Raw genomic sequence first — 72,089 nt, 5'->3', positions numbered from 1 at the left:
ATTTTATTTTGGAACAGCCATTTGGGGCCGATCGCTGGCTCGTTGTTGTTTCTCATTTTGTAGCAGCGGCAAATAATTGATGGCAGGAAGAAGAGAAAGCGTGTCATCTCCCTGCTCCGGGTCCAAACAGGATTCGGGTCAAAGTCGATATTAGCACCATCAAAGGCAAATTGTTCAAAGTGATTCAGACACAGGAGGTTGGACGCAAACGTGCTGTTTGAGATTCATGAGTGTGATTCGCATGCGGCAGCAGGAAGAAAGACCAAACAAAGGAGGAGGACTGAAGGAAATGATATACTTTAATTTCCTGCCTCATAGATTGTTGAATGTATGCGCAACTACGTGACGCCCTTATCAACAGGAAGCAAGATTTAACACCTCGCCTTTAACACCTCAATGTGACCACTTCCGCTCTGTACATTTCCGCGTGATTTTAAGACTCTTTGTCATCATGCTTTTGGTTGTACAGTTGCACAGTTTCGCTACTTCGCGGTTCCTTCATCGCGGGTTCAGTGCATTGCAGATTTTTTTTCAGGGGAAACTTTTTTTTTAATGGCATGCAAATGTGCAAACAAACAAAGTAAAAAAAACAACACTGCAAACAACACTGCAAACAAAGCAGAATAAAATCAAACACACTGGCTTTGAACAGCGAATGGAGCATTCTGCTTCTAGAAATCGGGCCATGTCGGTTTATAAAAATCTTCTTGCTAAAAAAAAAGAGTGGCAACAACTACCGATAACAATGTTCTTCTCTCGGAGAAAGGCTCCTTCAGTAGAAAAAGACGCTTCGGCGCAGTGGAGTCAGGACGAATAGGCGCAGCAGCAAAATATTGTTTTACGACACCGTTCTTTAAACTATTAAAAAAGAGGTTTTATTTTTTGTTTCATTCTGCACAGTTTTGCATTGTGCAAAAAAAAAAGCTGGACTTCGCGGATTTCACCTATCGCGGGCTATTTTTGGAACGTATCTCCCGCGATAAACGAGGGTTCACTGTATTGGATAAAAGAAGTAAGGTTTCAAAGCAAAGGTTGCATTTAAACAAGGATTGAGGGTGGAAAGAGGGTTTTTGGGAAAGGGGTAGAGATTCCAATGGGAGTGTCTAGTCTAGGTTAAATTTTGGATTTTGTATGCACTTAATGTTGGGTTTTCAAATTATTGAGTTGTCAGAATAGAGTTTCAAAGTAAGGTTTTGAGGCCCATCATATTTCAAGTGATGCTAAAGATTTTAAACAAGTTAGAGGGAAACAAAATAGGGCTTCAAGCCAGGGTGGAGGCTGCAAACGTGGGTCAGTGCTTTAAAAATATGATTTTAATCCGTTTTGGGGTTTCAATAAAGGTTTCAACCCATTTTAAGGGGGTCAAAGTGGAGTTTTAAGACAGGGTTTAAATTTAGGGGATAAGCCCTAAAAAGATGTCTTATACAGTTTCATACCAGGATTTAAGGGAACGGTTTGAAATTCAAGGAGTTTCAAGCTACGGTGAATGATTCAAACAATGGTTACAGTCTCAAAATGGGATTTTAACTCATTGTCTGCCAGAAGATGAAGTAAGAATGTGTCCACTCCAGTGCCAGGGTTTTTGTCATTTTTACTCAAATTGCAGGACCCACAGAATATTGAGTTTTAGGACGACGTAAACATTCAATACAGCGTAAGAAACCTGAAGCTCTCTTATTTCATCGGAAAAAAAAGACGTAATTCCTAAGTTATATGGGTCCGGACTATTATGAGGTGCAAGTGGGGGCGGCTGTATAAAAGGCATATGCTGTCCCCTCGTAAAAGCGAAAAAACATTGCCAGTGGTCTGGCCAGCGCTTTATCGGCACCCCCCCCCCCCCCCCCTCCCATGCAAGAAAAATCAAAACCTGAACACATTCGGGAATGACACTCCAAGTCATTTTAGGGTCATTATTAATGAAGCAGGAATCAAAAGTATAAACAAAAAGTTTCTTTAATCTTTGGGACGGCACAAAATTTGACTGCCCACCCCGAGGGGCAGGCAGGGGAGAAGAGCCAAGAGGGAAAAGAGCGGTGGGGATTGTTAGGAGAGCTTTTATAAAGTCAGACAGGATGTGACATCATCTGAAGGCAGACAGAATATGGTAAAGGCGGACAGAATGTGACATGATGACAGGAAGTCTGAGAAAATAAAACAATGTGAAAGGAAAAAGAAAAGATGTTCGTATAGCGAATTGCCCTAACAGTGATATTTTCAATTCCCGAAAACAATTGAGAATGGTAGTGAATGAGTTAAAATTGGATGAATGTTTCAAATAACGGTTGGGGGTTTAAAGTAGGGGTTCAAGCTCGTTTTGAAATAAACCTTTAAGTCTGCGTGAAATTTTCAAACAAGAGCTTCCAGCATGGGTTGTCAGTGAATCGACATTTAAATGTGAGGTCATCATTTTACAATTCAATCTCTGTTCCGTTTCAACGGCAAGCGCTCCATCTAATAAACGTGTCGAGCCTTTTAGTGGGTGTCAGATGACAGTCAGACACCGTGGACAGAGACTCGGAACCAGAAATACCGTCCCTACTGCCGGCAGGAGACGGAGTCATCAATGACATACGTCTGAATTCTGCGCACCCCGGCCAAGCTATTTATTAAGAGGACATGCAAATTAAAGTGATACATTAGTAAAACATAGTTTTCTTGATTATAATGCCACACCTCTGGGCGTTCTGAGCACCAACAGATGTAAGCAATAAAACATTGTTTCCTATGAACTGATAAGTTTGTAACCTGGCTCTTGTGCAGGATGTTCAAGCCGTAAATAACTTCGGTGATAAAGGAGTATCCCAAGCCCTAAATTCTGTGTAAGGCCGGACCGAGAGTTGGAGCCGACAGTTCACCTTGCCGTGTCTGTTTCACTCAGATTTACTGAGGCCATCTGCGCTTTGGCTGTGAGCCTATTGTTTAGTTGGTCAGCAAAGCACGGCACTTTTAAAAATGATTACTTCTTATTCTCTATCAGTCGGAACAGGAATAAAATAAGTGCGTGTCGGGAAGAACGTACGACACGAGGTGGGAAGCAAATGAAGCCACGTCGAGAAAGGTTGAGAGATTGCACACAAAAAAAAAGAAGTGGCGAAGCGGAGGTGAAGGATTAACGTCATGCTTATCAGACGGCAGGTGCAAAGTGCAATGCTCATTTGCATGGCCTGCCGCTCTCCACCTTTAACCCCCCCTCGCACACCCTAACGGCCGCCATTCTTATCACAACAGCCACCAGGCTTTCATGCGGTCGGAGGGCTCGGCCCCGCCGACAAACACATAGCGCGCTTTAAAATGTTTAACCGGCGTACAAAGGATAAGGTTCATTCTGCTCTGCCTCTCAGGTTATTCAAAGGTTCATTTGAATAATTGGCATAAAACCTCTCGACATTTACACACGGGATTATCATATATTAGCACGGGTCAAAAGGAACACAGAAAAACAATCAAACATGTTGAACTAAATTTAAGTGTACGCTTTGCATATAAGTTTGTTGCAAAAAAGACCTCTCATTTCTCAAACTAATTTGAGGCAATTGGTTTGGGGGCTTTAGAGTGCCTCATTGTCAGCCAAGAGTCAGTGCACATGAAGTTGACAGTTGTAAAAGTTTAAGACAGCTTTTTTGTTTTTTGTTAGTTTTTTTATTCAATTTGATATCAAGCATGTGCTTGGCCACTTTAGAGTGCCTCACTGTCAGACGCAAGTGCATGTACATCTCACATAGAAGAAAAATGCTGCAGAGTGGAAAATTACATTTTAAATCCGACTTGATTGACAGTGTATGGAATATCTGATGTCTGCTTCTTGGGTTTTTGATTCCAGGTTCAGGTTCCTCACCAACTCTGAATCTGAGTACTGGTCCATAGCATTTTTCCTCATTAACTCATTCACTGCCAGATGATGTGGAAAAATGTGGCCATCCAGTGCCAGGGTTTTTGTCATTTTCACTCAAATTGCAGGACCCACAAAATATTGAGTTTTAGGACCACATAAACATCCAACACAGCGTAATAAACCTTAGACACTCTTGCTTCATTCGAAAAAAAAAATCCTAAATTATATGGGTCTGGAGTTATCTACATTTAAAGTGGGGGCAGTTGTACAAAAGGCAAATGCTGCCTCCTTGCGGGAACAAATTCGGGAATGGCGCTCCATGTCATTCTTTTTAATTCTCAAATAAATTTGGGAATGACAGCGAGTGAATTAAGGTTGAAAAATCCCAGATTTTGGTGTCACGACCGAGTGTCTGAATTTCGTCAGTGTTCTAAACTGCACCATTCTTTGTCAAGAGTTGAATCTTAATTTATGGTTGGAAACTCTGAATTCAAGTAGCGTTCCAGTGCGTTTTTTATATGTCAGTTTGAAAATTCCCAGTTTAAGATTTGGATGAATTGCTCAGGTTTTGCGAACTTGACACCAAAATTTCAGATTAAAGTGAACATGTTGCAGATTTTTGTTCTGGACTATGGGGACGTGTTAAGGGTTAGTATTTGTGTTTTCGTCAACTTTATTCGGAAGCTCGAAATTATCCATTACACGAGTTTCGATTTCCAGGGAAAGACATTCACGGCCTCTCACTGTTGCCATCTTTCTGTCTCTGTCTCTCTCTCTCTCTCTCTCTCTCTCTCTCTCTCTCTCTCTCTCTCTCTCTCTCTCTCTCTCTCTCTCTCTCTCTCTCTCTCTCTCTCTCTCTCTCTCTCTCTCTCTCTCTCTCTCTCTCTCTCTCTCTGCCTCTCTCTCTTTCCCAGTAAAGCAGCAAGCAGCATGTAGGTCCACCTCTGGCCCACCAGTATAAACTGTGCGCCATGCAATTTAACCCCCATGAAAAGTCAACCACAACAAGTTGACTCGATTTTGGAGACTCATATTCTTGGTTTTGCTTTTATTTGTACTTTTCACTGCTGCACGCAGAGATTTGAATTTACCAGCCGCTGGATTTCTTCTGGGTGCAGTTATGGATCTTATTTTCTCCTGCAGCAGGACGGCAGATTATTAATCAGATTCATAAATAATAAAAGATGGCGGCAGCAGTAGCAATGCCTGCCGGGCCGCGGCAGCCGCCTCATCCAAGCAGCGGGCCAGAGTGATGGAGGACAAGTCACAGAGAACAATATTAACACTAAGCCAGCTGGATTTATCCAGAGTGTTCCAACGCTCAACCTTCTCCGTCTGCACGGAGGCTAAATCAGATCAGGATTCAAGTGGAAGTTAGCATGAGGCTAATCTGGCTGCCACCAGACGAGACGGGAAGGTTTTCCGCGACATTGTCTCTCCCAGCGTTAAAAACGTTCATTTTGCTCTTATTAAACTCTGATGGTGGAATGCTGAAAACACCAGCCCTGACCTGCTCTTTTTTCTTTATTGCCGCACAGAATGAATGAAAGCATCATATGAAATCTTTAGAGATTTTTTACGATGGATTTAAAATGTAGAAGGCGGGGATAATTGTTTGAACGTCAAATACAAACAACCAGCACTCAACTCATGACTGACGGTCACATACTTTTTTACTGAAAAAAAAGAACTTAGCGTTTGTTCCCTGAGTCTTACTGCTTCCTCATTTCCAGATGCTTCCTGTCATGATCTGGTTGGCGACCAACGGGGGGCGCTGTCGGCCTCGCCTGCACCTGCACAGGTGCTGGTCGTCCCGATCAGATTGGCGACCAGCGGGTAGCGACGTCAGCCCTGCCGGCAGCCTCGCAGGTGCTGGTCGTTATAATCAATGACACTTAAAAAGACACCTGGCACGATCATCCGGTGCCGATTCATTGTTTGTTTGCTGCTTGGTTGCAGCATGCATTGTGTACGTGTTTGTTTAACCTTGGCGGGCTTTTACTTTTGGTCTTCTTTTGCTACTTTGTATTTTTTCCATTCAGATCATTTTGATGTTTTACATTTTGTTCCTGCTGACTTTATTTTAATACAATTTGTCAAACAACCTCCTGCTCCCCCCTGCCTGCTTTTTGGGATCCGAACCCGCCATCACCACCTCGCAAAACCGTGACAGAATGAATCGGCCTACCATCGGATCCCGCAGGTACATCGGACCCGTCTCATTTCCACCCTGTGCCTGGCAATGCTACGTCCACGTTAGCGCAAGCCTCGTCGAGTTTGAATTGCGTCACTCGACGAGCCGCAACGTCCACGTAAACGTCCGGCCGAGACCTCCTTCCAGGTGGCCGTCCAGGGTGACCCTGGGTGACTGGCATTGCACGCCCACGTCCAGCCACGCTGTCGTCGTGCATGACGGATTGAGTCTCATCCACGACGAGCCGTGCAACGTCCGCGTCAATGTCAGTCCGAGACCCCACTCACCGCTGGATCCCGGAGCGGCTCTGGACCCGTCTCGTTCCCCGGAGCCGGGCAGTTCACGCCCACGTCGGCGTCCGGCCGAGACCTGGTCCCATACGGCCGTACGGGGTGCCATTCTGCGCCTGGCAGTCGACGTCCACGCAGAGCCATGCGCCGTCGCGTGAACGTGCGAGAGGGATCGCACTCACGCCCACGACGATCCGTGCCGCGTCTTCGTCCACCCCAGGCCGAGTCCCGTTCCCATCAGGCCGCCGCCCGTCGTGTGCTGGAGAGGCCGCGGTTGCCCTCTCCACCGACCGTTCCCTGGCGAGTGGACCTTTTGGGAGACTGTTGGGACTTCTGGAAGCAGCCCCTTGAAGGGGGGGTACTGTCATGATCTGGTTGGCGACCAACGGGGGGCGCTGTCGGCCTCGCCTGCACCTGCACAGGTGCTGGTCGTCCCGATCAGATTGGCGACCAGCGGGTAGCGACGTCAGCCCTGCCGGCAGCCTCGCAGGTGCTGGTCGTTATAATCAATGACACTTAAAAAGACACCTGGCACGATCATCCGGTGCCGATTCATTGTTTGTTTGCTGCTTGGTTGCAGCATGCATTGTGTACGTGTTTGTTTAACCTTGGCGGGCTTTTACTTTTGGTCTTCTTTTGCTACTTTGTATTTTTTCCATTCAGATCATTTTGATGTTTTACATTTTGTTCCTGCTGACTTTATTTTAATACAATTTGTCAAACAACCTCCTGCTCCCCCCTGCCTGCTTTTTGGGATCCGAACCCGCCATCACCACCTCGCAAAACCGTGACACTTCCTAGTGTCAGAAAGTCTCCAATGGTTGAGAGCACAGGTGAGAAAGTCAAGGACCGGGGCCACATCATTTTATTTGGCCCGTGAAGGCAAATCAAGCATGTCAGGTGCCATGATGCTTGCTAAGTATGAATCAAAGTTTCAAATTGTCGCATGTAAACCACAATAACAGTCATTATTCTTAACTTCAGCTTTGGAAAAAAATTACTGTAGTTATTCATTAATGCACTCTAGATGTAATAGGTGGAGGGCATGAAACATTCTTAACATTCATAACAGCCCTTGAGAGGAAACCGTAACAACAATGTGGCCCGCAGCAACAAAAAAAATGAATTTGAAACTATTAGTTTAGAGTGTCTGTGTCTCTTGACTTGTCCTGAAACACAAACAGCATGCATGCTCGCACGCAAACAGATGCCACTCGAGAGAATGGGATGTCCAATTTTAACGCTCTTCATTCATTGAATAGGAAGAATTTCACAATAAGTGTTTCAATCCATTATATGCGGTTTTACAACCTTTGAATCTGGCTTAATCTCGGCAAAGGAGGTTACAAGTACGTTTCTATAGATTTCGATCTCAGTAATTGCACTTCAATCTGTACTCACACAATGCAAGTTCATTTTACAAGACTTGCTCTCAGCAGTTATTTACAGGTCTTTTTCATCACCGGTTGCTGTTGTATCACTTTTTGTATTGGCATCAAGATCGAGAGCACATGTGTCAAAGTCAAGGCCCGCGGGTTAAATCTGGTCTGCCACATCATTTTATTCAACCCATGAAAGAAAATCAAACTTGTGAAATAGTTGCTTAAAGACGTAACCAAAATTTCAAATTGTACCATGTCAACCACAATTACAGTCATTATTTTTGACCTCAGATTTGAAAACTAGTTTTTCATTCATTTGTTGTGCGCTCTATATGTAATATGTGGAGGACATCCAACATACGAATGGGTCCTCCAAATTCATAACGGCCCCCGAGAGGAAACCGTAGCTATAAAGTGGCCCACAGCTAAAAATGAGTTTGACACCCTTGATCTAGACTAAATTGTAGCCTCGCCGAATCCACCAAATTCATCCTCTCAAGCAGCGGAGAGGTTTCTTATGATCTCTCGGAGAAACGGGCCGCAGCGGCAGGGTCGATGTTGCATAACCAATGGGACAAGCTGGGGACGAATGAGATGTTAAAGTTTGGCTTTGATTAAAACCAATAAATAAAGACCGAAAAAAACATAACTTTGTAATTTTAAAATGAACTTCATCTTTCTACATTTTGTATTTTTTGGCATGTTCCACATCATGTCACTAAACTCATCGTGACCGACAGGTGATTGGGCAAATTATAATTTACTCATCCAACACACATCATAACTCATCCACTATTCTATTTTCAAAAAAAATCTGAAATCTCTGGGAATTTTGGACATCTGAAATTATAAATATGGTGATGTTTTGTTGTTAAGCACACTATGTGCATTGCATATACAGTACTGCATTGTAATTTTATAAATTGGAGGGATTGATTTTTCACCTGTGTGAACTTCCCTGCATTTTTATGGCTATAATTTGCAACATTGCCATGCCCTCATGCAAATGTTATTCAAATTTAGAAACGTCGCTAAGTCTGGCCCACTCGTGAAATTTTGTGGCAGAACTACGAGTTGAGTGGCCCTCGCTGTGGGGCGGCTATCAGCCTCCACCAGAGTGACAGGGAACAATAAAGGAGCGAGCAGTCGGAAGAAGGGACAAAAAGGGAGAAAGCGAAAGATTCTAAACAGAATTTTTATTACACTCCATCAAAGCTCCATAAAATGTGCTCGAATGATGACAGTCGATAACGTAAAATGCAGTGCTGATGAAGGAACTTTACTCCATTTATTGTGGGACTGTAATTAAATCCAAGATAATTATCTGCTCATAACATAGCTAGTAACGATTCTTCCCCACATGCATCCTAAGAGAGCTGCATGACTTCACTATCCGGTCACATAAAAAGGCAAATTGTGAATAACCGAATTGCTGAAAAGCGAAGGAACCCATAACTGAATAAATGGATGAAAAGCGTGTTGGATGGAATTTTGAATATTGAAAAAGACTCTTGCTTGCCAAAGTTGATCATGTCTTCATTGTGGTTCCCAAAGAGCCTTAAAAGTTGCTTCAGCCGAAAAATATCTCGCGTCGAAGAGCTTCTCAATACCAGTTGACTCTATTTCTTCCGCGGATTTGTTTTTGCACAATTTGTAGTGACAAATTGGGTTTTTGTCGCTGCTGGGTCGTCTTTATTGACATTTGTGTTTTTATTTATGTATTTGTTTGTTTGTTTATTTATGTATTTATTTATTGGTGTGTTCATGTATTTTTTTATTTGTTGATGTTGGTGCGTTTATGAGTTAGTGAGTTAATTAGTGGGTGTGTTCGTGAGTGAGTTGGTATGTGAGTTGGTCAGTTGGTTAGTTAGTAGTTGGTTGCTTAGTTGGGTAGTTGGGCAGTTAGTTAGTTAGTTAGTTAGTTAGTTAGTTAGTTAGTTAGTTAGTTAGTTAGTTAGTTAGTTAGTTAGTGTATTCACGTGGCTCTTTTGCACTATTCTGAAGCGCCAATCTCCTGTCACCAAATCAGCTAAAATGTCCTTTTCACCTGTGTAAGGTCGTTTTCTCTGGTTCATGGCTCTTCGCGGTGTTAGAAGATGGTAGTAAAATCAGCAGGAATCAAAGTGAGGAACAGAAAGATTATTTTAATCTTGGACAGGAGAGACATTGTGAGGTTGAAGCTGCTCTGCCCCCACCCGAGATGTTATTTATACAGAAGGCGGGAATGACGTCATTTTCAAAAGGGGCTCATCAGCTACGTGATAGATGGGTGAAATATGATATTGGACTGAAATAAGAATGGTTGAATACGGTACACGCGACAAATACGTAAGGTTATACGATAAACTACAAACGACCCTTCATTCCGTCTCTCAGGAATGCCTCTCATCATCTTTTCATTAGCGCTACCTCTGCCCTTATACATTATTCAGCCTGGCTCTGGCGTGCATGGCCTGTCGCCAGAGTGCATTCTGCAAACTCATTAAAAAACTATTAAAGCCTGATGATTTCCTGTGATAGAGCCAAGCGGGCGGCGGCCGTGGCGGCTTTTGCGTTTCTGACTGATCTGAGGAAATGGCGACGGCGGCGCGTGTCAAGAGGAACATTGGTGCGGCGCTTTTGTGTAACCTTTAGAAGTGATGCTTTCATCTCGGATGGTATGCACAATGCAACCCGCTGCTTTTGTTGACTCAAAAGCCTTTTCGCTCTTCGCTGCGCTGTCAGAATGCTGCGGACTTGCTCGGAGCATTGCCTCAGTTCAGGGAGCCACAGTGCGGTGAGACCTTGACTTCCGAGCTTACGACTATTCCTATTCATGCGAGTCGTTTTATTCTGGAAGCACTGAATACATCGTACAAGGACTGTCGGACTGTGTTGAAGACTCCCTGAGATTGAGTTGGTCTGGAAAAAAATTCAAGGATTCATGCATCTGATGACTCTTCTTGCCCTCTTGGGTGGGCCAGAAGAGCCACATTCCGACTTTTAGCTGCACGGAGACCAATAGACCAACACAACTCCAGCTCTTGAGGCCTCATGAGGCCACGCCTTTTTAATAAGTCACGGGAATCCGAAAGTAATTCTTTCTCTCATTTTTAAAGTCTTAAGATTACCGTATTTTCCGGTGTACAGGATAAGGCGCACCCAAATGCCTTGATTGTCTTCAACAGATGACCCTGCGCCTTATACGCAGATGCAACTTATATGTGAAGTAATATTGAACCACAACAGGTCTCACAACTACTGTCAGCAGCCACCGACTCCATTTCCCGTCATAGAATAAATAGTGCGTTACCCCAGTCTCTACTGTAGTGCCTTATAATGTGGCCTGCCTTATATTTGGAAAACTTTGTTTTATTTATATATGATATCCGGAAAAGTTTTTTTCATTCATTGAAGGTGCTCCTTATGGAAAAGTTTTGAAAATACACCATTCATTGGTGGGGCGCCTTATACTCCGGCGCGCCTTACGCACCGGAAAATACGGTACACTTTTTATACATTGTTATTTTTCTTTTATTCAAAACACGCAATGCAAAAACGTCTGATTTTTTTTCCATTTGAGCTCACTTAAAAGTTTACCTAATTTAGTGTCCCGGGAGGACAGATTGAATTCAAGGTGAAGTTTGTTCTCAAAACATCAAATATTGAGTAGAAGCTTACCGGCAGGCTTTTAGTGGATTTATTTATTCCTTTTTTCAGTGTGTGTGTGTGTGTGCGTGTGTGTGTGTCTGTGTGTGTGTGTGTGTGTGTGTGTGTGTGTGTGTGTGTGTGTGTGTGTGTGTGTGTGTGCGTGTGTGTGTGTGTGTGTGTGTGTGCGTGTGCGTGTGTGTGTGTGTGTGTGTGTGTGTGTCTTCGTGTGTGTGTGTGTGTGTGCGTGTGCGTGTGCGTGTGCGTGTGCGTGTGCGTGTGCGCGTGTGCGTGCGTGCGTGTGTGTGTGTGTGTGTGTGTGTGTGTGTGTGCGTGTGCGTGTGCGTGTGCGTGTGTGTGTGTGTGCGTGTGCGTGTGCGTGTGTGTGTGTGTGTGTGTGTGTGTGTGTGTGTGTGTGCTTGTGCGTATGTGCGTGTGTGTGTGTGCGTGTGCGTGCGTGCGTGTGTGTGTGTGTGTGTGTGTGTGTGCGTGTGTGTGTGTGTGTGTGTGTGTGTGTGTGTGTGCGTGCGTGTACATTTATGTATAGTATCTATACACACACACACACACATCACCTGTACACCCTAATGCTGACAGGACTGACACCCGTTCGGAGCCAAGCCTCCTGACGTATCGCAGATGTTTTTTTTTTCCTTCTTCCTGACATCCTCCACAGGGGGTGTTTGGGGAGAAGAGATGACATGTTAATTGATGCTTTGCAGACTTCTTTTTTTTCCTCCATCGCTGCTCTCCGGGGAGCTTCCTTCTCTCCCTCCCCTTCTCCTTGCTATGATTTGTGGGGCGTCTTGTGTGATCAGAGCTGCTTTAAGATGACAAGCAGAAGATCATCAGGAGGAGACGTTCAGGTTCAAAGGAAACAAGTCCTCCTATTTCTCCTCCTGGAACATCAAAAAGTTTTTTTCTTTTGGTGATCATGTAGAAGTAAACATTATTCAGCATTAGTTGTTGTAACTTAATGGTTATTGACCAAAAATATGTTGAATCATTTTTTAAATGTAATACATGAAGAATTACAACTCAGTAATTCAATGTTATTTTTTTTAATTGATTTTTTTCAAATTAATATAAAAAATGTAGTAGAAATTAGTCTACCCATTTTTTAAATTAAAAGTCTAACTTGAGTACACAGAATTATGGGGCAAGCTTGTAAACTGGACAGGGTGAGCAACTTGTGAGCACATCTGCCTCACAGTGCAGAGGTGCTGGGTTCGATTCTGGCTCAGGCCTTCCTGTGTTGCATATCTCACGGTGCCTGCATGGGTTTTCTCTGGGTACTCCGGTTTCCTCCCACATTCGAAAAACACTCGTGTAAGGTTAAGGGAATGCTCAAAAATTGTCCCGAGGTGTGAGTGGTTGTTCGGTTTTTTTTTTGCCCTGTGATTGCCTGGCAACCACTTCACGGGGTCGTCAGCGTGCAGCCCGAAGTTAGCTGGGAATGACTCCAGCACATTTGCAACCCTTTTTAGTATTGGAAACTTGGAGTTGGAAACTGGATGGATGGATGAATCGACTTGTAAAGTGAATTAATCTAAATCACTAAGAGGGGAAAATAATATTAATAATTACAATAATAATACACTTAATTTACAAGTGCCTTTCTGAACACCCAAGGACACTTTACAATTAAAAGAACAACACACAGATAAATAATAAAATAGCTGATTAAACTAGACCATGAATGCAATTTTAAACAGTTTTAAAAATATATTTTTTAAATGTTATTTCCATGATATGTTTGGGACCCAGTTATTTTATAATGATAATTTACCTCGCATAAAATGCATAATTTGCATTGTGCTTCGTGTAAACGGAATTAATCTCTTTCAAATTTCAACTCTGTGTCATGTGAACCTATCCTAGATTTTAGCATTTTATTTTAAAAATGTATTTTGGTCTTTTATTTTTAGATTCATATTTTGTATTTTTAGTAAAACTGCCAATTATTTTAATTTGAATAAGGGGTGACAAAGTGGATATACTGTTGTGTTTCTTATCTATCTATGCAGTATGCAGGCTAGTTAGCAGGCTAGCATGCAGGCTAACTACCAGGCTAGCAAGCAGTCAGGCTAGCATACTAGCAAGTAGGCTAGCTAGCAGGCCAGCTCACTGCTCAGACTCTTCGTATCATTGTTATTGTCTGGCAGGTATGTGTAAACGCAACAAATTCAGCAAAGGCCTTTTGTTTTAGAGCGCTGGACAAAAAAAACAACCTCTGGCGAACGAATGAAAGCATGGAAAATTTGTGTGAGCAAAGCAGCTCCATGCAATAATTGGAATGTGATTCATATCACAGCCCGTGAAGGCAAAGAGGTATTATTGTGCGGGTGTTAGCCCTCCTATCAACAGCCGTCTGATTTGACTGTGCAAAAGGAATCTTAATTTTTCATCTTACGCTTACGCTTCTTTTCCATGACACCAAATTTGCCTCAAAACATGATATATTGTCATTTAACGGCTCCATTTAGACAGGGAAATTATAGAAAACAGCACTCTATTTCTCTACCAAAATACTTTTGCTTGCAGATAGTTTGCATTTCGCATTTGATTAGCTCGCTAGGATTTTACTTTATTTGTAATATTTTGTGATTTGAAATGGACTAAAAAAAGGACGACATTGGGCATGGAAATGTGTTTTGACGCTCAACACTCTATTCGTTTTTGTTGGGGTAATTCGCCATACAAACATCTCTAAACACGCTTTGTAACCTTTGTTTACCTTTTGGACTTCCTGATACGTCATATCCTGCCTTCCTTTACATGATGTCGCATTTACATTACGTCACACCCTATCGCGTCACACACTGTGCGCCGCATAAATACTCCCGCACTCTCTCTATCGCCATGCTTCCTCCTTAAGCCGACACCGCGATGCCTCCACTCTCTCCAAGATTAAACCAACTTTCTGTTCTACACCTGGCTCCCTGATGATTTAACCATCCTCTTCCATCACACCCGTTGAAGCAATGAACCAAGGGCGAACGATCAAAATAATCCAACAGTCTATAAACACACTAGACGAAGCATTATGTTTGGCATGATTAAAAATGCCAGCTATTCCCTTAAAGGACAACCAACATTACTTTTTTGTTTACTACCTGACATCAGAAAAACGTTTTATAACATCTAAAATACCCAAAACACACAGAAAGATGGTTTTAGTCAAATGCAAAACACCAAAAAAAAGTGTCCCAAAGTGTCCAAAATCTGCAAAAAATTGAGCTGCGAATTGGGCATTTTCAGAAAGTCCCGCGCCCAGTTCATGACGTCACGCCAAGACGTCTTGCATTGCTCAAGAATCAAAACAATGGCTTCAGATTCGGACAATATGCTTTATTGTTACACATCCAGTTATGAATATGATTCAAATAGTTCTGAAGAGGAAAGCATACATGTTTTCAATTGATTAAATAATTTATTCCGTGCCATTTTGAGGTATCTGGGGGCGGGAAATGAGGCACCAAAAAGAGGCAGAAGATGGCGACAAAGGAATTAATCAGCCCGTGGAAACTGAAGCGCTGAGTATTCAGGAAGTCTTGTTTTTGAGTTGGTGACGAGTCCGTACGTGACGTATTGTAGGTCCTTCCATCACGTCGCATTGTAGGTCCTTCCATCACGTCAATGTATTTTGCTCTACTTGTTTGGTCTGGGGACCTCGTGTTGCACCCAAAAGCCGCCAGAAGAGGGTGTGCAAGCTCCAGATAAGGAATTTATCAGCCTGTGGAAACGGAGGTGGCCACAGGAGGTCGCAATTTTGTGCCTTTTTTTCGTTGAGACATCTCCCCTCAATGTTGCCTCATAATGGCACGGAATAAATTCTTTAATCGATTGCAAACATGTATGCTTTCCTCTTCCAAACTATTTGAATCATATTCATAACTGGATGTGTAACAAGAAAGCATATTCTCCGAATGTGAAGCCATTGTTTTGATTCTGCAGCAATGCAAGACGTCTTGACGTGACGTCCCGAACTGGGGGCGGGACTTTCTGAAAATGCCCAATTCGCAGCTCAATTTTTTGCAGATTTTGGACACTAAGTAATTTTTATTGGTGTTTTGCATTTGAATAAAAATATCATACCGGGTTTTGGGTATTTTAGATGATATAAAACGTTTTTCTGATGTCAGCTAAGAAGCAAAAAAGTGACGTCGGTTGTCCTTTAAATGTAACTTCGTTTCATTAAAGCACCACATCTGCTTACAAAAAGGCCATGTTAGAAACAAAGATTTCATGTTTTGCCTCAAAAATGCAGGTATATTCAAGATTAGTCAGTCTATGTTGATAGTACTCCATTTCAATACAATATTTTCATTTATGATGTTTGCTTTGTTGACTGCATCTGTGCAGGAGACATGTAGGTATTTTTAAAAATGACACAAAGTATATTGACTCCCAGTTTGGAAACTCTTGAATTCCAGTATGATTTCCAGTATGATTGAAACACATGAATAATCTATGTGTAATAATCCCTGCAGGTGGGCCCATCCTTCTAATTTGCCCAAATCAAGTGAGATCCGTCACACGTCCCCCTAATGGCCGCCGCAGATTGTGTGCAAAAATCTGCATTAATAATTCAGGGACGCTTTGTATTATTCATGCCATCGCCTTTAAAAAGGCCCGCCCGCACACTTTTTTTAAGCGGGAACTTTCTTCCTGCAGGGTCAAGCCACGACGTGTACGGGCACGGTGGGATATGACAGCGACGATGTTGAGTTTTGCTCGTCTCAGGTGTCCTCTTCCAGCTACGGTGACAGTGCAGTAATGTCACATTGGGTCGCAGAACCATGCCCTGAAAATAAAACGGTTCTGGACTGCCCCCTCCCCAGGATATTTGGGTAGATTCAGATGAAAAAAAATGTTTAATTCAACCCAAGATGAAATTTGGTCGGCATATCTAACAATGGAGCGATGCAGGGTTCAATTTGGTTCTCCTCATGCCTACGTGGGTTTCCTCTTGGTACTCCGGTTGCGTCTCCCATTCCAAAACCAGTCATGGCACACTGATTGAACTACCAAAATGTCAGGAAGGATTGCCGGAAAGGATACAGGAAGTCAACCATTTTTAAGCATTTTCTGGCCCTATAGCCACTTTTATGTACCATCAGACATTTTGTCCATGTCTATCATGGTTAAACCACAAAAAAAATCCCCAAAATATGTCTCTGTAAATACATAAAACTCCCATGATGGTTTGAAGCTGCAATTGTAGATTAAGACGCTGTGAAAAGATTGACACTGACAGAAAGACTGCATAGCACTCGACAATGAAATTAATCACGTTTTGGATTGGATTGGATTAGCCTTTATTAGACTCGCAGTGGAGAAATTTACAGTTCACAGCAGAAATGTGATGAAAGTAAGAGGAAAGGAAAGGAAGAAGTAGAAAGACAAAATACAGGAGCTGCTGTAAAGACAGCCACTCTCATGGCGCCATCTTGGAAGCCAAAACAACAACAAAAAACTAAATGACAAATAATGTGACATGACACAAAGCACACAGACTGTCATTCCATTTTTAGCACTTTCTGCACCATCGTTGTTGTGTGAAGCAGTTCTAGATGAAAGAGGAGAGGATCAAAACATCCTTTTCACCAATGGATCTGGGACGTCATGATGGAATGTGCACGTCTACTACAAGCTAAATGTTGAAAGCAAAAAGGAAGCGGTAGAATTCATTGACGAAAAGAGATTGTCTCACATCTCCTGTCCCACAGGAGTCCGCTTCAATTCCAAGCTGCGACAGTTCCACATACGCATCGGCTCTCTGCGCTGACGCTGTGCCGCAAAAAAGCACAATCACCCCAGAGCTGTCCAGTCAAACCAACAATCAAATGGGACTGACATTCCATCCAAATCAAAAACAGTGCTGGCATATTTGTGCTGCCGAAAAAGGCGCAACCGCTTAGCAGTTTTGCGTGTGAATAATTATCATCAACAAAATCTTGAAAGTCAATCTTTTTTCCTAAATGTTAAAACTCAACCTTTCAATTCTGAGCATGACACCTGATTTCTTACTAGAACAAACGAGATGACTGTGACGCTATTTAATCAGTGCAGATGCCACAGACGACGTCTCTCTGTGGGGAGTCGTTCCCCGGTTTCAATAAACGACACGTTCTGTTATATTTTAACACCAATTTAGACAAAATCCAACGCGGCTCAGTGAATTGTAAACTTTCTCCGGCAGTCTTGCTTGCAAGCGACTGCCAGATATTCTCCACGAAGGTGAGAGGCTGCCGTGATTAAACAGAAAAGTATTAGCAGCCAGTTAGTACTCCCTCGCTTCCTCGCTCACATTTCCCGCCTTGCTCAGGTGCTTTTAATCCCGTCGCCTTTGTCGCCACCATCTTTAAGACCACGTCGTCCGTTCACTGTAAAAAGAAGAAAGTTTTTTTTAATAAGGCCCAAAACTTTGGCGGTTCCTAAAGCGGAGAATCAAGATCAAACAGGGCCCAAAGACAAAGAGATCAGAGGCACTTGGGGGGGGGGGGGGTTGTCCTTCAAAGAATGTGCAAGGGAAGTACAGTTTGAATGTGTAATGCGAAACAGGTAACAAGGAGGCCTTTTCAGGAAAGGAGAGCCGTTTTGCTCATATATGCAAATGACATGAAGTGAAATGACTCGCAATTCATTCGGGAGTCTGCCTTTCAAAATAATTTAATCGGGTAGCAATCGGACAAAATCTCAAAGGGCTAAAAATGACCAAACTAAACTTTAAAATGGCCAAATTTGAACTATAATTGCATATTGTGAGTCCTCTCAGGCATGGTTTAATGTGACTTTTTAGTAGGTCTACTCATGATAGACATGCGGACCAAATTTCAAGTTGAAAATTCCCCAAAAGTTTCATGGGCTAATTTTTTGACATCCAAAGTGATCTTTAACTCATTCACTGCCATTACCAAATGTATTCGGGAATTGAAAAGCATGACGTGGAGCGCCATTCCCCATTGTTCGGGTTTGGTTTTTCGTGTGTGGTGGGGTGCCGATAAAGCGATGGTCAGACCTTTGGGAATGTTTTTCTCTCCCATGAGGTGGCAGCATTTGCCTTTTGTACAGCCACCCCCATTTCAAGCTCAGCAAACTCCAGATCCATATAACTTGGCGCAGAGGCGTGTCAACCAAGACAGCCCCACAACATCCAGATTTTTTTGGGTTTGGGTGACAATAAAGCGCTTGCCGTGGCCTGTGGCAATGTTTTTTCCCGTCCACAATGGGGCAGCATTTCCCTTTTTCCATATTAGAGATTTGTTCCAGCTTTAGCTGTTGTTAAAGCACGATATAAACCAATATGTATGTATTGCATTGTATTTTATTTTGGACAGCCGCCCTCATCTCGAGCTCAAATAACTCCAGTCCCATATAATTTAGGAATTAACTCTTTTTTTATGAAAGAAGAGAGTGTAAGGTTTGAATGTTTATGTCGTCCAAAAACTCAATATTCTGTGGGTCCTGCAATTTTTGTGAAGATGAAAAAAACCCTGGCACTGGAGTGGACACAGTTTTGCTCATCGTCTGGCAGTGAATAAGTTAAAAGAAAGCCTTTGAACCAATTTCGATGACTTCTTGTGTCCCTTCAGGTATAGCCCCGGGAGCCTTTTTTCCATGATTTCCATGATTCCATTAAACTAAGATCTCCACGTGACTTAAAAAATATAATGGTGGTTCTTTTTGCACATGACAGCTAAGAGTTGATCTGTTTTTTTTTTTTTTTTTTTTTTTTTGTGTGGGTGGACCAAATGTGGTAACTTCACCTCCGGCCTCCCTGTGTGGAGTTTGCATGTTCTCCCCAGGCCCGCGTGGGTTCTCTCCAGGTCCTCCGGTTTCCTCCGACATTCCAAAAACATGCATGGCAGGCAGATTGAACACTTGAAATCCCTGATCCCCATCCTTGTCCCTCGGTGTGAATGTGAGAGTGAGTGGTTGCTTGTCTCTGCTGGGATACTGCCTGAAGACGGCTGGGATAGGCTCCAGCACACCCCGCGACCCTTGTGAGGATAAGCGGATCATAAAAATGGATGGAGGGAACTTTTTATGAATACATTTTACTTTAATAACAAATTAATATTTGGATTCATTTTAACATATTTAGAAGACGTCACCATGACCACTAAGACCTGGGTGTGCGTGTGAGCGTGTGTGAGCGTGTGTGCTGTGCGTAGTCACGAGCACGTCCACGTGGGTGTGTGAATGTGTCATTTGTGATGTTTTTTTTCCTAGCATACGTGCCATCATTAGCCTCAGTCTGCATCTTTCTCCCAGCGAGCACATACATTATGGATGCTCCTCATCCTCACTCTTCCTCCTCTTCAATATGACAATCGTCCTCACTTTTCCTCGACAAGGTCTCGGAGATAATAAATAACTAAAAAAATGACTAATAAAAAAATATCACCAGTACAGCTAGACTTTGCTGCCATCAAGTGGCTGTTTTGTACTATGCGCTATGGTGAAATGCAAAATGACCTGATTGCACGGCTACTTTTTGGGTTGAAGAGGTTGAGGGGGAGGCTGTAGAGAGTAAAGGGAAAAAATTGGACATATACAAACCGAATTTAGGTTGTCATTTTATTGAATGACTATTCAAGTTCAGCCTAAACCGATGACAAGTGCAATTTCACCATTAACACACCGCAGACTACAGTCGAATCTGACAAATCTGACAATGGACGAGCTTTTCACATCCTACCTATGGCAAGAAGAGGCCAAATCCGGACAGAAGGAGCCCATGTGTCCGTGTGTGTCGGGGGCGGGGGGTGTTAGTGGGGAGTTCATGTATGTTCGTGTTTTTGTTTGGGTGTGTATGTTTGTGTTTTTGTTCGCGTGTGTTTGTTCGTGTGTGTTTGTGTGTTTTTGTTTGTGTGTGTTTGTGTGTGTGTGGGTGGGCGTTTGTGTGAGGGAGTGTTTTTTGTGTATTTATTTGTGTGTGTGTGTGTTTGTTTGTGTGTGGGGTGTGTGTGTGTGTGTGTGTGTGTGTGTGTGTGTGTGTGTGTGTGTGTGTGTGTGTGTGTGTGTGTGTGTGTGTGTGTGTGTGAGGGAGTGTTTTTTTGTGTTTGTTTGTGTTTGTGTGAGGGAGTGTTTTTTTTGTGTGTTTGTTTGTGTGTGTGGGGGATGTGTCTGTGTTTGTTTGTGTGTGTGGTGTGTGTGTTTGTTTGCGCGTGTGTGTGTGTGTGTGTGTGTGTGTGTGTGTGTGTGTGTGTGTGTGTGTGTGTGTGTGTTTGTTTCGCTGTTTTAATGTGTGGGGGGGGGTGTATTTGTTCGTGTGTTTTTCTTTGCGTGTGTTTCTTTGTGTGTGTGCGTGCGTGCGTGTGGGGGCGTGTTTGTGCGTGGGTGTGGGTGTTTATATGTCTTTGTGTGTTTTTGTTTGTGTGTTTGTGTGTGAGTGTTTATATGTTTTTGTTTGTGTGTGGGGGCGGTGCATTTGTTTGTGTGTGGGTGTGTGAGTGTGTGGGGGGAGGGTGTTAGTGTGTGTGTTCGTGTGGGGGGTGTTTGTATGCTTTTGTTTGCGTGTGTTTGTGTGTGTTCGTGCATTGTCAGGTGTGATGTGTGATATAAGGGTTTTAGCGAGGATGAAAGGAAAAGTGTATAAAACAGTGGTGAGACCAGCCATGATGTTTGGACTGGAGACAGTGCCACTGAAGAAAAGACAGGAAGCAGAGCTGGAGGTAGCAGAGCTGAAGATGTTGAGGTTTTCTTTGGGAGTGACCAGGTTGGATTGCATCAGGAATGAGTACATTAGAGGGACAACTCATATTCGAGGCTTTGGAGAGAAAGTCAGAGAAGCCAGACTGAGATGGTTTGGAGATGTCCACAGGAGAGAGAGCAACTATATCAGGAGAAGGATGCTGAATCTTGAACTGCCAGGCAGGAGACCGAGAGGATGACCGAAGAGGAGGTTTATGGATGTTGTCAAAGAGGACATGAAGGTAGCTGGTGTGAGAGAAGAGGATGCACAAAACCGGGATAGATGGAGGACACTGATTCGCTGTGGCAACCCCTGAAGGGAAAAGCCGAAAGGAAAAGAAGAGGTCAAAAGGTTATGGAAGCTATTTTGATGATGTCTTGTAATACATATTCGCTCATTGTTTGGGTTTATCCTAAAAAATAATCACGTATTAAATTGCAAATCTAAGTGAAAATGTAAAAAAAGCGACAATGGATTGTTTTTCAAAAACATTCAGCCTTCATAAGAAGTATGATTCTAACTTTGCACAAAATACCCAAAAGGTTAGGCTAATGTTGATGTCAAAAACTTCAAAACCAAAGTGGGGGAAAAACAATTTAGCCACTAAACATTGTATATATATATATATATATATATATATATATATATATATATATATATATATATATATATATATATATATATATATATATATATATATATATATATTTTTTTTTTTTTTTTTTTTTGGTGCAGACAACAGCCTCAAACAGGAAATGAGCATCTGTCTCCTGCTCGCGTGGATTAATTGATGATTTATTTGTCCATGGATCATTGTTATTACCTTAAAATTATTCACGGGGTGTCGCAGGCGTTTGTGACCCCTGAACTTCAACAGCCAGCGTAGCTTTCCCTTCCGATCTAATTGCGGGCTACTTTGTTTATTGTTGACTTATGTGTTATTTATTGCCGCCGCCTTGGCCGTAAACATAAATCACGGTGCTTGCTCATATAAATGTCAGCGTGGACGGGCGAGCTCATAAAGCTCTAATTTGATCGGCGTTCGTGTGGGGACGTGCGTGAATAAACGGGGGGCTCTTCAATCATTGTTTTCTGCATCCTGTCACAAGACGTCCTGGACATGCATCCATCAGGCTCCTGATAAGGCACGCCCAATAGCTGCATTCCAAAGGCATACCAGGCTTCTGATTGGTCACCTCTTTCGTGCTCTGCATTTGATTGGTTTATCGCAAAAGCAAAAAAGTCACCTTCAAATTGTATTTAGTAATTTAACGGCCTTTTGATGCTTTTAAAAAGAAGTTTAGAAGTCATAACGCAGTTCATTGTAAATGTTGTATTAAAGGTTGCTGAGGAAACTACACAACAAGGCTAGATTTACATACTGTATTAGGTTTGGACATTTTTTTCCCAAGATGGCCGCGCGTGAACACGCAGCGGCTCCTCTCTCTCCCAGCAGCGGCGGCCCGGTAGTCGAGTGGTTAGCACACCAGCTTCACAGTGCAGAGGTCGCCGCTTCGCGTCCCGGTCCGGCCTCCCTTTGTGGAGTTTTTTTGTTTGCATATCGGCCCAACCGCTCGACCGATGATGCCATCTCCACTGCTCTCCACACAGCGCTCACCCATCTGGAGACCAGAGACTTCTACGTCAGAATGCTGTTCATCGACTTCAGCTCAGCATTCAACACAATCATCCCCCAACAGCTCACCGACAAACTGAGCAAACTGGGGATCAGCACCTCCCTGTGCAACTGGCTGCAGGACTTCCCGACGGGGAGACCACAGGCAGTCAGAGTTGGAAACAACGCTTCCAGCACCATCATGCTGAACGCAGGGGCCCCCCAGGGGTGTGTGCTGAGCCCCCTCCTCTTCACTCTGCTCACGCATGACTGCTCACCATCATCACCCAGCTCCACCCTCTTCATAAAGTATGCGGATGACACAACTGTGGTGGGCCTCATCAACAACGACGAGGAGACAGCCTACAGGGACGAGGTCAGCCGCCTGGCCACGTGGTGCAAGGACAACAATCACCGTCTGAATGTGGAGAAGACGAAGGAGATTGTTGTGGACTTCAGTAGAGTGTGCTCTCAGCATGCTCCACTCATCATCGACGGTGCTGCAGTGGAGAGAGTGAGCAGCACCAAGTTCCTGGGAGTGCACATATCCGAAGACCTGTCCTGGAGCCACAACACGGCAACACTGGCCAAGAGATCCCACCAGCGCCTGTACTTCCTCCGCAAGCTCAAAAGAGTTGGAGCCCCGACCCCCATCACGACCTCCTTCTACCGCGGTACCATCGAGAGCATCCTGACCAGCTGTATCACCGTGTGGTACGGAGCCTGCACCGTGTCCTGCCGTAAGACTCTGCAGCACATCGTGAGGACAGCAGAGAAGATCATTGGTGTCTCTCTCCCCCCCTTCAGGACATTTACAACACCCGCCTCACCCGCAGAGCCATCAGGATCGCTGGCGATCCCACACACCCCTCCCACAGCCTCTTCAGCCTGCTGCCATCGGGTAGGAGACTGCAGAGTCTCCGAGCCAAGACCAGCAGGCTTAAGGACAGTGTCTGCCACCAGGCAGTCCGGAGACTCAACTCCCTCCCGGCCCCGCCCACCCTGCCCCTTCCCACTGCCACACTCACCAAACTCTGAGTACACGCTACATGCTGTACTATCATCCTGAACTCTATTTTTTTGTTCTTTCTCATTTTTTTTTGCAAGACCTCACTTCAACCCTTTCTTGTTTGTTTTTGCATTACTACATTACGTCACTTTATATACGTCACTTCCTCCCTTTACATATGTCACTACCTCACTTTACAGATGACACTACCTCACTTTACATTCAGAAATTACATGTCTTGTCTGTTGTCAATTGTATGTCTTTTTAGCCACGTTATAAGTGCCTTGCATGCCTTGCACGCTGGGTCCGAGAGGACATTAATTTCATCTGTGCTGTATGTCATGCATATTAGCATATTCGACAATAAAGCTGACTTGACTTGACTTAATCATGAGGAATTTGAAAAATAGTAACTTAAAAAGTAGGAATGATTCACGATAATCACGGAATGTAAAATAATACTAATTTGAGAGGGGAAGGGTTACATTCGAATCAAAAGTGTCGTTTTTAAAAGTTAAATAATTTAGGGAAATTTAGGGAAGGAATAACTGTCATAGTAGCAGAAGTGAATTACATTCAGAGAAATCTTTATGAGCTCGCCCAACCACGGTGGCATTGATATGAGCAAGTCCCGTAATTTAAATATATTTTTAAATGATAAAACATTAACAAATAACTACCAATGTTTTTTACGTTGACAAAACGAACATTAACAGTACTATATATGAATGTATTGAAATATTTTGAGGAGTAATTGGGGAATTATTTCAGGTTTACGCTTGATAGAGTTTTGCTGCTATCTGTCGGCATATCAACGCAATTGCAACCTGAGCCCAACGTACTGCTTGTGTAAAGTATACATTTCTACTAAAATATACACGTACACACACGCGCACACACGCACATAGATAGATAGATAGATAGATAGATAGATAGATAGATAGATAGATAGATAGATAGATAGATAGATAGATAGATAGATAGATAGATAGATAGATAGATAGATAGATAGATAGATAGATAGATAGATAGATAGATAGATAGATAGATAGATAGATAGTTTATCAATTTATTGATGTGATATTTTTGTTGGATGGGCAAAAATCAATGTTTAAATTGTTTATCTGTGGTCATTTTTGCATATCACTGTGAAAACTCGAAAAAAAGCACATTCAGCCTTATAATAATAAATGTGTGACATGAGTAAATTATTCAAATCTGTTGTTATTTTCTGTAAAAATTACATAATATTTGAGGGGGGGGGGGGAATTCAACCAAAGGTGCTAAACTGCCACCAGCAGCTATTTTGTGCCAATACACGTCCAAATGGCGTATGAAGTACAGTTGAGATTTTGGTGACCCAAAGACTATGAATAGATGAGAACCTACCACATCATCTTTGTCAATCTTGAAGAAAAAACAAAAACCATCAACATTAAGTTTGTAACTTTATTGCACTGATAACGTACAGTACACACGTAGCAAGCAATGTTTTTCCTTGCGACAAAAGTGAGTGAATGTGTTCTTTTGTTTAAGTGTTTTAGTGTACAATATTAATTGGGGAATCAAGGACAGATCAAATGTTGTAAAAGGTGATGATTTGTTAAAAAAAAATCTGCATGAAACGGCATCTTTGATGGCTTTCACACGGAATGCATGCCGTACACATCATGATTTAAATCAAAGAGGGCTGTTGAGTCGATCCAATGATGTCCACAATTGAAGCGCATTCCGATATTTGGCACCATAAAAAGTCCTCGTCCTTGTGAAACAAACACACACACGTGCACACAACAGAACATGCAGTTAGTGAAACCCATCACTGGACAGGCTTATGTGAGAGCCTGTGGGTGATGCGTGGTTAATTTTGTATTTAAAATTTATATGTGATATTTATTGTGTCAATTGTTGTATCAGTTAATTTATATTCTTAGATTTGAAGACTTAAGCCTCCTTGTTTTGTTTTTACATGATTCATAAATCTGCACCTTGAGTGCAGTACCACTTTCTGCCACAACCTAGCAGACAGCACTGAGCTCTACTGAATAATAATAATAATAATACATTTCATTTATAGACAGAGAAGGTCCCTAATATAACTCCCTACCTTCCACGTAAGACCCATCTTTACCACAGAGCAGTAATGTATGCTCAGTTTGTGTGCTGCTCCTCCATGTGTGTTGAGGGTTTATTAATACTGTAACATTGATGCTAAATTTCCATCATTTTGCATTATACGCAAGTCCAAAATTTAACAGTAGCTGAGCTGATTGAAATAGATTTTGTCATCAAACAATAGCAGCATCACCTGTTTTCATTTGGTGCCCTTGTAGGTGACGTCTTTGCCGCACTTCTTCAGCGTCTCCAGTAGAACATCTGCGTCCTTGTCCGACTCGATCCACACTAGTTGATTCGGGAGGTCAATTTCAAACTTGACGTCTATGAAACCAACCGTTAAACATTTAGTGAAGTGATCGATGAGAAGGTTTCTTCAGCCGTCATCTGTACAAAAGTGAAGGTTTCGGACGTTTCGCCTCCTATCCAAGAGGCTTCGTCAGCGAACTAAAGTCTGACTGGTCGTATCGGCCCCATTTATATATCCCTAATGTCCAGACATGGTGGCGCCGGACACAGCTATGATAGGTCCCTACTCTCGGGTTGGGGGGGCAGAGGACCCCTCCCTGTGGCCCCACTGATTGTCCCTACATTCCTGACTAACGACTGGCCTATTACCCCCACTCCCACCGGTATCACCTCATCAGCATAACGACCCTCATCAGCATTACGAAAGTTGCCTAACCTGTTTTGCCTAAGCAGGCTATTGTATGAACGATCCAAATTGATCTCTGCATGAAAGGACCAAACTTAAACCGGATCACATCTGCCAATTATTAGAAATCTGCCTTAATACTACGTATTTTCAATTTCGGGAAAAAAATTATAAACAAATTCATGGTTGTGCTATGGGCTCACCAGTTTCACCCATAGTGGCTAATCTTTACATGGAAGAGATGGAGAAACAGGCCCTCACATCCTTCCCAGGGACAAAACCTAGACACTGGTTTAGATATGTGGACGATACTTTTGTCATAATTAAGAAACAAGAATTCAATCCTTCACAGATCACCTCAACTCTGTAGACTTCAACATTAAATTTACTCGTGAGGACATTCAAGAGAACCAACTAGCCTTCTTGGATTGTAAAGTAATTATTAAAGAGGACAGAGCGCTAAAAACAGAAGTCTTTAGGAAGGCTACGCACACTGACCAATACTTACTTTTTGACTCTAACCACCCTTTACAACACAAACTAGGAGTTATCAGAACCCTCCAGCATAGGGCTAAACTAATACCAACTAGCACTGAAGGTAGAGAAAAGGAGTCAAAACATATCAGGAGAGCACTCACTAACTGTGGGTACCCTCAGTGGTCATTCAACAAATGTCAGAAAGAAAGAATAGGGAATGAAACCAATAATTCTCAAGATACAAAAAGGAGAGGAGTAGCAGTCCCGTACATTGCAGGAGTTTCTGAAAAATTACAAAGAGTCCTTTGGCAACATAAAATTCCTACTTATTTCAAACCGATAAACACGTTAAGGCAAAAATTAGTGCATCCAAAAGATAGGCTACCAAATGAAAAACAAAGTAATGTAGTTTATTCCATACATTGTAAGAATGAAAATTGTAAAGAGCAGTACATTGGGGAGACTCAACAAATTCTCAAAAAAAGACTTTATCAACATCGCAGGGATAATACAAGTGGACCTCAATCGGCAGTACATCTAGCACCTAAAAGCTAGCAACCACTCATTTGACGACAATGAGGTTAAAATCTTAGCGAAAGAACATAGATGGTTTGAAAGGGGGGTAAAAGAAGCGATTCTTATAAAACAACAAAATCCTTCATTAAACCGGTCTGGTGGGGTGAGGTTCAATTTGGATCGTTCATACAATAGCCTGCTTAGGCAAAACAGGTTAGGCAACATTCGTAATGCTGATGAGGGTCGTTATGCTGATGAGGTGATACCGGTGGGAGTGGGGGTAATAGGCCAGTCGTTAGTCAGGAATGTAGGGACAATCAGTGGGGCCACAGGGAGGGGTCCTCTGCCCCCCCAACCTGAGAGTAGGGACCTATCATAGCTGTGTCCGGCGCCACCATGTCTGGACATTAGGGATATATAAATGGAGCCGATACGACCAGTCAGACTTTAGTTCGCTGACGAAGCCTCTTGGATAGGAGGCGAAACGTCCGAAACCTTCACTTTTGTACAGATGACGGCTGAAGAAACCTTCTCATCGATGGGACACTCCTGTACGACTGAGAGCTTACACAGACTTAGTGAAGTGATATACATCACATTCTGTACAATTTGGACATTTTATTCTGTGAGTCACACAAACACGCACCATGTTGATGATCACAGTTCTAAAAAACAGGAAATCTTCCTGCAGGCTGATCACTCTGAATAATTATACAAAAACATCTAATCATTAGTTTCACCTTCCATCCTGCTGAGGATTCGGCTGACAGCACCGGAACATCCTTCACATGTCATGGCCACAGAGAACTCGTGTTTCTGTCAAATTACATAAGAACTCCAGTTCATAAAACTACAAACATTTCGAAGAACTTGTGTTCCAATCAGTGACAAGTTATCTATTATTGGTTTGTTGCAGCGGAACACTACCACTAAGTTTATTGGTCAAAAGTCTCATTATTTTCATTGTTTATCTGGTATGGTTGAGTGCTTGGATACAACCAAGAGTACAACAATTAAGCAATATTGCACAAAAGTGACCAATGTTGTTCTCAACAACATTTGTTAAACTGAGTTTCCGTGTATAGCAAAATGTGTCACTGTCGTCGTTTTCAAATTAATTATCCGATTCCTCTATTTAGTAATAAAATGAGCAAATGAATTTGGTGTAATTAATTTACTACCAATCAAGGGTGAGGAGCTCAAATGCAATACAATGTAGTTTTATGTCCACTGGAAATGTAAACCTATTTAGTGGTTGCTTTTTCTGAATGGACTTTTTTTCTGAGCATCTCAACATATTGAGGAAAAATGTGTTTTTCCTCAATAAGTAATAAGATTGTAGTTTTACAAAATAAACGCAGACATTTGCAAATGTATTTTGCTTTAACACAAAAGCTAATCAGTCTAATTTCAGTCAGCCACAAGGGGATGCAAACCAGTGTCTGATTGTGCCGGTCCCAAGCCCGGATAAATACAGAGGGTTGTGTCAGGAAGGGCATCCGACGAAAAAGCGTGGCGAAACAAACATGCGAATCAAACATCTGAAGATGGAGGACACTGAGTCGCTGTGGCGACCCCTTGAAAGGAAAAGCCGAAAGGAAAAGAAGAAAGAAGATTTGGAGGGTAAAACGACGTGTTGGTTTGGATCATTTTAAGTAAACGAATGACATCAATCGATTATCAAAATAATTGATGAATTATTTAATGATGATTGAAAAAAAACACTATGGTGACTTGGCTATTTGGTATGTCGAAAGCAAACGACGTGTGACAATACGGAGTCCGCTTTCTGAATTGTAACATGCGCAGTTTTGTGAAGACACCAATCAACATTTCTCGAAAGCGTTGTGTTACGTGTCAAAACAATCACTTGCTAGCTTAGCAGCGACGACAGCTGTGTACTAAACCCCAAGACGTGCTAATGAAAAAGAAATATCCAGATCCATCTCTTATCATGTTTTAAAATACGTCATCAGAACTCACGGGCATGTTTATGTTGATGCGACGTCAATCCGTAGATGAACTTTTCAAACGAGAGACGTAAAAAAACAGATAAAGCGCCACTTCACTCACGTTCAACAATCAAGCTGACATCCGATTTAAAACAGGAACAGAATTTCCGGTTATTCAATATTAAATAGTTATGTAGTTGTTGCATTTTACTACCATATATAGTTGTATATCACTTCTATACTGATTTGTTTATATTTAAAATGTTTGACAAACATCTAAAACGTGACCACACTCGTTTTGATATGTATTTTATTTTGTTAATGTTTACCGTTTTCTGTTGTGATGTGGTGGAATTAGAGTAAATTTGACTTCAGACAATCGTCGCGTGGGTCGCTAAATAAAAATCCGAAAGGGAGAGAAATATTCATTAATTTATTCATTCACATAAAATGGCTAATATTTTCCTTGATTCAATTAGCTTTTTTTCAAAATGGAAATTACATTTTATGCCTGTTCGTATTTGTGTTTTTATATTTCACTGTATTATCACTCGTTGACTGACCAGGCACTGAAAATTTACTGAGAAGCGAAAACCAGTGAAGACTAAGCAGATCGAAAATAAATGAATGACTGTAATTTTCAAACTACTGTACTGTGCTTCCAATGTCTACCACTCGAGGGACCCAGAGTATCAGTTCACTTTCCATATGATTCCTCTGAAGTCCATTGAAAATAGTTTGTCCGGGATCGACAAACTTTTCCACTGAAAAGCAACACTTCACATAACAGTGTCATGCAACATTTTAGCAATGTTAACCAAAATGACGTGGTTTGGTTTAATACTTGAAACAGGCACATTTTGCATCAAGTTTATAAATCTCTACCAGCAAATGTCTTCATTTCCTTTTCTTAAAAGTGATATATGGTGGCCTCCCATTCATTGCCAGTGAAATTTCGAGAATAAGCATTAAGGAAGGCTTTGAGTGTGATTGAATATGTTTATTTAATTTAATAAGTTTCTTTTAAAGGTCCACCAATTGTGTCTGGTCTGGAACATGTTGGCACACGATAAACGTGGATTCTGTAGTGTCTGTGTCTTTTGTGTTGTGTTGTGGCAGGCACTAGGACCAGGCATCTCACCCAGCAGGTGCACGGGAGGGCGCGGGTTTATGTTACATCTATTTCACTGCATTTTCTGTTTGAGTTAGATCCACTTGTTAGCCGTTGGAATAAACACGTCTCCACATTCAGTCGTGTGTGCTCTTTCCTCAACGGCGACAGTGTCACATTATTTGTTATTTAGTTTATGTTGTTGTTTTGACTTCAAGATGGTGCCGCAAGAGGGGCTGCCTTCACAGCAGATCCTGTATTTTTTTGCACTTCTTCCTATGCTCTTACTTTCATCACTTTGCTGCGGTGAAATGTAAATGTCTCCAGATAGATAGCAGATAGAACTATACATTGAAAGCAATTTTAAACAAGTGGGTTTTGAGGTGAGCCTTGAAAATAGGGAGGGTGTGGCGGGCACTAGGACCAGACATCTCACCCAGCAGGTGTACGGGAGGGGGCGGGTTTATATCACATATATTTCACTGCAGTTTCCGTTTTGTCTCTCTTTCTACTTGTTAGCAGTTGGAATAAAGACGTACTCCAATCGACCGTGTGTTCTCATTCCTCAACTGCTACACTGGTGACCCCGACGTTCGAAATGTTGGCAGCAGACGAAGAGATATCTTCCACGGCCATGCCGCCACGACCGGCGCCTCAGCTCGCAGCTGCCGCCTACGCCGCGAAGCTGCCCGAGTTTTGGAATAGCGACCCGGCTTCGTGGTTCTAACATGTGCAAGCGCTTTTCCACCTACGAGGCGTCACGACAGATGAGCCGAAATATTATCTCGTCGTGGCGTCTCTCAACGAACAGACGACTCGTCGTGTGCTGCCTCTCTTGCGTGCACCTCCACCGAGCCAAAAATACGCAGCGCTCAAACACCTGCTGCTCCGACGGTTCACGTTATCGGCCTCTGAGAGAGCAGACAGGCTTCTTTCTCTTCCCGGACTCGGCGACGGAACAGCAGTGTACCTGATGGACAAAATGTTGTCGCTACTAGGTTCGGATGACGGCGGATTCCTGTTCCCCCACGTGTTCCTTCGCCAGCTACCGGCCTCTGTGCGCGCCGTGCTAGCCAACTCGACGTGCCTAGCCACCGGCGACTACCGAGGTTTGGCTGAAGAAGCGGACCGGGTGCTTCTGGCGACACGGAGGTTCGCCGTGCAAGGCGTGACGGCCGAACCCCTCGGCGGAGCGGCAGCGAACATCGACCCGACCCTAGTAGCCGGAGTGGTCACGCGGAAGCGACAAGAGAAAGCCCTCTGTTTTTTCCACCAGCGGTTTGGCGCCAAGGCCCGACGCTGTTCACCACCCTGCACCTACGAGGCTCCGGGAAACGCCAGTGCCGGCACTCAATAGCGGCCGTGGGTGCCGGCAACGAAAGCGAGCTGCTTTTTATCACAGACTCCTCGTCAGGTAGACGTTTTCTGGTGGACAGCGGGGCACAAGTAAGCCTGCTGACGCCCACGGCCTCGGACAACACGGCAGGTGGATGTGGGCCTCCCCTGCGCGCAGCTAACGGCTCGCCCATCGCCAGCTTTGGCACCAGGTCGGTAACTGTGTGTTTCCACGAACGAAAATTCGAGTGGGACTTTATTGTGGCCTCGATTACAGTTCCGATAATCGGCGCAGATTTTTTATGCGCTCATGGACTGCTTGTGGACATTGCTAACCGTCGTTTGATCGACGCCATCTCTTTCGCCACTTTCCCATGTGAGGCTGGAGGGCTTGGAGCGTTGACGCACGCAAATTATTTAGCGTCAGGTAACGTTTATGAACGCCTGCTGACGATTATCCGTCGTTAACCACACCCGCCTTTTCCAATGCCGATACAAAACACGGGGTACAACATTTCATTCCCACGGTTGGCCCACCAGTTTTTGCCCGCGCTCGTCGCCTCGACGCGGCAAAATTGGCAATGGCGAAAGGGGAGTTCGCGACGATGGAGCGTTTGGGCATCGTGAGGCGTTCCAACAGCCCGTGGGCCTCACCATTACACATGGTGCCCAAAAGTGACGGTTCTTGGCGGCCGTGCGGTGATTTTCGTCGGCTTAATAATGTAACCACACACGACCGTTACCCAATTCCGCACATCCAGGACTTTTCCGCACGTTTGGCCGGAGCCGTGATCTTTTCCAAAGTTGATCTCGTTCACGGTTATCACCAGGTTCCAGTGACGTGCGGTGAGGTTCATGGCTGGTGAGGCACTGACGTCATCATAGTCAGATTTACAAACATATGAACTCTACAGAGTAGTTTATTCACCATTTGATTGGCAACAGTTAATGTATTTTGTTTACAATTTCATGTCAGCATTCTTTATACAGTAAAGTCTCGTTATATCGATACTCAAGGGAGTCCGAAAAAATATCGATATAACCGGGACTATCGATATATCCGATCCTGCGCCGAACTGCATTAAACAAAAGCCGCCAAAAGAGGGCAGCCAAGCACCATATAAGAAACGAGCTGGCCATTAGCTCCCTTTTTTGTTCCCCCAATGTTGCCTCAAAATGGCACATATAATTCTTTAATGATTGTAAACATGTATGCTTTAATCTTCAGAACTACAGTGTATTTGAAACATATTCATAACTGGATGTGTAACAAGAAAGCATATTATCCGAATCTGAAGCCATTGTTTGGATTCACAAGCAATGCAAGACGTCTTGGCGTGAAGTCATTTTTATTTGCATTTGAATAAAAGGTGACATCGGCTGTCCTTTAATACACAGTATGGAATGTTAATAATTTTCAAAATCATCGCGCTTCAGCAGACAAAACAAGAAACATTGTTGCAAAAAACGATTGCATTCATATACAGTACAGTGGGCATGTACATAACACAACAGGGAAACTGCAACGCTTACATCTTACTGTATTATGTATACAATTTAAAAAAGTCATCAATCTTCTTCTGCTTCCCATTTTTACCTTTTAACACAAACACTTCAATCTCGTCTGCTACACACGAGCTAGCGTCTGAAAATGAAAATGGCTCTGCTACACGGGTGCTGGGCACGTAACCAAGTCACCTGACCAAGTCGACCAATGGCGCGACTGATGGCGTGACACGTAACCAAGACACGTGACCAAGTTGACCAATGGCGCGACCGATGGCGTGTCACGTGACAAAGTCACACGGCCAAGTCGACCAATAGCGCGACCGATGGCGGCTCATGTGACCAAGTCGACCAATGGCGCGACCGATGGCGGCTCACGTAACAAGACACGTGACCAAGTTGACCAATGGCGCGACGGATATATCGATGTAAACAACAAAAATGGCCGGCGGGGGATGAAAAGGAGCACCGTAATAACCGGATTATCGTAACAACCGGGTATCGGACTAAACGGTACTATCTCATCTCATTTTCCGTACCGCTTATTCCTCATTAGGGTCGCGGGGGTTGCTGGAGCCTATCTCAGCTGTCTTCGGGCACGAGGCGGGGGACACCCTGAATTGGTTGCCAGCCAATCGCAGGGCACACAAAGACGTACAACAGTCACTCTCACACTCACACCTAGGGACAATTTGGAGTGGTCAATCTGCCTGCCATGCATGTTTTTGGAGTGTGGGAGGAAACCGGAGGACCCGGAGAAAACCCACGCGGGTCCGGGGAGAACATGCAAACTCCACACAGGGAGGCCGGACCGGGACGCGAACCGGCGACCTCTGCACTGTGAAGCCGGTGTGCTAACCACTCGGCTACCGGGCCGCCTAAACGGTACTAATTATACATAAAAAGACTAGAAATGTGCAAGGGAAACGAAAATAATATCGTAATAAGAGGTACTATCGATATAACCGATATCGATATAACGATACTTTACTGTATATACAAACGGTAGCATAGAAAAAAATAATTAAAAAACGTTTTTATCATGTTACCTTTACTTGTAAATGAAGTCCATGCGCCGCTACTTCTGAAGAAAGGCATGGATAACTTCTTTGTAGAAGCCTTCCTTATCTTTCTTCAGTTTTAAAAGTCTCTCTGTCTCAACGGAGATCACTGCCAGTGAAGAAAGTCGTCCTTGATCAGTCCTGTTCCGACTCTATGTTTTCAGTGCTGAGAATGACAATCTCGTCTACTTCTCCAGCAACAAATGGGGCTGCACCGATCTCCTTTTTAATGTCATTTCTAATGACATCACCAACTGCTTCAATTAAATCGTTCTGTATTCTGTTTCACAGGCTAGAAACTACAGTGGATGTCCCAAAATGACTCGCTAGCGAAAGCATGTAATAGTTCAACATAGTAGCCACGATTAGCGGAGCCTTTACTTTCATCATTTCCACGAAATGCCAGCTGTTGTTTGGCAAGGAAGCAGGTGGCATTGATGAGATCTTTTAAAATCTCCCGGTTCTCCTTTACCTTAGCATTGTCGATGCTGATGTTGAGTCTTCGCTCATTTTTGATGAGGCTCCGTTGTAAAATTTTCAGGTCGCAATATCCCATTTGAGTTCAGACATTGTCACGAATTGAGAACAGAAAGCTGGAAAAGCAGAAAAGGCGCTTTCTTGCTGGACATCCACACAGCCAGCCTTTTCGTGTGTACCAGTCTGCCTGAAAAGAGCGAGCGAGTATTGTGTCCCGTTGTCTGAAGCAAACCTTTTAGCCCCGGTGTTGGTCTTCCTTTAATTATTACCTCCTGCTTTGATTGAAAGTCCAGTTTAGAAAATTCTTTCAATTTAGATATGTAATCCTCCATTCTGAAAGTGAGGCCAAGCAACACAAAAAAATGACTGCAGGGTTGCACTTTACTTGCTAACTGTTTACTGTAGCTTTCTGTCTCTAATTCTATTATTCTGTAGCCGCGGAGTCGGAAGTATCTCTGGAATCACAAGCGCCCCCTGCCTGTCATGAGGCGGGAGAACTGTTTGCCTCACCTACGCACAGCGTTTTGATAAAAATAAAACAAAATAAACACTGTAGTGCAGTGTTTATCATGTACAGTGACTCTACATTATATACACCAGCTAAACTGTAGAAATTTAGTTCATATACTAAACGTGTTTGAATGTTTTAATAGCGATATGGAGAAGGACAGCAATGCGGTCTCACTGCAGAGCAAGCCAGCACAGTAAGCATAGTGATTGCGCAATCCATGGTGAGGCTCAGCCGGCTGGTGCCTCACTGCTCGTCTCTACTTAGTATTTGAACGGTAAATGTGAAAATTCAGCGATTTTGAAAAAAATCCTAAACGGTGAAGTTAAATGGACAAGAACTTTAAAGTACAAATTACTAAATACATATAACTGTTTAATTTATTTTTTCATTTGATATTTCCATGACAGCTTTCCATGATGACAGGTGAGGCACTGCCTCCCCTGCCTCCACTGACTGCACGTCACTGCCAGGTTCCGGTACGGGCAGAAGATGTGCCAAAAACTGCAGTAATAACCCCTTTTGGCCTCTTTGAATTCCTCCGTATGCCTTTTGGCCTGAAGGGGGCGGCACAGACCTTTCAGAGACTGATGGACTCAGTCTTGCGAGGCCTAGATTTTGTGTTCGTCTACCTCGACGACATTCTTGTGGCCAGCCCTTCACCAGAGGAACACCTGTCGCACTTAAGGATGGTTATCAAGCGTCTTGATGCGCATGGCCTTATCGTCAACCCTGTGAAGTGCCAATTTGGTTTGCCCAAGATCGATTTCTTGGGGCACCGCATTTCTCCACAGGGTGCCATTCCCTTACCCGCCAAAGTGCAGGCTGTGGTGAATTTCCCCCGCCCAGCCACAGTTAAAGCTTTGCAGGAGTTTTTGGGCATGATAAATTTTTACAACCGTTTTCTTCCTCACGCAGCCGACCTCCTACAACCCCTCTACGGCGCCTTGAGAAAAAAGAAGGCTAATGAACCCGTCAAGTGGGCCCCGCAACGAGTGCAGTCCTTTGAACGAGCCAAGGAAGCTCTTGCGGGTGCAACGCTTCTGGTCCACCCGATCTCAACCGCACAGGTGGCCTTGACTACCGACGCGTCTGATGTTGCCGTAGGGGCCGTGGTTGAGCAGCTTGTGGAGAACGAATGGCAGCCCCTTGCATTTTTCAGTCGGAAGCTGCAAGATAACGAACGCAAGTATAGTGTTTTCGACAGAGAGTTGTTAGCACTCTATCTTGCAACGCGCCATTTTCGTTTCCTCCTCGAGGGGCGCCGGTTCACCGCCTACGTAGATCATAAACCCCTTACATTCGCCATGTCCAAGGTGACCGAACCGTGGTCGGCCCGACAGCAACGGCATCTAGCGGCTATTTCCGAATTCACAACAGACATTCGGCATGTGGCCGGCAAATGTAACCCTGTGGCCGATTGCCTGTCACGCACGATCGTTTGTCCAGTCCAGCTCGGGGTGGATTTTTCAGAGATGGCCACGGCCCAATCTGAGGATCCGGACATCCACGATCTCAAGGCAGCAGGCACGGCCCTGAAATTGGAGGAGGTGGCAGTGTGTGAGGTCCCGCTCTCCTCTGCGATGTGTCTACGGGTCGCACTCGTCCCGTGGTTCCGCAGGAGTGGCGTCGGCAAATTTTTGATTCAATTCATTCCCTTTCACACCCTGGCGTCCGGGCGTCAGTCAAACTACTTGGGGCCAAGTTTGTCTGGCCTGGGTTAAGAAAGGACGTCAGGAAGTGGGCAGCTGCATGCGTGGCATGTCAGCGCGCCAAAGTCCACAGGCACACCCAGGCGAACCTAGAAACTTTTCCGATTCCGGCCAGGAGATTTGACCACGTCCATGTGGACCTGGTCGGCCCCCTCCCTCCTTCGCAGGGTTGCACACATCTCCTCACTATGGTCGATCGGACCACTAGGTGGCCGGAAGCTGTCCCCCTGTCCTCCACAACCTCGACAGACATTGCCCGCGCATTTCTGTCATCCTGGGTCGCACGTTTCGGCACGCCGTCCGATATCACTTCGGACAGAGGCCCCCAGTTTGTGTCCGAGCTCTGGTCGGCCATGGCACAGTCCTTGGGTGTGCAGGTACACCGCACTATGGCCTACCACCCACAGGCTAACGGGATGTGTGAACGTTTCCACCGGTCACTTAAAGCCACGCTACGGGCCGCACTATCGGACGGTAACTGGGTTGACCGGCTTCCGTGGGTCCTGCTCGGGTTACGTTCAGCTCCTAAAGAAGACCTTAACGCCGCTCCGGCAGAGTTAGTACTCGGTCAGCCACTCCGCATCCCTGGTGAATTTCTGCCTGAAGCTTCGGGTGCACCTTCTTTCCCCCTTTTGCCAGGGGAGCCCCTGGCTCCAGCACCATTTCACCACGGCGTCCCCAAAATATTCGTTCCGTCTGCTCTTAGGTCAGCCCGTTTCGTCTTCGTGCGTCATGATGCCCACCGCTCTCCCCTCCGGCCGCCGTATGATGGCCCATTTAGAGTGCTCGAACACGGGGAAAACAGTTTTGTGCTCGATATGGGTGGGAGAAGGGAGGGCATTTCAATAGACAGACTCAAGCCGGCTCACATAATTGCAGGCGAGGACGTTTCGCCGGCCCAGGTCCCACGTCGCGGACGCCCTCCAAAACCTCCAGCCTCTCCGCGGCATGCCAGGGTTGAGTGTCGTTCCCCCACTCAGTTCTCACCCGGATCACCTGCCCGAGCAATTTCACCTTCACCACCGAACGACGGACTGCATAGTCGTTGTGGCAGGCTGGTCAAGCCCCCTGCAAGATTTTCGCCTTGACTGTCCTTCTGGGTGTTCTGGGGGGGGGGGGGGGGGGCTGTGTGGCGGGCACTAGGACCAGACATCTCACCCAGCAGGTGTACGGGAGGGGGTGGGTTTATATCACATATACAGTAAAGTCTCGTTATATCGATATTCAAGGGAGTCCGAAAAAATATCGATATAACCGGGACTATCGATATATCCGACCCTGTTTGCATGTACTTTTCTCCGTGCGTGCATAGAAATAGTATCGATATAACCGGGACTATCGATATATCCGATATCGATATAACGAGACTTTACTGTATTTCACTGCAGTTTCCGTTTTGTCTCTCTTTCTACTTGTTAGCAGTTGGAATAAAGACGTACTCCAATCGACCGTGTGTTCTCATTCCTCAACTGCTACAAGGGAGTTAATATCGCGGATGTTGGGTGGAAGAGAATTCCAGAGTTTGGGAGCAGAGCGGCTGAAAGCTCTGCAACCCATCGTGGTGAGATGGGCAGAGGGCACATAGAGGTGAAGGGAGGATGAAGATCTGAGGGACCGAGAGGGAACAGAGATTTGAAGCAGGTCAGAAAGATAGGGAGGGGCAAGGTTATGGATGGCTTTGAATGTAAACAGAAGTATTTTGAATTCGATACGATTACATTGCATTAGCCCGTGTTGAGATCTTCAGCGCTTTCGCGATGCATTTGGGACAATAAAGAGTTGAGATGGTCCTCTTGTTTAGATCATACAAGTAGGATATTTATTTGCCAGAGCGCAGAGAGCAATCGCATCTCTCTGCGTCGTACGAAAAGTCAAACACATACACATATACAGCGGGACCTCGGTTTACGAACCCCTTGGCTTATGAACTTTTCGGTTTACGATGGTTACATTTATGAAAATTTTACCTTGGCATACGAACTATTTTTCGGGATACACGCGGAGCTGCCACAATGAGTGATGTGTCGTTCTTGAATGAGCCCGTTCTCCAAACAAGGAAATGGCAGCGGCCTTTTTCTTGTCCTCTGTTCTCTGCCCCCAGTCTTCGGTTAAAGCAACGTGATTGGTCAAGAACGGAGCAGTGGGGGATGGGGTTACAGACAGTGAGAGGGTGAGGCCGTTCTTCAAAAAACAAAATGGCGTCTTCGGTTAAAACCACGTGTGGGGGGTGGGGGTTAAACATTAAAGAGACAGGCAGACAGAGAGAGAGAGGGAAACGCACACACAGACACACGAAAGGGAGAGGACAGAGTTTGAAACAAAAACAAAAGAAAAGGGAAACAAAAACAAGTACAATTGTGAGAAAATGGATAGAAAACCCATTGGACCCATTTCAACTTTGATAGTTCAAAAGCAGAGTGTAGACTGGAAGGTTAAATATCCCATCAATCAGGCTCCACAAATAACCTGCAAGTCATCTGTACACTTGATGCAAAAAGCTATCAACCCAGCTAAACAGATCACAATTGATGAAGAACTAGATACAATTATCACAGAGAAAGCACCTACAAGGGACGATTCCTCAAGATGGTGAAAGAAGCCTATGTTCCTCATCAAGTGTTTAATGCTGAGGAAACCGGACACTCCATTCCATCAAGCAATTAACGACCATCACAAAGGTAAATAAAATGACTTTATTGTATAGTACAGTTTATTTCTTTAATCATAATACCCATTGCACACTTATTATACATAAAATAAGGTATATTTTGTGTAGTTTTAAGGCTTAGAAAATTAGAAAGTAGAAAATTACGTTTTATGGGGACCTGGGAACGGATTATTCTCATTTTAATGGTTTCCTATGGGAAATTAATTTTTGGGATACACACTTTTTACCTTACACACTCTGTCTGGGAACCAATTAAATTCGTAAGCCAAGATCCCACTGTACTGGCTTTGATCGATGTCAAATCACATGATGTCGCGTTGTGGCTGGGTTGCCAGATCAGCTCAATATTACAGCATTTCACAAAATGAGGATACAATGTAACTTTCTTAACAGTTCGTGATTCAGATATTTTGAGGACAGCAGAGAAGGCCTTGCAGTCCCTGACGGGCAGTGACGGCCCACCACTAGTATCAAGGTACCCATGCCCATCATCCATCCACCTTGAACTGGTTGCCAGCTGATCTAGTCGAACGTTCCCTTACTCATTCCTACAGAAGAGGATTGGGAGCGTTGAAGAAAAAGAAAAAACAAGTTTGGCAATATTCTCACTTTTATCTCAGAAATCTAACTTTGTGACGATCGTGGTGCTAGGAATTTTGTGTGTAGGGGGGAGGCGAGATGCGCGTGTGCTGTGGTTTTGAAGAAAGGACATAATATGGTCATCTGGCGATTTTTTTGTGTGGGTGAGTGTCCCGGGACTTCCTTTCACTCTTGTTGGAGCATTGGGGTGAGTAACCTACGGAAGTGGATAAGGCCCAATAAAGCCGGAAATACAAGGTTGGCAATATTGTCACTTTTACCTCAGAATTGTCATTTTATTCTCATATGACTTACTTTAAAGTCAGAATTCGAAAAATACAAAATGATATTGCCAATCTCTTTTCCCCTTCATTGGCCCTAATCCTTTTCCGTACATTCCTATATTTTACTTCCCCCCTCGTCCGGCTGCTGTCCTTGTTTGTTAGACGTCTTTTTTTCTGTGCCTCCCTTCGTGCCTCCCTTCCTGCCTCGTGGTCATCATCAGCACCCTCCTTTCATTTCGCCTCCTCTTCCTCCTCCACCTTCAGCGCCGCACAATCTTAATTCGGTCGTACTACGTTTATTTTGTCAACCATTGTGTGCTTTTCCGCCCCTTTCCAATCACGACGAGGATGATACGGAAGAAAGGGGTGCAAAAGTAAGAAGGAAGTGGGACGTAAGGGGGAGCTATTCTTTTCTTTCTCAGGGTGGGTGAGGGCGGAACTGCGCCTGCAGTTCTGGAATGCAGTCTCCAATTGAACGAGCTACACCTTTTTGTCTTGAACGTTTCAAGGACGCCGACCTGTTCAGTGACTTCTTCGGACAAACACGCACTGCGGTGACCACCTCTGCCTCTCCAACATGTTGACGTGAATGCAACGGCGACGTAGGGTGGGCCCTGGCATTGGCAGCCTACCTCCACCTCCCCTCCTCGCCATGCCACATTGATGTCCTCGGCGTAGTCTAGTTTTCCCACCCTCATGGACATTCAACCTTGCTATCTCACCACAGTCCAACTTCAGCTGCCACTTTTCCCAGCAAGAGCTAATAAAGCGCGTCGCCCTTCCGCAGAAACCAACCCCTGCCCCCCAGTTGACATTTTCCATCCGCGCATCGTCGTTTCCATTTGTTCCAGTGCGTCTCGTCGGTCATGTCGGTGAACGTGAGCATGGGCCGGGACACCAAATGGCTGACCCTGGAAGTGTGCCGCGAGTTCCAGAGAGGCACCTGCTCGCGCTCGGACGCCGACTGCAAGTTTGCTCACCCGCCGCGCAGCTGTCATGTGGACAACGGCCGAGTCATCGCTTGCTTCGACTCGCTCAAGGTAATAAGCGGGCGGAGGACAGCATAATATTTGCGATGTCGCTCGGGTTGAGCTGCAGGTGGGTGATTGTTTATATTGGCAAGCGGCTTTCTGTGAAAGTATCTGATGGTTTGGTCTGTACGGCTTAATTCATTCCAAGTTCACCCTTATCACGTGACAGCAAGGCCACAAAACCGTGCATAATCCACTTTACTACAAAGGTAGTGATTTGCCACAATATTTTGGGTTCTTGGTTCCAAGGAATTACAGTGGATCCCAGATTCTTGCGGACTTGCACCCATCTAATTGCATTTTTCTTTTTTCTTTTTTTTTGCAGAACATTTTCCCCATATTGTTGAAGCTTTTCTTTGGGAGTCCCCCGTTTATTATGAAAATACAATCAATTTAAGTGAGCATTAGTTACATGCAGACTAACATTAGTGGAAAGGCCCATTTCCAAACTTGAATTAAGAAGGTTGAGTTACATATTGTAGTGCCTTGACGTCATACTTTAGCATCTTTGTAACAATAAACGTTGTTGACCTTGTTGACTTTGTTGAGTTGATGAGTGTCATGTTGACGAAATTAGTCATTTGCCACTGTGTTTTGGCACATTTTGTGCCAGCCAACAATGTTGAGGTGAGTTGAGGACTTTCATTCAGTCAGAAATTTTGTCTTTGTGGCATGTTGGTGACAAGATTGAATAAATTAAATTAGTTTTTGTTGAAAATGAGTTATGTGATGACATTTTGTGACAACACGTCTGTGTAAGCTCTCAGTCGTACAGGAGTGGTCCATCGATGAGAAGGTTTCTTCAGCCGTCATCTGTACAAAAGTGAAGGTTTCGGACGTTTCGCCTCCTATCCAAGAGGCTTCGTCAGCGAACTAAAGTCTGACTGGTCGTATCGGCCCCATTTATATATCCCTAATGTCCAGACATGGTGGCGCCGGACACAGCTATGATAGGTCCCTACTCTCAGGTTGGGGGGGGCAGGGGACCCCTCCCTGTGGCCCCACTGATTGTTCCTACATTCCTGACTAACGACTGGCCTATTACCCCCACTCCCCCCGGTATCACCTCATCAGCATAACGACCCTCATCAGCATTTGCACCTAAAAGCTAGCAACCACTCATTTGACGACAATGAGGTTAAAATCTTAGCGAAAGAACATAGATGGTTTGAAAGAGGGGTAAAAGAAGCGATTCTTATAAAACAACAAAATCCTTCATTAAACCGGTCTGGTGGGGTGAGGTTCAATTTGGATCGTTCATACAATAGCCTGCTTAGGCAAAACAGGTTAGGCAACTTTCGCAATGCTGATGAGGGTCGTTATGCTGATGAGGTGATACCGGGGGGAGTGGGGGTAATAGGCCAGTCGTTAGTCAGGAATGTAGGAACAATCAGTGGGGCCACAGGGAGGGGTCCCCTGCCCCCCCCAACCTGAGAGTAGGGACCTATCATAGCTGTGTCCGGCGCCACCATGTCTGGACATTAGGGATACATAAATGGGGCCGATACGACCAGTCAGACTTTAGTTCGCTGACGAAGCCTCTTGGATAGGAGGCGAAACGTCCGAAACCTTCACTTTTGTACAGATGACGGCTGAAGAAACCTTCTCATCCATTTTGTGACAAGTAATAAAAATAGTTGAGGAGCTTTATTTGGACAAGCCTGTACCTTAGCCACAAACTTGGAACAAATGAACACCGTTGATATGACTTGAGCGGTTTCATTTTCAGTAGAAGGCTCTCTGGAATCATGTTGTTGCATGAAGCAAAAAAAAAATAACTTGTAGAACGACTGCTCGTAGTTTGTAAACCTCCCAAGCCACAGCACTTAAAAAAAGTTAGCATTGTACCTTTGCATTGATTGCATTAACTATCCCACTCCCTGTCTACAGCGTTTATTAGCAGTAAAATTAAACCGGTTCCTCCCACAATCCTTGGATAGCTTCAGTTTGGCTCTCCTTAAAGGAAGTGACACCTTGCAGGTGTGTCTTCTTGTTCACACGCCAGCTTGTCAGCATCTGGCGTATGAGCTGAGCAGATCCCTTGTACAACGTATGTGCGCATCCGTCAAAACTGCATTTTGGAAAATGCCTCGTGCACTTACATTATTATCTTTAGGATGTTATTTTGGTTAGATAGTCGATTGAAGCACCATTTTACTTTGAAGGAAAAAAATCTGTGTGTGATATTTGTTTCTGTCTTGGCGATATAGCGAATGTGTATCATTTCCCACACCACTCTGGATGATCTTTCACAGCCTGTTGGGTATAAATCTGTTTTCCCCTTGTGGGACTATTAAAGGCTTTCTGATTCGGATTAAAAATAATTTTACCACAAACTGTTCCCAAAACATTTCAGTAACAATTCAAACTCATCTTACAACATTAAGCCAAGAAAAAATATATATTACTGAGGGTTTGATATCATGTGACAGACTCTACATGACAAACCTGGCTAAACTTAGTTCCACAAGATTCCATTTCCACATACTTCCTTGACACGAAATACTGTGTTCTTTCAGATCTCTGACAACATCTTGTGCCATTTTTAGGGTGTTGCAGAAAACCCATAAAATACACAAATAACGTAATTTTTCAGCAAATGTCTGAACAAAATATGAGAATAGGTTCAACATTAAAAAAGGGTGACTTTGTGAATAGGTGGCAAAATTGGGCACGCATCAAAGGATGAGTGCCGTATCATTATATTTCAATGTTGAAAATGAATTTGCTACATCACAACTCAGTCACGTCTTGACATGGACCGGTCGCTCCTTGTTGCGTCCTAAAACCCTCAATGCGGTGGCACTTGTGACTCACACGACTTTGCGACTCATCCCAAGCCCAAAGCGTCGGAAAATAATGCGTTACTTTCTTGAGGGTTTCAATAAAGTGCTATGAAGCAAGTCAGTGTGACAAGCCACGGGAGACTTTTGGCCAATCTTCCACATGAGGGTTGTGGTTCATCAAGCCTTGCCTTAATTTGTCTCCGTGATTTGGGCCAGCTGCATATAACACATCAACACACTCTGAGCAACATTTAGAAAGGCAATGAGACGGGTGGTTTCATATACCCGAGTAACCCCCAGCCACCGTCGCATTGCTTATTTAATTTAAATGCATTATCGGTCCATTTTCTATGTGATGTTCTCCAGAGCAGAAGAGAGATGGAGGATAGAGAGGAGAAGAGGGCGGGGGGGGGGGGGGGGGGGGGGGACTAGAGAGACTCGACAGGGGGGCCTAGCAACAGCATAGGCTTGCATAGCCATTGGATAGTTTGATCTTCCTGAATGGCAAGGCTGTTTTTAGCACAGAGCAACAATCTGCCTCGGTATTGCTGGTATGGAGGACAGCAAGAGGCCTGCTGCCAAGTGGACGCATTGTAGGCCTCGTGTGATTGTATGTGCGACTTTATTGCTACCTTCAGTTCAAGTTTTCTGTCATACTAAAACATAAGACAAGGTGTGTTTAATGGACTGAAAATTAATCAAATAGCCTCTGTTAGCTTCATGCTAACATGTAATGGAAAATACATTTGGCAGTATAAAAGGCTGACCCCAGATGGAACGGCAGTTCAATTCTAACCTGTGTGGAGTTAACATGTTCTACCCATGCCCGCGTGGGTCTTCTCAAGGTACTTTGGATTCTTAACAGAGGCCAAAAACATGCATGGTAGGTTGATTGGAACTTCTAAATTGTCCCTTGGTCTGGTTCTGAGTGCGAGTCTGTGTGCCCTGCGTTCGGCTGGCAACTGGTTCAGTGTGTAGGCTGGCAACTGCCCCATGACAGCTCCATTTAGGACGGTACCTCACAAATAGAGACCATTTATTTATTTGGAATTGCATTTATTAGTCTCGCAGTGGAGAAATTTACATTTCACAGCAGCAAAGTGATGAAAGGAATGTGAGTAGAAAAACAAAATACATGAGCTGCTGGAAAGGCAGCCACTCTCACGGCGCCGTCTTGAAGTCAAAAGAACAAAAAGTACTAAATAACAAATAATATGACAACCTGGGAGCGCCTCGGGATCTGCCAGGACGAGCTAGAAAAAGTGGCTGGGGAGAGGGAAGTCTGGGCTTCCCTACTGAAGCTGCTGACCCCGCGACCCGACCCCGGATAAACGGCAGAAGATTGATGTATGGATGACAACACAAAGACACAGAGTCATTCATTCTTAAGCATTTTCTGTACCCTCTTTCATCTTAGACCCATCACTGTTCAGACAGTAAAAACTATCCATTCAGATCACGAGAGTCACCTTGGATGTACAGCGGTGTCTTGAGATATGATCGACCTGACATTTTCAAAATACAGTTCCCATATAATTATGACAAGCATATCTTCTTGATCCGCTGTGAAAAACAACAAACGTGCTTTACTGAGATGTTCCCATCAACGTATAGAGTGCGTGGGTATTGCACTGCACCCAGATGTTGAACTGAGGCAAAAATCTAGCAGACTGTTTAATGTATGTACATTCTGTTGAATTACATAACTACGCTAATTTTTAAGAGAAGTGGAACGTTATTTTTTTCATTAAATGACAAATTACAAACTATTTTGTTGCTTTTCACAAAATAGAAACTCCAGGCAAAGGTATAAGAAACAATGGGGAATTAAAAACATGAGAATCGGCTCTTAATATGGAATTTAAATGCAGTTGAGGAAATGTATTTTAGCACAATTTACTCACACAAGTAGATTTCACAAAAGTACACTGGTCCCATGTGCCCCAACATCCAAATGTGTTGCACATATTGAATTTAAGGTAAATAAAAAGATAGTTCAGCAAAAGGGAGTGAGCTGTGAGACTTCACCATCTGTTTTCACTCCAACTTTATCTCATCAGTTTTGTTTGTGTGTTCAATTTATTTGCCACCAGGAAAATTAACAAACTGCGGAAAATGTTTAGTGCAGTATACATTTGAGTCAATGTGCAAATTAACATCATAGAATGAAACTGTCCGTAGTTTTGGCCAAAAATTGTGAGAGGTACTTGCATCATACACTTGGACCGTTTGTGGCAGAGTTCTCATGAGTGAGTTTGAATGCTCATTTGTCTTCCTTGAAATTGGCTGGCGACCAATCCATTGTGCACCACATCTCCCACCCAAAGTCGGGTGGGGTCGACTTTAGTTTACCGGTAATGAAGGCAAGTGATTAAAAAAAATGGGACATTTGTGGACAATTTTCTTGCAATTACATGTTTTAATTGTGCCTTAACTCTGACATAACGTTGCCAATTGCATCTCTGACCTTGTACAATTTTTGAGACAGCTGGCACATTACTCATGAATTATCTACCACAAGCTCCTCAGAGACCTCATTAGCGCTTAATTTCAACAGGACTTACAAAATGTCGCCCTGTATTTAAACCCCATTCGACGTTTAGCTAACAAATTGTGTTGTTTTGCAATGCTTATGGGAAAAGTGTTTTGTCATTATTTGAGCCACAAATGTATATTGTTGTTTTACTCATTTTGTATTTCTAACCGTGGTCTTTGTGTGTGTAGAAAAGTAATAGCTATCTGGATGGCTGGCTATCTATCTAGTTTGCTTGCTATTAGCTATCTATTGGATTGCTAGCTAGCTTTCTATTTATTTGTCTTACTATTCTGAGTTACTTCGAGGTTGAGTGAACGCTGACGTGTGGCTGCCGCTGTTCACCCACAGAAAAACGTATCCTGTGACTGTAAAGTAACGTTGAGAGGTTTGAAATGTGTGTTTTGAAATGTGTGTTGAATGTTTGAAATGAAATGTATTATTATTATGTTTATAATTAGCAACTATGCTAATTTGTGTTGGCCTTCAGTGATGTTTCACATATGTTAACATGAAGCCGATGGTTTTTCGGGACACAAAAATACATTGAGTGAACATTTTGGGTGTTTAAATGTTTACTGTGATTGTGTGGGTTTTAATAAATAAATAAAATGTAATTGTGATTAGCAAGCAGCTCGATGCTAGCAATGCTTCTTATTTCGACGCATCTAAGCAAGACAATCTTTTTAACGGGATGTTTACATAATATTCTTCTACTGTTTAACTGTGAAAGTGAATGGAAGCTTTAAAATATATCAATAATTGTGTGGGAGGTGTGAAATCAGTCCTTTACAACCCTAGAAATCATTCCGTTTCCAATTATTCCAAGATTTTCCTTTAAGGTGGTTTAAGCAACTTGATGCTTGAACTAAAATCTTCACCTGTGATGTTCTTCTTTTGTGGTGGCCTGATAACATCATACTGTTTCATAGGGGAGATTTATTGTGTGGTTTTGTGGTCATTTATTTTATTTTTCTCCAGGGCCGTTGCTCGCGAGAGAACTGTAAATACCTGCATCCTCCTCCGCACCTCAAAACCCAGTTGGAGATTAATGGCAGGAACAACCTGATTCAGCAGAAGGCCGCGGCCACCATGTTGGCTCAACAGATGCACTTCATGCTCCCTGGAGCGCAGCTGCATCCCATCGTGAGTCCACCAATGACATCCATTCTTATTTCTTAAAACACAGCAATGCAGTGAGCCACTTATATTTCATTGGATACCTTTCAGACTCACCTGACATTGGTGAAAATCTGAATTCTGGAAAAATAGCCTGTGCACTGAATGCGAACACATCATGCAAAACATTCTTGGTGAGCAAATGAATGTTAGCATTACTATTATATTACAGTGGTACCTCGGTTCTCGACCATAATTCGTTCCAGGACCCTGTTCGAAAAGCGTTTTTTTTTTTCGAGCACCGAAACCACCTCTTTGCTCCTGTCACTTGCAAGTTGACAGTGGGGGGGGGGGGGGGGGGGGGCTGCCTCTCCCGGCCGTTCTCCACCCGCTGTCATTCTCTAATCACAGACACGGGCATTTATACGGTTCGCGATCACCTCGCCAATGCCGGATGATTGACTCAACTCGCCACTGTGCCTGGACTCTTCCTTCGATGCGCGAGTGTATCCGGTCCGAGGTATTTTCCCCGCGTCCCGTAAATTTATGTCATCTTCTGGGGTTGCGTAATTTTGCACCCTCGTGTGCCATTTGCTTTTTGCCGTAGTAAGCGGGTCGGATCACCTCCTGCCTTCTTACTCGCTGTGTTTTCTTTGATTTGTGAATAAACATCCTGCTTGGTTAGTACGTGTCTGCTTTGGAATCCCAAACATTCCACTACGTTCCGACGAGTCAGCTGCCGTCACTCTCGCTCGGAACGTGACAGCTACGGATGACTGCTACAGGATGTTCTTTTCTCTTCAAATATCTATCCAATGACACTTGCTCTCACGCCCACAGTCACATCACTAGATTTCACAGCCTCCTTATTCTTTCATATCGTACTGATCGTAGATTTCGCCATGCTGTATTCCCTCGCCAGATCAGACACTCGCACACTTCCTTCATATTTTGCGATTATTTCTTTCTTAAATGCAATAGTTGTACGCACTACTTTTCTTTTGTCACTTTAAGCAGCACCTATATTAAACGCTAGAGCAAAATGCAGCACGTCCGCTAGCGACAACAGTTGGTCACAGAGCGAGCGACACACCCGTGCGCCGCTCAGCTCCCCGCCCTTGCGTACGCACTCACGCGTCGTATTGGCGTTCGAACACCGATTTGTTCGAACAGTGAGGCGTTCCAGAACCGAGGTACCACTGTAATTATATTCTTCATTCCCTATCGGCTATTAAATTGGCATAGGCTAATAATTGACAAGTGTTTGCTCTATTAATATTTACATAATGAAGGGTCATCCACTTCTTTCCTCTGCATTACGCTCAATGCTGCCTGGCACATTGTAACACAATGTGGGGCTACACTAAATGTTTGGAATTGTTTGAATATTTTTTTAAAGGACAACCGACGTCTCCGGACAAGTTGTGTCCATAATTTGTAAAATGACTTCTACTGACCGCATTTTACAAAGATTCGACCGCATATAGCTATATTTTACGTTTTAAGACTCGTGCTGAACATTCAAGAAGTCTTGTTTTTGAGTTGGTGACGAGTCCTCACGTGACGTCAGAAAAGGACCGTCTCCTGACGTAAAAAACACTCATTGTAGCGTCTTTCCATCACGTCAATGTATTTTGCTGTACTGTTTTTTTTTAACCGTGTGTTACATCCAAAAGAGGGAGTCCAAGCTCCATGGAAATCATTTATCAGCCTGTGGAAACGGGCTGATTCATTCCTCACAGATCGGTGGCCGTTTTGTTGCCTCTTTTTGGGTGAGACATTCCCCCCGCCCGTTTGCCTCAAAATGACACGGAATAAATTCTTTAATCGATTGCAAACATGTATGCTTTCCTCTTCAGAACTATTTGAATCCTATTCATAACTGGATGTGTAACAAGAAAGCATATTATCCGAATGTGAAGCCATTGTTTTTATTCTCCAGCAATGCAAGACGTCTTGGCGTGACGTCACGAACTGGGGGCGGGACTTTCTGAAAATTTCTGAAATTTGTTGCAGATTTTGGACACTTTAAGTCATTTATATTGGTGTTTTGCATTTGAATAAAAATATCATACTGTGTGTTTTGGGTATTTTAGATGCTATAAAACGTTTTTCTAATGTCATTTAAAACAAAAAAGTGACGTCGGTTGCCCTTTAAGCTACTATACAAATATAAAAAACTAAAATGTCCATATACTGCAGCAGACCATGATGACCAACCAACCGCTCCTAACTTCAAAACCTCTTTAAATTGCGGCACTCTCAAATCAAGGCATTAATGTAAGATATCAACTTTTTGATGTATTGAATGCCAGTTTTTGAAATCCACAGACTACATTTCCCATGACACCATCCTTTACGACCAGTCCCAGTATGGCCTTCAGTCCGTACCTAAGCCACATGGGCCCAGGGATGGGCTTGATGCCTGAGCTGCTGCCCAATACACCCTTGCTGGTCCCTGGGAGTCCTCCTGGCCTAGGGGCCACAGGGAGCGGCACCGCCGCACCCAAGCACGCACGCACCGACAAGTTGGAGGTATGTGTGTACACATTTTTTGTTGGCATATGTTGAAAGGTCAATGTGGGTCATTCATGCCGCAGGTTTGCCGCGAGTTCCAGCGTGGGAATTGCACACGAGGGGAGAGTGACTGTCGTTACGCGCACCCCTTGGAGGCCGCTATGGTGGACTGTAACGAGAACTGTGTCATCGTTTGCATGGACTACGTGAAAGGACGCTGTGGCCGGGACAAGTGCAAGTACTTCCACCCTCCTACTCACCTACAGGCCAGGATCAAGGCTGGGCACAACACTGCTTCTGCCACCTTGGTTAGTCATACTTCGCTTTCCAGTGAGTAGTTATTCGTTGCCTGTGTCAGTAGATAAAATGTAGGTAGGAAGGTAAGTTGAGAGAAGGTAGAAACGAGAGGTTGATAGACACTGGGTTGGTATTACGATATTTTGTTGGTAGGTAGGTCGGTAGGTAGGTACTGGGGTGGTTGGTGGGTAGGTGGGTGTCTAGGTAGGTATGTAGGTGGGTAGGGGGAGTAGGTACGTAGTTAGGTAGGTACTGAGGTGAAAGGTACCGGTAATACCGGTACCGGTAGGTGGGTAGGGAGGTAGGTACTGGGGTGATGCACACAAAATTGCAAGAAGACCATTCAAAGCAACAAACCCGGAAAAAGTTGCCTGTTTTGCTCTGAGCTGACTCAAAGTGGAATGACGTAAATAAAACACTTATCGCATATGGTGGCGCCCTCTAGTGATAATTATTGGAGATTAATGCTCTGTCATGCTCTGTGCTGGGTGTGGTCAGGGTGTTCCGGCCGGAGGTGTGCAGTCACTACCAAAGAGGCAGATGTTGGACAAAAGCAACGACGCCCCCGTCTTCAGCCCCAACATGTTCCACTACCAGCAGGCCTTGGCCAGCATGCAGCTGCAGCAACCGGGCTTCATCCCTACAGGTGAGTGATGTGCAAGCCCCTCCAACGAGACATTTTACCTTAATGCCAATCCCTCATGAGACCTCCAAGTGCAAGTTGCCTTTTTAGGAGAACAAAATATTATTTTTTCCTGATAAAGTTAAGAAATTAAACTTTATTGCTATTCATCTTTTATTCTGAAAAAAAAAAAAACATTTGTGAAAGAAATCAGAAAGCCTTTTATAGTCCCACAATGGGGAAATTTACAATGGACTGCAGATTTAAAAAAAAACAGGTCTTGTGTTTGTTGACTGTGTATAACAAAAGGTTATCATCGTATAGCAGCAAATTAATTTGGGGTTCTTGAAAAAAGGTTATTTTATCCAACAAGTCATTTTTCAAAAAAAAAAAAAACAGAAAAAAGCAAGTTTTCATTTTTTCACTGTAATTTCTTGTGTATAAAAATCAATATTTTTCTTTTTGTCAGACTTGTTACAGAATGACAATCCCACTCTCATACAATGGAGGAAAAAAAAGTTCTATTTAAACAAATACATTACAAAAATACAACTTTAAAAATTCATGTCGAATAAATCATCAATGTCACAGAAATGAAAAAAATGCGCTTTTTTGCAGGAAAATAAAGTCAGGAGCGTTACAATGTTTTTTATTTTATTTTGGTGGAGTATCAAAAAAAGCTCTTCAATGTACAGTATTTCCAGTAAATTTAATTTGTTAATTCTTAAATATATTTAATATCTTTAAATAGGCCTTTTGTTTATTGATCATTTGCCCTCTACATGTCCACGTGCGTTTTTGAATACAATTGTCAGATATTGCCATCTGATCACATTGTATGACTCCATCCACTATTTGTCACGAAACGTAATACTTGTGTTTCTTATTTTGTTTGCATGTTCGGCGATAAATCATTCTGCCGATGTGGCTTGACCCGTGCCCGTGGTAACCATCTCATTCCTGTTCCCCCTCCTTTCATCCTCGTCCTCTTGTCTGCTTGAAAAAAAAGTAGCCGTGATGCACGGCGCCCCCGCCTCCTCCTCTGCCGTTTCGTCCGTCTCCAGCGCAGTCGTCGATGTTCCTTTCGCAGAATCAGCCGTCTCTGATCAGGTTTGCTCTCGTCTTGTCTTTTAATTCAACTCCCTAGTACGGAAAGCCATTCAAGCATTTCTTTCTTGGCATATTATAAATTCATATTTATTTACTGGATAGCCATGCAGAAGAAGGAAGGTCCAAACAGTCCTTCTGGGAATTGTAATTTATTGTTCTTCGTGTAGAATACTGATTGGATTTGTATGCATACTTTTTTTACTCTTGCCCTCGACATATCCTCCTTATAAAAAAAATCACACTATAAAAAGCTAATCAAAACATAACAGTCTCAATGAAATAAATAAAAAAACTATAATGACTAATCCTTGTGAGAGCGCCGTTGCGTGTCACGAGTAACATATAATTGTCCGACTAGTATGGCATATTTATTCTCCTAGTGTCAAAAAAGGCACAATAATGATAACCTATTAATATGATAGGCTCTCTACTGTAGTGGCCGCTGTCCCTTAAAGGGTTTATATAGATAGTAAGACTATGAAATAAATGTCTTAACTGCTTTCCATACAGTAGGCTTCATCATTGGCATTGTGTATATTGGTCATATTCTTTTGATCATTTTATTTCTCTTGTCCAGTGCATTGTGCAGAAGAACAAATGAGAATTTGAGTCAAATAACTACAATGGGCGGGGATGGGGTGGGACAATAATCATAGTGAATATACCACCGAACAAAAATTTCACAAAAACATTTCATTCAAGAAATATAATGAGTATTCACACTTCACTATCGTGACCTTGATTGTGCTAAATGCTCTTGTTTGTTCACTTAATGTGTCATTCACGTGTCTCGTAATCACGTGGTGCTCCTGGGGGTTTTCGGTGACACCTCTCGGCTGCTCTCCATGCCTTAGTCCTCATCTGACCATTATTCAGTCTTTAAAATAAACATTGCAGAATACTTGCCCGTCTTTGAGTCACTTAGTAAGTAAACCCACAGTAATTGGATTGGATTGGATATGCCTTTATTAGTCTCACAGTGGAGAAATTTACATTTCACAGCAGCAAAGTGATGAAAGGAATGAAAGTAGAAAAACGAAATACATGAGCTGCTGGAAAGGCAGCCACTCTCGCGGCGCCGTCTTGAAGTCAAAAGAACAAAAAAATATTCAAACAGAACAAAATGTAATGTTCGATAACCTCTAGCCGTGCATTTGCGCCTGGATAGCTAAACACAAATCCATCGTTGTGTTCTATGAATGGCACCAGGTGGATCTTTGGTTGTACCGTTATTTTCGCAGTCTATTTTAAAGTGGAGACAATGTCAACCCAGTCCTTTCTACTCACGTCTCCCAGTAGAACCTTCTGAGCTTGTGATCTCGGATCCATTGGAGCTCCGATGCGTTCACGTGGATATGCAGTCCCACCCGTGTCCGGCCCCCAAACTGCTGATGGTGGATCCTGCGGCCCTTGATTCAGTAAGCCTTTATCCAAATGCCATTTAAACCCCCCGTCCAAAAGACAAATGTGTGCCTCATTAACTGCACGCCAACTTTAGAAGCTGCACCCATGATAGGTCACCTTGTTGTCAGCCATACAAACCGACCCCTTAAAAATGCGGCAGACATGCATTCTAAATGAGCTACTGGGAACAAGAGTGCGCGCGCGTGTGTGTGTGTGTGTGTGTGTGTGTGTGTGTGTGTGTGTGTGTGTGTGTGTGTGTGTGTGTGTGTGTGTGTGTGTGTGTGTGTGTGTGTGTGTGTGTGTGTGTGTGTGTGTGTGTGTGTGTGTGTTTGTTTGTATATATATATATATATATATATATATATATACACACAGTAAAGTCTCGTTATATCGATATTCAAGGGAGTCGGAAAAAATATCGATATAACCGGGACTATCGATATATCCGACCATGTTTGCATGTAATTTTCTCTGTGCGTGCATAGAAATAGTATCGATATAACCGGGACTATCGATATATCCGATATCGATATAACGAGACTTTACTGTATATATATATATATATATATATATATATATATATATATATATATATATATACATACAAAAACAAACAAATTTCACACAATCCACACGTACGTGTGTAATGACAGCATTATGTGGACTTCACAGTTTCTGTTTTGATGACTCAGCAATGATGTAATTGATGCAACAGCGGAGCTGCATGACAAGTGGCTAATGGTGCCAACTGTAATTAAAGTGTAACAGCATGAGATTGCATTGAATAAGTGAATGAAAAAAGGTGTATTCATTTCTAGTTCAATATATTCATTCAATTCAATATATATATATATATATATATATATATATATATATATATATATATATATATATATATATATATATATATATATATATATATATATGTGTGTGTGTATATATATGTGAGTGTGTATATATATACAGTAAAGTCTCGTTATATCGATATTCAAGGGAGTCCGAAAAAATATCGATATAACCGGGACTATCGATATATCCGATCCTGCGCCGAACTGCATTAAACAAAAGCCGCCAAAAGAGGGCAGCCAAGCGCCATATAAGAAACGGAGCTGGCCATTAGCTCCCTTTTTTTTTGGGTGAGAGATGTTCCCCAATGTTGTCTCAAAATGGCACATATAATTCTTTAATGATTGTAAACATGTATGCTTTAATCTTCAGAACTACAGTGTATTTGAAACATATTCATAACTGGATGTGTAACAAGAAAGCATATTATCCGAATCTGAAGCCATTGTTTGGATTCACAAGCAATGCAAGACGTCTCGGCGTGAAGTCATTTTTATTTGCATTTGAATAAAAAGTGACATCGGCTGTCCTTTAACACACAGTATGGAATGTTAATAATTTTCAAAATCATCGCGCTTCAGCAGACAAAACAAGAAACATTGTTGCAAAAAACGATTGCATTCATATACAGTACAGTGGGCATGTACATAACACAACAGGGAAACTGCAACGCTTACATCTTACTGTATTATGTATACCATTTAAAAAAGTCATCAATCTTCTTCTGCTTCCCATTTTTACCTTTTAACACAAACACTTCAATCTCGTCTGCCACACACGAGCTAGCGTCTGAAAATGAAAATGGCTCTGCTACACGGGTGCTGGGCACGTAACCAAGTCACCTGACCAAGTCGACCAATGGCGCGACTGATGGCGTGACACGTAACCAAGACACGTGACCAAGTTGACCAATGGCGCGACCGATGGCGTGTCACGTGACAAAGTCACACGGCCAAGTCGACCAATAGCGCGACCGATGGCGGCTCACGTAACAAGACACGTGACCAAGTTGACCAATGACGCGACGGATATATCGATATAAACAACAAAAATGGCCGGCGGGGGATGAAAAGGAGCACCATAATAACCGAATTATCGTAATAACCGGGTATCGTACTAAACGGTACTAATTATACATAAAAAGACTAGAAATGTGCAAGGGAAATGAAAATAGTATCGTAATAAGCGGTACTATCGATATAACCGATATCGATATAACAAGACTTTACTGTATATAACATATATATATATATATATATATATATATATATATATATATATATATATGTGTGTGTGTGTGTGTGTGTGTGTGTGTGTGTGTGTGTGTGTGTGTGTGTGTGTGTGTGTGTGTGTGTGTGTGTGTGTGTGTATGTATATATATATGTGTGTGTGTATGTATGTATATATATATGTGTGTGTGTATGTGTATATATATATATATATATATATATATATATATATATATATATATATATATATATATATATATATATATATATATATGTGTAATATATATATATATATATATATATATATATATAGTATATGTGTATATATATATATATATATATACAGTAAAGTCTCGTTATATCGATATCGGATATATCGATAGTCCCGGTTATATCGATACTATTTCTATGCACGCACGGAGAAAATTACATGCGCGCAGGGTCGGATATATCGATAGTCCCGGTTATATCGATATTTTTTCGGACTCCCTTGAATATCGATATAACGAGACTTTACTGTATAAATGTATATAGATATATATATATATATATAGATAGTGTGGAGTTAGTTCTCAGTAGCTCATCAAATGTTAGACACACATACACAAAGAAGGCGAATGCCTTGGACTCATCCTAGAAGGAAGCAGGGCCAACCTTTGGAGTATTGCCAAAAAAAGGATATGGAGAGCAGCTGAATAACAGACTTGTGACAAGCCGCACGACGCGTTTGCAAATGGCATCATGTCTAAGTGCATTTGTGTGACCATTGGCTGGCACTGACAATGTTGACTCGTTTGGGATTTTAGTTTGAGCTGCAGAGGAGACTTAATACATACTCCAAATGTTCAGGGAACATGCACTCTCTGTCATAAAACAAAAACAAGAAAAGTACATACAATTTCTGAATATCAATGATATCAAGGGATTATTTAAAAAAAATAATGAATCATAAATAAAAATATGTATCCTGTATTACAGTGGTTCAATCCTCCTGGTTTAAAAAAAAGAATATAATATTAAAAGATCATGCTAGTGCTGATAGAAATGATAACTACTGTAATTACATTCACTTGTCATTGTCGAAATTAGGGCAGGTGCAGAAATTGGCTTGCACTTTTATTGTATCATTTGTTTTGTTGTTTTTACACTTGTAAAGCAATTAAGAACGTTGAATCGGGATTTTAAAGGACAACCGACGTCTCCGGACAAGTTGTGTCCATAATTTGTAAAATGGCTTCAAATGACTTCTACTGAGCGTATTTTACAAAGATTCCACCGCATATAGCTATATTTTACGTTTTAAGACTCTCGCTGAATATTCCGGAAGTCTTGTTTTTGAGTTGGTGACGAGTCAGTATGTGACGTCACTGAAGGAACGCCCCTGACCGAAAAAAAAGGACACATTGTAGCAGTCCTTCCATCACGTCAATTCATTTTGCTGTGCTTGTTTGGTCTGAAAACGTTGTGTTGCACCAAAAAGTGCCTGAAGAGGGCAACCAAGCTCCATATAAGGAATTTATCAGCCTGTGGAAACGGGCTGATTAATTCCTCACAGGAGGTTGGTCGCCATTTTCTGCCTCTTTTTTGGTGATACATTTCCCCCCAATGTTGCCACAAAATGGCATGGAATAAATTATTTAATCAATCGATTGCTAACATGTATGCTTTCCTCTTCAGAGCTATTTCAATCATATTGGTAACTGGGTGTGTAACAAGAAAGCATATTCTCCGAATCTGAAGCCATTGTTTTGATTCTCCAGCAATGCAAGACGTCTTGGCGTGACATCACGAACTGGGGTTGGGACTTTCTGAAAATGCTCAATTTTTTGCAGATTTTTGACACTTTAAGTCATTTCTATTGATGTTTTGCATTTGAATAAAAATATCATACTGCGTGTTTTGGGTATTTTAGATGCTATAAAACGTTTTTCTGATGTCAGTTAGGAAACAAAAATGTGATGTCGGTTGTCCTTTAAGCATTGTCCAAACAGTGTGACCACTTTAAGTCGATCGGCTCAATTTCCAACATCCTCTGGGAAAGGTTTATTGTAAAGGTGTCCACTGTAGTTATTTACAGTAAAAAGACAAAAAAGCCATTCATTTAATTGTGTTTACAGGAAGGTCTATCTATGAACATATCGTGTCACATACTCAACTGTACATATATTGAATCATAACTAACTTCACTGACAGGGGACATTTTCACTGATATTTTGTTTTGTGTTCAGTGAAGATTGTTTCTACATTGCGGGGGAGAAAAAAACAATGAAGCTTCATTTTGGTCTCAAGAATCAAAAGTGACTTTATGATGTTGACATTTCAATTGGGCCAACGTCATCTTCTGGTATATGCAAGGAGCTGCACCATGCAATGCTGGATGTTACACGTGCTTGTCAACTTTTCAAATGCCCTTTTAGGTTTGTTTTGCAGCCTTTCGAGTTGAATGTTTTGACACCAGGGAACCGATTCTCATGTGTGTGATGGCTCTCAAAGAGCAATTGAACTTGCGCGGGGGGGGGGGGGGGGGAGACAATACAATTGTTTTGTGATGGTCCAAAGTCGACAGACTCTAAGGTGGTCAAAGTTCACGAGGGAATAATTTTAGGTTGGCAGCGATTATGTGGTGTCGGTTATGTGTTGTGAAATCCCTTTGAGGTAAATTGAAATGTGCCTATTTCAAATTCCTTCACTGTCCTTTGACTTGAAATGAAATATTGAATTTTGTACAGGTCATGAGCGTTCTCTCGGGCAGCTGCGCTGTCTTATTTACTGTCAGTGTGATCGGGATGCAGAATTGTGTGAAATGTGTGTTTGGTTGGTTGGTTGGTGCTGAAGATATTACACTCAGGACAGGGGTCCTTTTAAGAAATCATGTCGCGGTTTTGTGAATGCTCCAAGGGTAACAGTGTAATGTCCCTATCAAAGAACTTTGTTGACATGGATTCATTCTCCACAAAATCACTTCGATAACATGCTATATGAGTATTTGTGGCACACAGAAAAAAAGAGAGAAAATCAGCATGTATACACATTACTTTTTTTAATGTGCAACCTTATTTCGAGGATACATATTTTCGGTATTTGTCTCGAAAATGTCAGATTGTCATTTTGAAAACACGCTTGTGGTTGTCTGATTGCATCATTTTATCATAAAAATATGTGCCTATTTTTAAAAATTTCCAAAATTTTGAGTTCAGTGTGTCCACCGCCTACTGCCCAAAGACAGCTGCGATAGGCTCCACTACGTCCATATGTGACGATGGATGGCTGAATGAATGAATGAATGAATGAATGAATGAATGAATGGACAATCTGACAACCCGATTTAGCTGAAAATGCTTGATTCTCACAATGGTCACAGGTGTGCCGGGGCTCTTCCCAGATGTCTTTGGGACACCCTTAACTGGTTACGTGCCAATTGGAGGGCTCACCTTGACAAATAACTATTCACACTCATTCCCACTCCAAGGGACAATTTGTCCATGTATGTTTTTGGGATGCTGGCATGGTGACAATATGCAAACTCCATATAGTTAGGCCAGAGCTGGAATCAAACCCTGCACCTCTGCCCTGTGAGGTGGATGTTATTCAATTGAATTTTGCATTTTTTAACAGATTTTTTTGACACAGATTTTTTTTTATGGTCAAATGATTTGGTCTGAAAGACTACCATTAGTCATTTAATGCTTTATTTGACTGTAAAAGAAATTACTTTCTGAAATTCGAAATTTGGCATCAGAAATGATATATTCTGTGTCAAAAATGGCATGTTATAAACTTTTTTTAACACTTTTTCCCTTACTCAAAAAAAATGAAGACATTTGATGGTAAAATTTTTGGGCGAATTTCTAATTCTGATGATGTACGTGTATTCCAGAAAAAAAATATTTTGGTTTGCAAAACCTGTCAGAGAGCTAAAAGGACTGACTGCTTTGTGTTATTTTGGTTTTATTTAAAAAAGAACATCTCATTAGAAATGTTGAAAGACATTCACCGAGTCTCCTTTGTAGTGTCGAGGGAGTCCAGCTGTGCTGGCAGATATGACATCCATGCTCTTTGAATGTGTGACCTTCACCTTGTTTGCACTGATGTACATATAATAGAACTCCTCCTCCATACAAAAAAATATTTTGAATAAATCTAGACAGATGGGGGTTGCATAGAATGTCTAAAAAGTGGATTGTTTATAATATCAATAATATATACACACACACATTTTTGCTCACCTTTTCTTTAAAAAGTATATTTAACTTGAGTCGGGTCATATGTTGATGTCAAATAATCACGAGAAAATGTAAAACAATTGTACCATCTAGCAATAACAGGAAAAGATAAGTCTGAAGGCATTGTAGCCCATCACTAACCTATTCAAGCAGACATATAGTAAATATTGTATTTAAAACACCAGTCAGGTATAAATATAAAACAACCTAATGATAAATATTAGACAGCAACGGTAACTAAGCTTCATTACCTTTTATTTAATGTCCTGTTTATAAACTACAGTACTTCTATATGACTATGACTACTAACTTTTACATACTTAGAAGGGGATTCTCGCTCTCCAGTGGGTTTCAGCTTTTTCTCAACAGGTTTCTTTTCCTGCGCGGCAGGTTTGGACGTGCGCTCTGCTCTTTATTTCTTTTGCTCCTCCAGCCTGCCTTCTTGTTGCCATAGTGCTGCTCCCAGCTGGAGTGAGTCATCCTGACAAATTGTTTAACAGCCCTCCAACACTAGTACAGGCGGGGGAGGGGGATGGAAAGCCGTTACATTTCGCATATTCCTCATCCATGATGTCTATTTTAACGTCCATGTACCAGTAAGCTGCTTATCTTCACTAGTGAGACAACCTATTGTACTAGTAGAACAACTACCAAGCATCTTTCCAGTATTTTTTTTATGACAAATATCACTTTTGGCTAAGTACACTTAAATCTTTCAAGTAAACTACTGCCCTGCACTAGTGACACTGTTAGGCTTAACTAGCAAACATGTGCCAGACACTAGTGGCCTCATATTTTTCCAAGAGTAGTTTCTTCTCATTAATAACATATAGTTGTCATATTACTATTCCAAAGTTTCAGCCGTTTTCTTAGTATTAAGAAATGTCATAGTGTATTGCAGGATAAAATTGAACTCCGAAAACAAAGTCATTCTACAAGTGTCTCACTCATGAGGGCATACGCGTACAGGGACTTTAACCAGTAATACAACTGCAATACTATCAGGACTAAATGTTACAAGTGAAGCATAGCTGCATTAATTGGCAACTGTGTGCTACTAGTATTAGAATTGACATGATAAAAATTGACTATTAGGTTTACTATGAACTGATTGTGCTTCACTAGAAGTGCACAGATGTCAACTAGTGCACAAATTTGCCTCATTGGTCACATTTAGTTATTCTACAACTTCTGTACTTCTATTTACATTTAAAGCCATCCATAAACCCTCCCTTATCTGTCTGACCTTCAAATGTTCATGCCTTCCCGGTCCCTCAATTTAATTAAATCAGCTTTTATTATTTATCATTTTATTTATGGTTTTATTGTTCTGGTGTTTATTGTTCTTTTAATTGTAACATGTCCTTGGGTGCTATGAAAGGCGCTTGTAATTTAAATGTATTATTATTACAAGTATGCCAATCTTGTCCTTTTCCAGTCACGTCCATTTTACTCAGGCGCAGAACTGTGTATGCCTGTAGGACTCAAATGTGATTTTCTGTTCATGTTTCATGTTTAATTTGATACACTTACTTGTGTTCAAAATGTCCCAAGAAAAAGTCCAAATTGTAGTGGTTGGGGAGTTTAGGATAAGCCATATAAGGAAAAACTGCTGTTAATTGTTTGCCTGCTTTTTTTTTTCTTGTTGTAATTTCAATGTACCGTGCTACATACCGATTGCATACCTGATCATTATGATTGTTATTAGTAAGGTACTGTGCCTGTTATTCTGCCCTTTCTGTTTAATAAACCCTAAGTTGGATCTTACTGTGATGTTTTCCTCGTTGTTTGTGACACTCCTTTTGGATCATTGTGAATTATTTCTGATCAACAAAAGGTGAATAAAATATATATTTCGCAGGAGTTCATTTTTAGCCCAATTATCACCTTTCAATCAAGGTCAGCAAATGCCTGATCATATGATGTGGGTGGGTTGTATTAATTACTAACACTTTGAGGTCCGAAATACCAAAAGTGGTGGAAACTTCTAAACTTCATAATAATTAATTAAGACAACACATTTCCCCAAACTAACAATCCTGGTTATAAATGTTTTGGCTGAAGTTCTGTATATGTGTGCATTTTATTTCATGAATCTCTGAGTGGATGGTGGTTACAAGCATGCAAATCAGCACACACATGTACACGTGACCATCACATCGTAAGATGTCATACAGGCCACAAGACGTGGCTGCACTCCTGCAATTTGGTAGTTTTTTGCATAAGGAGTCTCGGAGTTGCCAACGTAGAGTGTAAATAATTTGGACTGGCAAATACTGTACATTCAAATCAGTGACGTGCGGTGAGGTTCATGGCTGGTGAGGCACTGACGTCATCAATGACGTCACTGCTCGTCTCTACTTAGTTTTTGAACGGTAAATGTGAAAATTCAGCGATTTTGAAAAAAATGCTAAAACGGTGAAGTTAAATGGACAAGAACTTTAAAGTACAAATCACTAAATACATCTAACTGTTTAATTTATTTTTTTCATTTGATATTTCCATGACAGCTTTCCATGATGACAGGTGAGGCACTGCCTCACCTGGCTCCACTGACTGCACGTCACTGATTCAAATGTTACTAATACTGTTGAGCTAGTTAGCTATGTTTAACATATTGAAATACGTTTCAACGTAATTACGAGTTTTGAGCGTGCATGCCGCCCATTCGAAGGTTTAGCCAGACGAAAAATATTTGTACAGTACTGTCCACATCGGCAGCTGCGGGCTTCCATACCCCTGCAGTAATGTCGGGGTGAAGCTCTTGGTTTGAAACGATTGATGCGTCCTGATTGGCTGCAGACGATTCGGGTGAACGACGCAAAAAGTCAGACTAGATAGGCTCCAGTTTTTTTCTCGGCGATCTCTTGAGAATGTGCGCGATGGAAGGATGCACAGGTCTGCGTATATCATAACCCGATGCGCTCCTCGACTGTTTCCCGGAGTTAACCGTTCGTTGCCAAATCGCCTGGCAGCGAGTCGGGAGCCCACACGGAATCCGTCGAAGGTAGAAGGTAGCCTCGGACACACAAGCAGGCCTCGGCCGCCGGATATTTGGATCCACCAGGCAAGGAGCAGCGCCGCCAACGCACTATTTGAATGCGAATGGTGACTGTGAAATAGAATGCGGTACTGGGCGTGCAACACCCGACGACACGTTCCCCGACAGTGCCTCTTTGTAACCGGGTTGGACCCTTGAGCTCGGGCATGGGACCTCAAATGTTTAGCTATCGTCGAGCTAGCTAACAGGCGGAGTGGACATCAACTTTCCCCCCTTTTTAACCGCCGAGTATTTCCATCTATTCTATTTGCAGTTATGTCGGATTGACTAAATCCGCAAGTGGACTGGGTTTTATATGGTTGTCTCGGCCTTGCTTTGGATAATAGAAAAGGCCCGTGAATGTTTCGGGGCGCCGCGAAGCTAATCCGTTAGCCGCTCCACGTTAGCTTCGCGTCCATCAATGAAGGAGTACAAAGTGGTTGTGCTGGGTAGCGGCGGCGTCGGGAAATCGGCGCTGACCGTCCAGTTTGTCACCGGGACATTCATCGAGAAGTACGACCCCACCATCGAGGACTTTTACAGGAAGGAGATCGAGGTGGACTCGTCGCCTTCCGTGCTAGAGATTCTGGACACGGCGGGCACCGAGCAATTCGCTTCCATGCGGGATTTGTACATTAAAAACGGACAGGGATTCATCCTGGTCTACAGCTTGGTTAACCAACAGTCTTTCCAGGTAAGAGAAAATGATTTGTACACCATTTAGCTTCGTATTTTATACAGTGAACCTCCTTTCATCGGGCAGCATCATTACGGGGCCATTCGTGATGGGTGAAAACCAGCGAGATAGAGACAATAAAAACATTTCGATGTAGACTTTGTCACGCAAAAACGCAGCGCCAGTCATAAATAACTTGAAAATATTAATTTTCCTAATCTTGAATATGGTAATTATTCTCAAAGTCGACCAACAAATTGAAAAAAAACTGATTGTGCTACTGTTTTTGGTTGCAACCATTTTGTATTCGACTGTATAGCAAATCAGTAAATTGCAGAGAATAAATTTTAGGATAACATGACCGTATGTGGAAAATGTATTCCAAATAGGCCAGCCTTGTAGTCGAGTGGTTAGCACGCCAGCTTCACAGTGCAGAGGTCGTGAGTTGAAGATGTACTCCCTGGGCCTGTGTGGGTTTTCTTCTGGTCCACCGGTTTCCTCCCACATTCCAAGAACATGCATGGCAGGCAGATTGAACACTCCAAATTGTCCCTAGGTGTGAGTGTGAGAGTGAATAGTTGTTTGTCTTTGTGTGCCCTGCGATTGGCTGGCAACCAATTCAGGGTGTGTGTCCCCCCCCCCCCCCCCCCCCCCCCCTCCGCGAACCCTAATGAGGAATAAGCAGTATGGAAAATGGATGGATGGTATTCCAAATACTTTTACCTTTCCCCACAGGTTTTAAGGACACTCTGGCTCATTAAAATGGCATTTCATGTTTTAAAACACTTTGAAAGTATTCCTTAGTGACTGTATTTAACTTCTAGTGGGAGACTAACGTATACCATCATTTTGATGGAGCAAGAAGTTGACAGCTTGCCGAGTTGTCCAAATAAGAAATCAAGTGGGATTGCTTCATCTTTGCTTGTCATTGCTGGTCCAAGTTAACTGTAAAACTGACACACTAGCCCCTTCCCCCTCTTATTTGTGTTTTTTTTCCCCCAGAAGCCTACTCATTCATTTTTTTTTCTCCCACATTAAAAAAAAGAAATTTTCATCGGAATAACAATTTGGTATCTCTTCATTTGTCTTACCTTTGCATATATTGGGGGTCCATGTACAGTAAAGTCTCGTTATATCGATGTTCTCTGGAGTCGGAGATGATATTGTTGATGGTTGATATAACCGGACGATCGATATATCTGATTCTGCGCCGAACTACATTAAAAGTGGGCAATAAATGGGGGATCTTTGATTATGGCATGTAATTTTTTCCTTGAGTTCATGGATTGTGTATCTAGCATGCTTTTGTCCTGTAGTAAAGTGACATATAAACTTATGCATTAAATAAAAATGTCATTTATTATTTTCATAACGCACTCTTGCAATAGTGACTCTGAGTAGCACTCGACAATCTTCTATACCCACGAGAGCAAGTACATACTGTATGAAAAACAGTGATTATTGTAAACGATAAAGATATCGGACTACAACACAATTAAATACATGTATGGAAAACAAAAACTGCAACTTTTACATTACTTACGTTCATAAAGTATTCTGTGGCACGTCGAACTCTTTCGCAATGGAGGATTTGCTTCTTGTTTGATTGTCCTCCACAGCCACTATTGCCTTGTACTTCGTTCCGAGGTCACAATTCTTACATTTCCCCATGGTTGAAATTGGTGTTGAACAACTGTCTACTGTATAAGAAGACTACGGTATGTTTCAGATGCTATTGCAGCTCTGCTACACAGTGCAAGACACGAAAGCTGGTCACGTGACCAACGGTGTTACCGATACAGATTTCGCTAATGGTGGTACTGTATTGTGATCCTTAAGCAAATATTGATTCGGCTTAAAGGACAACCGTCGTCTCCGGACAAGTTGTCCATAATTTGTAAAATGGCTTCAAATGATTTCTACTGAGCGTATTTTAATAAGATTCCACCGCATATAGCTATATTTTACGTTTTAAGACTTGCTCTGAATATTCAGGAAGTCTTGTTTTTGAGTTGGTGACGAGTCCGTACGTGACGTCACGAAAGGACCGCCCCCTGTCTGTAAAAAAGACGCATTGTAGTGTCCATCACGTCAATGTATTTTGCTGTTCATGTTTGGTCTGAGAACAGTGTTGCACGCAAAAGCCGCCAGAAGAGGGAGTCCAAGCTCCATATAAGGAATTTATCAGCCTGTGGAAGCGGAGGTGGCCACTGGAGGTCGCCATTTTGTACCTCAAACTAGTATGCTTTCCTCTTCAGAACTATTTCAATCATATTCATAACTGGATGTGTAACAAGAAAGCATATTCTCCGAATCTGAAGCCATTGTTTTGTTTCTCCAGCAATGCAAGACGTCTTGGCGTGACGTCACGAACTGGGGGCGGGACTTTCTGAAAATGCCCAATTCGCAGCTCAATTTTTTGCAGATTTTGGACACTTTAGGTCATTTTTCTTTTATTTTGCGTTTGAATAAAAATATACTGTGTGTTTTGGGTATTTTAGATGCTATAAAACGTTTTTCTGATGTCAGTTAAAAAAAAAAGTGACATCGGTTGCCCTTTAAGCTGCTTTTGTATCGATATAAGCAGACCAAATTGGCTGGCGGGAGATGAAAAGGGCACCGTCGTAACCGGATTATCGTAATAACCAGGTATCGTACTAACCGGTACTAATTATACACAAAAGACTAGAAATTTGCCGGGAAATGAAAATAGTATCGTAATAAGCAGTACTGTCAATATAACCGATATCGATATAACAAGACTGTATTTTGAAGCAAAACAATGTTTACCCAAATCATTTAATGAAAAATTGCTAGCTTAATGCTAACGTATAAGACAAAATGTCATAAGTGTGTATATGTACACGTTGGTGGGGATCAATCACAATTTTTTACTGCTTTCTGCACAAATATGGTCATGCTTGTTATTTAAAATGTATTTCTTCCTCCACTTTGAGGACATCCGACCCATGCGAGACCAAATTGTGCGAGTCAAGCGTTTCGAGAAGGTGCCGTTGATTCTTGTGGGAAACAAGGTGGACCTGGAGTCAGAGCGTGAGGTGGCGGGCTCCGAAGGCCGCGCCCTGGCCCAGGAGTGGGGCTGCCCCTTCATAGAGACCTCAGCCAAGAGCAAGACCATGGTGGATGAGCTGTTTGCTGAGATCGTGCGCCAGATGAACTATTCCACGCTGCCTGAAAAGCAGGAGCAGTGCTGCACCGCCTGCGTGGTACAGTGAATAAGAGGTATGGATGCTATATTCGTCAATTCATGATAAAAAAGTTTTTTTTTCTTTCAAGCAAAATAAAAGAACATTTTGAATGACAGAGAAAGTATACTATATAGGCACATATCAAGGATGAAAAAATGTATTGAAGACTGATCGTACTATGAGTCACCTGCAACAACCCACCACTTGTTTTTACAGATAACATCTCCACTTGGCTCTTATTTCACCCAACCATAAGAGAATTGTCAGGCTGTGAAATTTATATCTGCCATAGTACAGTACATAAACGATCAATATTGGTGCATCCTTAATTTTAGGGTACTGTATTTTCCGGTGTATAAGGCGCACCCAAAAGCCTTTTTTTTCTCCAAAAGATGACCCAGTGCCTTATATGTGAAGTGATATTGAGCCACATCATGTATCACAGCTACTGTCAGCAGAAACTGACTCCATTTCCCCCTGTAGAAGAAGTAGTACATAACCCCAGCATCTACTGTAGCACCTTATAATGTGGTGTCTTATATTTGGAAAATGTATGTATATTTTTATATTATATTTGGGAAAACTTTTTTCATTCATTGAAGGTGTGCCTTATATATGGAAATAGTTTGAAAATACACCATTCCTTAGGGGTGCGCCTTATACGCCGGTGTGCTTCATACGACGGAAAATACTGTAACTTTTAACAATAAACTGTATTATTTGTATCCTCTCACATGAGCATAGTACCTTGGCTCCAAGATACCACAAGGTATAGCTCAGTACTGTTAAAGCAATATTTTTATTGTGGATTTGAGTTTGGTCATAATGCGAACATGTATAGGTTCACTGTATTTAAAAAAATGCCTAGGTTTTTTTTTCAGTTTTAAACAGATTCATAAACGTTGAAATGAGAGACATAGCGTGAAGAATGAGTGGGCAGCAACTTTTAAGGTGGATGTTTGACGGGGGAGAAACGTAAACATTGCCGCTCGACAATTTGAGCAGCAGAGCGAGGCAGATGGTACAAAAAGGAAAACACCACATCCTGAATAAGAATGTTCCAAAACAGGAAGTTAGCATGTCATTGTTACACAGCGCCAGCCATCTGTTTTCTGAAACAAAAGCATACTTTTTTTTAAACAGGAAATTTTATAATTTTTTTCCCAATGTTATATACTCGTCATTTGGTAGCATTTGTTGTGGCTGCACCCCATCCAATGATATCTATGTAGATGTTGGAGTTTTTTTTAAGGCTAAAATGAAAGAAGCTGGATTTAACAATCGCACCAATTTGTTGGTGAAGTTTAAAGTCGCTCTCCATTTTAAGACCCACATTTGAGACTGTTGACTTCAGATCAGGAGCCAGGGGGCTCAAGTCTACAGCATGAGATGTACATGGGCCACTGGGACCAAACAGTATCACTTCTGCCTTCTTTTCATTGAAGTTCGAGAAATTTTGTGTCATTCGGGTTTAAAGAAAAATATATTAATCCATTATGTTCAATTATTAAAAATATGTGAATGAGCAACTCCATCTATTAAGATGTCTGTAGTCCTTAATGAAAGTACCCTGATTAGCTTGGTGTTTTTTTCTGATTTTACTTTGGAAAGCAATGTTGAACATTTCAAGATCTCTTTAAATTTGAGGTATGGTATTTTCCACAGTCGGTTTGAAGTAAGTTTCTTTTTCTGAGTCAAGAGATAGAAAAGGGGATGCACGAAAATTATCAGACTAATAATTGTCCTGTTATTGGGGTCGACGTAGATGACATCACTTATTTCTGGTGCGGTAGTGAAAATTAGGCTCTGTTTTGTGATACATTTGGGTTGTACTAGTGTGAGCAAACATGCTTTTTATGGTCTTGTAAAATGATGGTTTTCACAAACAACCGTTCATACTAAGTTGGTGTTGTGTTTCTTTCCAGATGCAGTGTTTGCCTGAATCAGGAATAAGGGGGCGAGGGGTTCCCCCAACTGCACAACATGACCGCACTGCTAATTTGAAAGGCTTCCGAGCGTCTTAAACATACATGTCTGGAAGCTGAGATGCGGTTCCTATTTTTTGATAACCCGACTGTCAGTGGCACATTTGGCTTTGTGCCGCCACTTGAAAAGCCTTGAAAGGGACACTTGAAAGACTTGACGCGGAGTCCACTTCGCCACCCCAAACCCCTTCCCCTCCTTCCTTTTAGTGAGAAATCATACCAGCCCCTCCACCGCAAAGTGTAATAAACAACAAGAGTGTTTGTGAGATTGCAGCTCTCTTTTCAAGCTGCCCTAATCACCGTTCTATACGTTCTTATTATTAAGACTTGTATCACCATGGGAAGCTGTTGGGCTCTTATTATACATCCTTGATACATCCTTGACATCCATCTTAAAGTTTTAGTCCACTCTCTGTCAACACGAGCAAGATAATTCAGTCCATGGGTGCTCTTATTAGAGTAGGCTACTTTTGTGCTGAACTTGTCGCACTATTAATCCTAACAAATAGGAACGAACGCCTCACCCGCCAGAAGGCTCTTGGACAAACCTCGTAACACCAAAATGTCCATGAGTAACTTGACGTGACTTCTATCATCCGACGAGTCAGGACAAAGGGGTTACAAGTACAAGCTGGGCAAGTTAGTCCTGAAGAAAAAATGCACTTGTTGACATCTGCACAAAACTTGTTTAATTAGTGAGGTGTTAGACGTTAAGTGGAACAATGTTAGCATTTTAGGGGGAGCACCAGAGGATAACTACAAGTTAGTAGTGAGGCAAAACTGTACTCGTTGACATCTGCCAACGACTGCTACTGGTAAAGAACCAGGTGGTGACTTGTAAAATATGTGACCACTGGTTTCATTTTTCAACTGATGTGCAATATTGGCTTTCACATAGTTGTTCTACTACTCATACCAAACTGGTTTTATCTAGTGAAGAAAAAGTGCAGTAGCATGTGGACCTCAGGACCGACTTCAAGGATTTAATCAATAAATGTTAAATAGCTTTCTGTAAAACAGTTTTTACATATATTTGATCTGTTTGAGGTCCGGTTACTACTACTATACTCTTTTTCCAAAGATCACTATTTGGTGGACTACAAGAATGACTATTGCCATTCATTGGGCCTAGTAGTGTTAAAAATGCATCAGTCATTTGGTAGTGAGGTTTGTAAACTCACACAGACTTTAAGGTGGATTACAAGGATGTAGGAAAAAATGCTTTTCAACTGCTTTCCTCATGTCACTTTTTTTTGGAAGTTTGAAGTATTTCATCTTCTGACATTTTTGAATTTTGAGCATGCACACTTATGTTGCGCTTCCTGTGTACTGCTCATTTTATTTTTTTATTTACTTTTGTTTCAGGTAATGTTGACTGGCAGGATGTTCAATTATATTGAACTGACTTTTTTGTCCAGTGAGGTCCATCTTTAAAACTTGAAATCCACACGCTCAAAATTGCAAATTTTAAATGCAATCATTTTGAGTTGATGAAACGATCTTACGTTTTGGAAGAATTCTACACAGCCTCAGATACACAAGCGCATGGCTCACATGTATGCTTGTCCGTGTGCTTTTCTCCCAACGTCTTGGTGGCGGGAGAAGGATCGTGCAAGGACCAAAGCGAGCATGCACCTCCACAAGCACCTCCACAAGCACATTTTTTAATTATTTTTTTTTCATTTCAACCCAGCCATTTGTTGTCATTCAAAGTACTTTGGCTATTTGTACAACTGATTTAACATTGCTTTCTGTTTTATTTGATTTTTAATCGTATATTTATTAAAAACTAACTGTGAGTAGCCAGTTTTAAACAGTTACTTTTATACTAGTTTTCTGCTTTGGTGACATCCGGCTAAAAAGGCATATATTGTGGGATTTATTTTTTTTATATATGTCAAGATGAGAATTGAACAGAGCCTTACAATAATTTCTGGTGCATTTTGGTGTCTTTCTTTCGTGTGCAGACATTCTCGTTTTTTTCTGCAGTTTATATTCACACCAACATTGGCAGTGAAAATATTCGCTAATGTTCAACAAAGGAACATGTTGACTTCTTGTTTTAACATATCAGCCTCACATTCAAGTTTCTGGGTTTGAATCTCGGCTCAGGCATTCCTTCCCCTGCTATATTTGTCCCCCTAAATAAAACATCTCAGCCCATGAGTAGCAATGGTGATACCTTACATTACAAGTAACATTCCTCCCCACTGCTAGGAGCTTAAACAACACAACTTGCTGTCAACTTAAGCAGTGTTAGTAAATGTCTTGTCTACTGAGTATGTTAATAGTATCCTTGTAAAGGATATTGAATATCAGGCCAGTGTACGGTATATGAATGGTATCACCACATGGATAATTTTGTATTAGTAGGCGGATAAGTACATTTTACGAGTGATACAAAACTGAACCTGTTGACATCTGTGTTCTTCGAGAATGACTGGAAAAGAGCCAGATGTTCACAAGAATTAGTGTGAAGCTACCAGTATGTGACATCCTACTGGTTGGGCAAAGCGGTGTTACTTGTGCATCCCCGTCATTTACAAGGGTAATTATTTTTAAGCCATGCGACCCAGTCGTAGTTATTACTAGATTTTACATAGATATAATCGGATGAGATGAGCAGATTCTGATCATTTTATCGTCCTTGGTGTGAATTTTGCAAATGATTCATGAAGTATTAAATCAGATCACTGGTTCTTAACCTGGGGTCGATCGAACCCTTGGGGTACGGTGAGATGATCTCGGGGGTTCGGCGGAGCCTCCGCTGACACTTCTGTTAATTACAGAAACGGAACATTTCGTCCGGCCCCAGAGGTCGTTTCGTCCGGTCGGATGAATATGTCCAACATAG

General features: G+C 42.5%; 3 protein-coding genes across 9 annotated transcripts; 2 read left to right on the top strand and 1 right to left on the bottom strand.

Moving 5' to 3' along the window:
* Positions 1-25,087: 25,087 nt before the first annotated feature.
* Positions 25,088-29,515, bottom strand: atox1 (antioxidant 1 copper chaperone). Its single transcript, XM_089017664.1, has 4 exons — positions 29,399-29,515; positions 28,156-28,231; positions 25,961-26,091; positions 25,088-25,414 (listed from the first exon to the last, which is right to left on the bottom strand). Exons 1-3 carry the CDS (start codon positions 29,402-29,404, stop codon positions 25,967-25,969), a joined length of 207 nt encoding a protein of 68 aa, XP_088873790.1. The 5' UTR covers positions 29,405-29,515; the 3' UTR covers positions 25,088-25,414; positions 25,961-25,966.
* Positions 29,516-40,572: 11,057 nt separating this feature from the next.
* mbnl3 (muscleblind-like splicing regulator 3) lies at positions 40,573-58,378 on the top strand. Of its 7 annotated transcripts, XR_016114190.1 has the most exons (8): positions 40,573-41,648; positions 47,940-48,104; positions 50,409-50,612; positions 50,678-50,902; positions 51,390-51,537; positions 52,523-52,623; positions 53,923-54,041; positions 58,331-58,353. XR_016114190.1 is itself a non-coding variant. In XM_088989871.1 (7 exons), the coding sequence occupies exons 1-7, from the start codon at positions 41,475-41,477 to the stop codon at positions 58,331-58,333; spliced, it is 1,020 nt and encodes a 339-aa protein (XP_088845997.1). In that variant the 5' UTR covers positions 40,573-41,474; the 3' UTR covers positions 58,334-58,378. The 7 variants fall into 7 exon arrangements, 6 of the variants coding, with proteins under 6 accessions (XP_088845997.1, XP_088845993.1, XP_088845996.1 ...); XM_088989871.1 differs by lacking the exon at positions 53,923-54,041 and having other exon boundaries at positions 58,331-58,378; XM_088989867.1 differs by lacking the exon at positions 58,331-58,353 and having other exon boundaries at positions 53,923-54,344.
* A 4,543-nt stretch (positions 58,379-62,921) lies between these two features.
* Positions 62,922-71,303, top strand: rap2c (RAP2C, member of RAS oncogene family). The gene is made up of 3 exons (XM_088989866.1): positions 62,922-64,059; positions 66,999-67,284; positions 69,176-71,303. Exons 1-2 carry the CDS (start codon positions 63,787-63,789, stop codon positions 67,275-67,277), a joined length of 552 nt encoding a protein of 183 aa, XP_088845992.1. The 5' UTR covers positions 62,922-63,786; the 3' UTR covers positions 67,278-67,284; positions 69,176-71,303.
* The last annotated feature ends 786 nt before the right edge of the window (positions 71,304-72,089 follow it).

This window comes from Hippocampus bargibanti, linkage group LG02 (assembly GCF_051943395.1).
Source record: "Hippocampus bargibanti isolate YZ-2025 linkage group LG02, ASM5194339v1, whole genome shotgun sequence".
NCBI lineage: Eukaryota > Metazoa > Chordata > Actinopteri > Syngnathiformes > Syngnathidae > Hippocampus > Hippocampus bargibanti.
This window is presented reverse-complemented; position numbering and strand designations above follow the sequence as displayed.

Coding starts and splice junctions, on each gene's coding strand:
- atox1 (XM_089017664.1), bottom strand. Junction 26,092..28,155: donor AATCCTCAGCAGGATGGAAG/GTGAAACTAATG, acceptor TTGGTTTCATAG/ACGTCAAGTTTGAAATTGAC.
- mbnl3 (XM_088989867.1), top strand. CDS start 41,475: ATGTCGGTGAACGTGAGCATGGGCCGGGACACCAAATGGCTGACCCTG. Junction 41,649..47,939: donor CTTGCTTCGACTCGCTCAAG/GTAATAAGCGGG, acceptor ATTTTTCTCCAG/GGCCGTTGCTCGCGAGAGAA. Junction 48,105..50,408: donor GAGCGCAGCTGCATCCCATC/GTGAGTCCACCA, acceptor TGAAATCCACAG/ACTACATTTCCCATGACACC.
- rap2c (XM_088989866.1), top strand. CDS start 63,787: ATGAAGGAGTACAAAGTGGTTGTGCTGGGTAGCGGCGGCGTCGGGAAA. Junction 64,060..66,998: donor TTAACCAACAGTCTTTCCAG/GTAAGAGAAAAT, acceptor CTCCACTTTGAG/GACATCCGACCCATGCGAGA.